This window comes from Amblyomma maculatum, chromosome 10, assembly GCF_055883805.1.
Source record: "Amblyomma maculatum isolate TAMU_Amacu chromosome 10, ASM5588380v1, whole genome shotgun sequence".
In the NCBI taxonomy this organism is placed as follows: Eukaryota; Metazoa; Arthropoda; class Arachnida; order Ixodida; family Ixodidae; genus Amblyomma; species Amblyomma maculatum.
In genome coordinates, this window is record NC_139353.1 from 28,119,275 (window position 1) to 28,191,363 (window position 72,089).

Genomic DNA, 72,089 nt, shown 5'->3' on the forward strand with positions numbered 1-72,089 from the left:
TTTCGGGTTCGGCATCATTCCTCTCTAGACCCATGGCTTTCTCCAACGCTAATGTCCACGATTTAGTTCAAAATTTTAATGTTCTTTTTCATCCCCGCTAGTACCCATTGATGCCGATCAGAGGTGTATTTATAACTTTGTGCAAAATCTCATAGCAATTTTCATATCCTCTCAGACAAAACGTTCACGTATCTTTGCGGCATCTCGACCTCACTGCAAATTTGAAACATCGTACTATTGGCAAATAAATCAATTGCCGCGCAGGCAGGTTATAAACTAAAGTAAGTCACTGCAACATAGTCCCTACTTTCAAAACTAGAAAATTTCTATGTGCTTTCCGCTTGTTTTGTTTGGCTGCACAGTTCGGAACAGAACCTCATGCTCGGCACTTTCGTTCGTAGCGCTAGATCGAATTCCCTTTGTCTGTTTATCTAAAATACGGAGTAGAATTTGTGCTCATTGCTGGTTGTGGAACTGCCGTTGAAAGACTGAAGATATAACATTTTGTTTCATGCGTCTGGTTAAGACCATTATTAGACAAGATAGCCTTTTTCATGTCCATTCAGTGGTATTCAGAACACTGCGCTAAGAATATGATCAGCAGCATGCAGTTTTAACCATTAGTGTTCAAGTAAAATACAACAAATTTGGGATCAAATGTGATTTTGTTAAGATGATCTGAGTATGTAACTGTTACCACCTAAGGCTGTTACACTGTGTACCTTGGTTCAGTTTGGGCTTTAAAGTTAAAAAGATGATATGTTTTCTGTGAAAATATTAGTGCAATGCAGGCAGCGGTTATTCTTTATGCAACGATATCAGGATTAAGTTATAAAAAACAAAAGCATACATGAACTAGACTGTAGTTATATTACTCCCACAAAGAACGACCAAAACACCTGTTACGAAAGCCTTCAAGAAGATAGATATTATACCTTACGATAATTCACTGAATGTCTGCAAATATTGAGAACGTGGTATTAGAAAAAGTGTGACAAAGATTTAATAGCAAACACGACTGCCAATTCACTGACATTTTCCGCCATGCTACTTGTGAGTGGTATTTGAGCTGAGCCACCTCTGAGGCGGCTCAGCTACAGAGCCAGTAGCAAGCCCGTGCATTTTCTTTTCCTTCTTCCTACAGCCACAGCAACAACAACAGGTACAAAATAGTGCCGTATCCTCTGACCACGAGGCTGCACACCGTACGAGAAACGATTCAGGAACGAACATTAATGTATCTATATTTCCGTTACTTAGGCGATAACACCATTTTTTAGCACGCTGAAGAAAAGTAACACTCTCCAGGTTACGCCGCATTTATCGCATTGGTTATCTCTGACGTTTTTTTTTTTTCTTTTTCACTTTGCTTAGCAATATTCTCCAATCCTGTAAGGCGACGTGGTGGCTGTTGCATCTCTTTGCATTCGTGTGACCGAAGAAAGACGCGCCAGGACTAAGCTTATAGCAGAGGCGCAGAGATTCTGCAATATACGTGCTTGCAATGTATGTGATATTCATTCGTTTCCTGTCTAGTGGCTTTCAGTCGGTCGGGTTACACAGCCTTCGATAAGCTGCCACGGCTTCCAGCAGTCATGACATTGGCTTAGATATCACCTTGGAACAGCCCTGCCATCCACGCTGCATTTGTAGATAGGTATGGCCCATATCCTTATCTTCGCGACCTTCGTATACGTGCGTCCACTAGTAAAGCCAGTACGTTACCTTAAATTACATCGTCACAAGCACGTACTTTTCAGCTGCTGACCATTCGCCTTAATTACAAACGTGTGGTCGGTATGGAATGGCGCCAATGCGCTGAATGCAAAGAGGGAACACTTTGAATGCCGTACATGCATCCTCCGCCAAGCAATCTCACTGAAGAGACATTAGTGATGTAATTGATCAAGTCTGCATCCTGAAGCGGGGCGTGCTCTTGTTGTCAGATTACTACTACAAGCATGCTTGCCTGCAGGCTATCTTAAGCGCCTACACGTCGTCTATCGATTAATCCCATGTGTCAGGCAGCGAATGTGTTGCAAGACTTGACTAGCCTGGCAATTAAATCATGTTCTCGAATTTTCGCTTTTATTTTTGTGCACGATAAATGCCAGGGCACTTCTTTTCCTCAACCTCAACGATATTTCATGTCTTATGTGATCTTCAAAGAACGAAGACAGTTCAGAAGTCTTCAGGGCACGCTCGGGGCTCATTAAGCCAGCGAGCTCGTCTTGGCACATCGGACACCTTTTCCTCAATCACGCCTTCTTTCGCGCAGATCGTGCTTGGCTATTTTGATGCTTTGTGTCCTGCGATATAGCAGGCGCTCCTCGAAGCATTAGCGGGCCAAACGTCCTTGGCGCCATTGTACGGAGGGGAAATGCATTTAACATATAAAGTTGCAGACAGAGTGTTTTCGCTAGTTTCTTTGCACGCAGTGAGGGTCACGAATGCCCACATTTCGCTTTTTGGTTTACTCGCATCTGCAAAATTGAGGAAAATGGACTGTGCACACAATTCGTGCACATTCATCTATCTATGACATCCACCTTGGAAGAATGCAATCCTATAGTACCCGCATCGCTTGCGCCATTTCAGCCATAATATACGTAGAAACAATTGACAACTTAATTAATTAGCGTAGCGCGTTATAGTCGTCGAGTTAGTCGCCACAAGCACAGTGGGGTCAGCACCACCATTTCCACCGGCGCTATAATGAATAAACCCATATAAGCTTCGGCTTTTTGCCTGAAAGCTTTAGATGTCTCGCTACATAGTCCTTATATACAGCAGCCTTGAAGCAGCTCAATGTTGCGGTTGGGTAATTTTCACACCGCTGGAGCGAAGACGCTGTCTCCTCTTCAACTAGGCGTGGTGAAACCACGAACAAAAGCGAGAGAAGTGAAGTTTTACTGAATAATTCAATTAAGTGAATGTGCTCACGTGGCTCCATCTCGCGCTGTTTTCTTGTGTGGTTGAATGAATGATGCCAAAAATACTTTGCTTGGATAATGAGTTGGTTAAAGATCCCCAGGTGATCGAAATTACTCCGTAGCCCTCCACTGCGGCTCCTATTTCTCTGTTTCCACTTTCACTCCCACCTTCCTCCCTTCACTTACGGCCCGGTTCAGTTTTCCACAGAAACTAATGTGACAGATACTGTGCCTTTCCTTTCCTGTGAACCAATTATTATTATCATTATTATTATTTATTATTATTGAAGAGACTGAAATTATCCTAGTTGGTGCAGACAGGTCATTCTGTAGCAAACTTTCGGCCAGCTATCGAAAATAAATAATGACTTCTGCAGATATTTCCCGACTGAGCTGACTTTTAACCGACCTCAGAACTCTGGGCACACTTGCATGTACTTGAATATTTACTGAGAATATTGCAGAATGATATTAATACCGAACGAGGAGCTGAATTGCAGATAGGCTGATTTTATTCGTCGTTTTAAAATTATGCTTTAACTTTAAAACGGAACATTATTCTGACCCAGCACCTGCTTTACAGTTTTACGTTCGAAGCAATAAACATAGTCCTGTATTCTGTGGCATCCCTGAAACCGGTCGTTTCTTTTTAGAAAACGGAAGTGACAGTAATTCATGCTGATATTTTTCGCACTAAATTAAGGACACCGGGTGCTTTTAGCCTGAAGCTTTAGAGCCCTTCATTTATTATGATTTTCATAGGCCTGTCAACAAAATTAGCTGCATTGTCATCATCGAGCTAATTGTTACATACTTCGCTCATAATTAGCACTAACCTTTTATACGTTCGAACCATACATACTTCGTAATGATGAAATCAGGAACATAGAGCAAATTACTAGAGCAATTAATAGAGCAAATTAATTTAATATCCACGAGTAGTTTCCCAATTTAAATATTCAAAAGACATTGAAGATGACTTCACTGATTTTTCGCCCAGAGTAGCAATGCTTCATGGCTCTTTCTCGGAATGTTTACATTAAATTCCGCAGCAACACGATGCATTTCATGAGTAGATAATCGGATTTAAGATCTTTCACTCCGTTGAATCCAAATTCATGACGTTTACATCGAAAAGGATTTCGCGATAGCGCATTCGAACTGAAAAATGCTGGCATCTAGGATCAGATCGCCGCAGAAAAAACTGTCCGTTCATGCAGTGCATGTGAGATACCAGCCATTGTGGAGATAAGGAAGAGAATATGCCAAATCCACACAGCCGTCACGGCGTTTTATCGGAAAAAACAATACAAGATGCCACGTGGTGGGGTTCCGTAAGGTGCTGCAAGTTACCACTCTCTCACTTCCCAGTTACAGTCAGTAACCTCCGCAATTTACACATTTCGTTTATTGCGCAGGCCCGCTCACAGGTAGTGTCATGATATTTTACCAGTCATTCGGTGGGCATAATTTCGCAATGAAAGATTACTGGCTAATGGATACGCCCACGTCAAGAGGACCTATATTACAGGGTTCGGGCTTCCTTTTATAAATTTCAGCACACGACCTTAAAAGAAAGAAGAGCGTTGCGTGAGTGCCACTCCGCGTTTTCGGCTTCATGAACAGAACGACATCTCAAAGCAAAGTGACATGTTTTTCGCTCTGTTTTGTTCCTACTTTTACCTTGGCATGTGCGTGGAAGGTCCTGTAATACCACATCTGTAAGCGCAGCTTGTTATCCTCTTCGGCCTTCGCCGAGCAGCATTATACGCAGGGGCGTTATGCAAAAACCGTTCGGCATGAGAAACAGTTGCTAGCTTGAATCTTCTAGGCATTCAGGCTGCGGGCATTTTCAAAGGATCTCCACCATATAGTAAGCCGGTCGTTCATTCCCTGCTGGCATTCGTCCCACGTGTGAACCTGCTCGCTGTACTATGTATTGTCCTCACTTTTCCCTGAACCTCCCAGCTACTAAATTCTGGTGCGAAGGAGTGAGTCAGGTCTCTGTTATTCCGGCTATTCTTTGTCTGCAAAGGATTTGTTTTGGAGCAGCTAGTGTTACAAGAGCTTACAAGCTCTTTACAAGAGCTGCAGTCAAGGCTTTTGCATCGATACAGTCTCTTCTGAGACACAGTCTCTCGCATCTATTATGCCACCGTCTACATCGGAGTTTGGCGAACTTAAATCACATGTAATAATTCTAGCAGACTTATACGCCCAGCCACTGAACGATGCCGAGCGTTCGCGCTGCATTTGACAGTTTATGTTTATTCGGGCCCAAATGTGCCTTGAAAAGTCTGAGACAACTTTTTGAGAAAAAAAAAAACGCATTATAACAGTGTTGTGAAATCGTCCACAGTACAGTACAGGGGAAGCTTACGCCATTAATGCTAAGCTATAGCGCATACCTGCATACGGGGAGTGGGACTACGTTTTAGGAAACGAGTTAGCGGTGCTCTATATGCGGATGAAATAAAGTGAACCCAACGTAGGACTACTTAATCGCCGAATATGTATACCAATGCGACATCATAGCCGCTCCCAGAAGATACTGCCGTAGACACCGATAGCATACACAGTAATAGTGTCACCAACTCCCATAGACGTATTTGCACCCGTTGGTCAGCAGTTCTTATTTCTACCAGTGGCTGGAGAAGTTACGACTAGCAAGCTGTGCTAAATCTCACATAAATATGAACGCCGTTTTTCTCGAAATTGTGTGACAATTTGGGGACCAACAATCTCTCCCGGAAACCAGAGCCTAACGAATGAGAGTGAGAGAGCGACACAAAGCGGGGAAAACGTTTAAATGGGCCCCTTGTGTTATGGGAGAATACTACCATATATCGCGCGTTAAAGTAAAACCTATCACTTCCTATTTGGTCTATTTGTCGTTGTTTAGTGTTTAGCATGTAGTCTCAGTTTAAATATAGGCAGTTACACCAGCTTGCTACAAAGTTTTGATCCTTGTCAGCCAAAAGAAAGTGACGGTCCCTGCGATTCAGGGCTGGCGTAGTTATGTGTTTATTTTGGTATTGTAAGAAAATATTGCATGTTTAAGAATTTGGGTGTCAATCTGAATAGACCAGCTCTTCATTTTTCTGATGTTTTAATGCAGGCCCATCTTAGCAAAAGGACGGCCACGTGAGGTTTTCCTAATCATATTCTTCTTTAGGACAGCACAAATTGTAGTGCTTGTCAAATTCTCTTATTTTGAAAGTTCTAATGGCGACGAGACTAAACAATAAACTGGTGTGGCTGCCTACCTACACAGTTGCCATCAACCTATACAATTTCGAAATATGTATGCCTGTGGACATGATTCATTTAATACACAATTATGAAGAACGCACTCCATAGTGCATAAGCGCTAACTATTTTCTTGAATATAGAGCAGCGACTACTAAGAAACAGGATTTTGACCAATTTTTAATAAAGACAAGGATATAAACCTATACAGACAATACGTTTCGCTTACTACCTTGCCTCAGAAAAGGTATACATACGCAACTCTAATTTGTTTAATGAATTTTTATTGCGCTGTTAATAGACGAAAGGTCGCACTATTTGGCCCACGCCATAATTCCCCTCTCCCCCGTCCAACGAACGTCTTTCAATGATTTCCTTTGGTGTACTCAGGATTTAATTCACCCAAGGATATAAAAGCTCACATTTGATGCTAATCTGGAATTCGTGTGTTTTATGTGACTATGAGAACCTCTGTGGATCCCACTAGTGCGCATTTTCTATTTGTTTTGGCTTGTGCATCCACGGCCTCTGTTTCCTTCTAGAGATATCAGCTTTCCGTTTTTACATTGTGAAACCCAGTAAATGTTTTTAAAAATGGTGAAATTTCCGCCAAACACCATTTGTAAACATTTTGTGGGCGCAGTGAAAAGGTGCTAGACGCATTCTTTTTTCCACTGCTGTGGCCTTGTACCTTACTTCGCATACCACCTTGTGCATCTGAGCCTCTTATTTCGAATTTTCTTTCTTTTAACCCAGCGTAGAATTCCTTGCCGTAGATGGTATAGCATTTTGCAAGCTGTTTGCTGAGAACGTGCAATTCGGTTACAAACCGAGTTTGCAAGCATTCAAGCGCACTCGTGCATTTGTTGCATGGAATGATTAGAAATCAGTCCAGATTCACGATTTCCATCGCTGGGGTGCACGATAGACGAGTAAGGAATAAATAAAACACAGTAGCTTTTATTTTCCTCGGCTGTTACGCACCGTTGTCACCAGGAGCTCGCAGTCATATGAGTTTAAATTCAGGAAACCTAATATTGGTGTTTTGTTCAGCACTAATAAAGACAGCCATATATTTATTGGGTCATATATTTTTGATGACAGGTTGTTTGTTTTTCCTTGTAGGGAAGTACTTGCAGGTTTAAATCTTTGTACTGTAAAAACTGCAAGAAAGGTGTTGCTTACCTTTTATCGGCATTTCAAGCACCGGCATACATGTTCATCTACCTGCTCCTATGCATTATTAATTTAATTTCAAATGTAAATAAGTGAATTAGCAACCTAAATTATTTGAGCCGCTTGCTTACCGCTCAAATGTTATGCACCTCTTTCTTCCCATAAACATGATTCGCAAAACATGGCACTTCATTCTGCTGTGTGCCACAAACGTCTGCTGTAAACGCCTTCCTGTGCATGGTCAAGGACAGGTGCTTTCAGAGCAAGCTTCTCAAGAACAGAAGTGGCTTGTCGTTCCGATAGCAACTAGCCAAGCGCAGCCAGAAGCATTGCGTGTGGGACAGGCAAAACTGGAAAAATAATACGCTTAGCTCCAGTATTCCCTCCCGGCGTACATCGGTGTCTAACAAAACTTCCCGCACTGTTTTAGCGGACGAACGGTAACACGGGCAATTAGAGCCACGCACCCGTCGGGCGCATTTCGTAAGCCGGTTTACTTTTCTACCATGTGCGCTACAAGGAAACTCGTAGCCAGTCGCCGAGCAGCTTATGAGCTGACAACACGGGCATCTGCCAAGCATCTCCTCTATTTATTGTGCAAGGGAGGCGCTTTGTCGGTTTGCAGATAAACAGAGTCGGGCGACTCGAGACGTCTTGCAAATGATGTGCCCAACGCCGCGGGGTCCAGTATATATGTTGCAGCCCAATGCGGCTGGCTTACATCGGTGGCAATGCATGAAAAACGTAGGCCTTGGCGAAGAGGAATATTTTACTTCACGAAGAGCAGCGGCCCGTGCCTAGTCGCGAGCGTTCCTGTTTCTTTCTGGCAGGTGTTTTTACCGTTCGTTAGCACGTAAACTTGAAGCACTGAAAATATCTAGTAAGAGGAAAACTATTCTTGTCCTTGTGTCTAATTCGCTGTTGGCTCTACGCGATGACAACCACGTGCGGAAGGCACGCTCTTGATGTTCTTTGCGCGACGTGACGCCTCGCTTTCCTTGTAAAGAAACATTAGTCTCTCTTTTTGTTAGCTTAAAGGTAACCGCGACATATAACTGTAACTGTGTGCGCAATAAATGTGTGGCCAGAGGTGGAACGCGAACAGAAGCTACGTAAATGAAACTAATATTTCTCTTTCTAATATGTCAGTGAATAATTGAAGGGATGACTCTCGGCCGCTGTTTGGGTATAAGGGAGTTAGGAGGGATGAGAGTGTAGCTCCTTATTAACGGTTCTTCAAGCTGTTTCTCGTTGCTTGCCATGCTGCCGATCTGCTTGCTTTAAGTCGACCTCTCTCACACTACTCGAAGCAGGCCGCTCTCACTGCCATAGGTGGCAATGGAATGTTGTATTGTGGTGCTCGATAGAGTCTGATCTGCTAGGGTGGGCATGTCGTCGTGTGGAATACGCGTAATTTTGTTTCTTCCTCGTGAAAACGATGGACGTTGCCATATAAGATGTTTTAGTTCTGCTGTTCACTGTTCCTGACAGTGGGTGCATATGTTCTGTTTGAGTGTTGCGTGTCTACCGAGAAACCACTTGTCAAGTATGTATGGCGTGTAGGCTGCATTTGTTGTTACTTTGTTGAGAAATATCTCTTGTGGTCGAGTGAGACCTTTTGTGTTGTCAAAAACCGGCGTGGATGTTGCTTCATATAACCTAAGCCTGCTGTCGTGTTTTATTTTGGTGCGTACATAGTTCATCATCTCTCTGCCAGAGGAGCCTTGTTTACGGCTCCACGTATGGCAAGCGACTCGGCGTGTAAAATTCTTCCTCCAAGTAGGTGGCACGTGTGCTGCCCGTTGCGTTGGGGCGCTGGCACACACACCCTTGCCACATTCACCCTTTCATTTCGAATTGCAGCGTCAGTGTAGATGTCCATTGTATTGAGTGGTCTTGTGAGGGCCGTGCTCTGTTCTAAGAGGTACCTAGCCACCACGTTCCGCCTAATCGTTGTGGCCTTAGAGCGATTAGCGGCGCCTCCAAAAAGGGTGAAGTGTCTCTCCCCAGGGGCCTTGGAGCAGTGTTGATTCGGTTGTCCCATGACACTATCTGCTTCCCTTGCGTCGTGTTTTTTATTCGGGATCGCATTCGTATTTCTGCTTCTCTGATAATGTCTCGTATGGTTGGTATGCTGATCAGCCTAAACAGCTCTTCATTCCTCGTGTGCTTAGGAAGCCCAGTATTGGTTCGAAGAGCGGCCCTGTGTAGCTTTTCGATGTCTTTCAGGTCGCGATCAGAAAGCTCATATACGGTTACCCGTACAGAGTCCTGCCGAAGGCAACCGCTCTAGACAGTGTTTGGCACGATTTTTTCCGGGCTCCGCCGTACTTGTTCAAAATTCGGCGAATCATATACAACATCAGAGTCCAGTTACGCTGCAGTGTACGAATTCATTTACGAGGACTGTTGCAACTAGAAATCTGTGCCCCCAAGATTTTTGTCTGACCGTTTGCAGACGTGATGTTGTGTTATCCAAGATGCAGTGTAATCTGTTTTTTGGCGTTCGTGGCAATCTTGATATCTATGCTTATGAGTTGTGTCTTTTCAGGCTGCAGCTATAGTCTCAATTCTTCTAAGCTATGATTAATGCTGAAGATATTGCTGCTTGCAGCTCGGTCTGCATGACCTCTTCATTTGGGTAATCCACTGCTTTTGTCCATATGGTGACATCATCTGTGTGAAGCGGGCCGAAGTGTCTCTCTCAAGCGCTTCTGCTACGCGGGTCATGGCCAAGTTAAATAGCAAACGGCCGAGGATAAAGCCCTGGGGCACCCCCCTATCCAACTAATAGGTTCTGGGACTCCATCCCAAAGCTTTGCCATATGAAGCCTAATTGGTCTGCTATGAAGGAAGTTGCATATAAAACAAGAAACCGCTGCCTTCTACAGCAGAGATATAAGGCATCGAGATGACTGGAAACTTATCATTTTGTTTGTAGGTAAAACAAATATGCAACGACTATGGTATGCTGTGCGTTTAATAAATAGAGACTTTCCGGCAATTATTCGATGATAACAAGTGTAGACCCAGGTATAGTTTCCAAGGATACAGCCTATTCACGAAGAATATTGTTTCGGAAATTCCGTTTGTAGTCATGCGGTGAGCGTTCCTAGCATATTTATATATCGATGAAAAGGTTACCTGAACTATTTTGACAAGCACTATATTCTAAGACGCGGAAAGGTACGGAATGCAGCTCACATGTTCACATTTCATGTTTGATTTTAGGCATTAAACATGTTACGCTTGCTGGACTCGGGGGGGTATTCGATGTCAAATCGGAAATTTTTCGAATTCGTTGCAGGTAACAATTATGAGTTGACCTCTACACACTCAAGTGTATCCTTAGCCACATTTGTTTAATGAACGGTGAGGAAGTAATGAGTGACATATGATCGGGCATCTGCAGAACTTGTGAGTGACGGAGCGATCTCGTTGGCCCTAAATCCGGACGTTGTATTTCTTTTCTTTTTTAACGTGCCACGAACTATTTTGATTTGAGACCCAATTGAGCACAGTCTGACGTTAATCGCATAATAGCAGAGCGATTTAATCATTACGGAACCGATTTTGCACTATTTATGTTTTCTAGTTGCCATGGTCATAGTTTTTTTTATATTTAGCACTGACTAGGTGTTGATAATATTGTTTTTAGAATGTCTATAAACACCTACTTTTGATATTAGTACTTACATATGCCTATTTGGGATGTTGGTGCCCGTAAAGAAAGTCGCAATTCGCCTAGAGTGACTACAAAATGGCGCGCTCTTTGGATTTATAATTCCTTTGACTTAGACTGCATCGCGGTTTTGAGTCGTATCCAGATGTGACAAGATTTAATGCCCTCGGCAGTTTGCTCTAGTTAGTGCTGTATTAAATCGGGCAGTGTCCGCCAGCTGTGGTGACCACTGTATCGACACACGAGCTGTACAAAATGATGACCCCAACACAGCCAGCCGCTAATTACAAAGCAACAATTCTCCTCCCGCTGTCGCCCAACATTCTGATACAGAAGTTTGCAACCTTTGGCTGGTAAAGAGGTCACCAGCCGATTTGCGCCCTATTTTGAAAAGTATATGAAATGTGTTACAGAGACGCAGCTCTCCTCTAAGCCGACCCTACTTTTCTCTTGAGCACTATAAAGAGCTGCTGTATGAATGCACGTTTTCAACATGAATCAAGATGTTGACCTCATATACGACTGTTACTTTTAAATTAACCATTATTGTACTAATTTCTAAACAAACGACCTCCTTTCAGTGTGTCGTTTTCTTGTGGTTTCGTTACATGACAGGGTTCTCACCTGGTGCTACACAAGGAACACCTCGTCTTCCAGAAAGTGCTTCAAGATTTTACAACAATTCTATTTGCATTTGTTTGCTTGCTGCCAAGCTCGGAACACGTTTTTGTATAAAAGGGCTGTAACACCATTGCCGCCAAATATTTATACAAGAAACTATATAGCGTCCCCTTTTCTCAGCATAAGCATATAATGATTGGTTTGGTTTGGTTTGGGGGGGTTTAACGTCCCAAAGCAACTCAGGCTATGAGAGACGCCGTAGTGGAGGACTCCGGAAATTTCGACCACCTGGGGTTCTTTAACGTGCACTGACATCGCACAGCACACGGGCGCCTTGCTTTTCGCCTCCATCGAAAAGCTGCCGCCGAGGCCGGGATTCGATCCCGCGTCCTTGGGAACAGTAGTCGAGCGCCGTAACCACTGCGCCACCCCGGCGGGGTATATAATGATTGTTCATCTTATAAGCTGCGCGGTAGCATTAAAGAAGCTGTCCCTAAGAATCACGCATATATATACTTTTTTTCAGATCAGAAATCCGAAAATTTTCCTCCTGAGGCAGGTATTGCACGCACATGTTCAGATGGAGAACTCATTACATCTGATTTAAAACAGCGCCTGCTTACTCCATTAGATGGTGTATATGGACAGGTGCAGACGATTAAACTGAGCACGTTACTGACATCTTTTCCCCCACGCAGCCCAAATGAAATTGCCAACTATTGTATGGCACGTTGGCAGTGGGTGCTCGCTCGCGTTCTCGTGAAGAGTGTTAATTCTTATAGGGAAAGCGTGATTACACCTAGGACCTATAATAGCGTGCTTCGTTTACTTAAATTCTTAACTGCACATCTAACCTCCTCTTTTTGGAACCCAGACTCTGGTAGTTTTCTAGCGCCCAACGATCCGGTCTGTCACCATCATGATGTATTCAGCGAGAACGTGCTACTGCAACAGGCAAAGGTGGACACCGAAAACTCCAGGTAACATGCCACTCACAGGTGTCGCGGAAGCGGATGCCATCAGCCTTGTTTCATGATCGGAAATACAAGCAGTGCTTTAGTACCTCTCGAACCTTAATTCTGGGTTTGTTAGCTTGGTAAAGAACATAGCAGCGAGCTATCCTGCAGTGATGAAAATAAATAACAGCTGTCGTGGTGAGATTTTAAAGGAAGTAAAACGAACGAACATTATGAAATTTCTTCGGAAGAATGCAGCGCCAGCGGCCTTTAAGCGGTCTTGTTTCTGCATGCTCCGTTAGTGAATATTTTTTTATAGAAAGTACGTATGAAACCCTCTACCGGAGCCTAATATCAGGCCAACTGCCTATTACAACTTCTCAATGGTTGGCGCCTAAATCGTTTTCTTCTAGAGCAATTGACATCAAACACAACAGCTTTTAGGTCGGGTACAGCAGAACCATCTGCAGGGAAGCAGGGCGTAGGCACGCAGAAACAGGAGACGTGCACAGGTGGTATTTTATCATTTATTTTATTTTTGAGCTTTACATCCATTTTTTTTTTTTTACGTAGCTTTGGCGTCAAAAATTGTGGTAGCCTATTGTGAGCCGATTTACTGTACGTTAGGTATTGGTTACTCAACCGCAGTGTATTTGAGCTCTAATATTTTTTCATCGTTGTTACGCAGAAAGAATATAACAGTGCTGCTTCATACTTATGCACTTATTGGTGCAAATATAGTTAATGAAGCTCGTAACGATGAGTCATATTCAATGGGAAACAATCGGACTAAACTTGTATGCAGCCTTGTTTTGTCACAAGTACCGATGCCTTCCTCTGCTTCAACTTGCAAAACAAATAGGATGTTTGTCTAAAGAAGATAGAGGCTGACCTTGACACTGCACAAGGCAAGATTTAGTAATAAGCAAGGCCTAGGCAAAAATTAGCTGCTTTCTCATTTACCATAGACAATGGGATAACACTGTTTCACTGAATTGTGGCAGTATTCTATGTGCGCAAGAATTAAGACACTGATTACTGAATGGAATTTGCTCATTTGATCCAGTATTACACAAACTTGAGCCTCTTTACCAGCTAACTTTGATCAGCTCCGGGAAGCTAGGACTTTTGCCTATCACACCCCGGAGTAGCTAATAAGTTTTTCGTCACTGTCTCTCATTCCATTGCACTCTGTTGAAGGTGGACGCTGAAGTGCCAACAATGTTCAATGTTGCCACATTGATGCGAAAGTGAGTATGTGTGAGCATGGGTGATGTCTAACATACAGTAACACGAACAAGCATAAATCCCAGTGAGCGAACCCAAGTCGTAGCATCAGAGATACCACACGTCTCAGGGAACTTCATGGACCAATGTAGAGGTTCAAAAAATCACTTTGTTGGCAGCTTTTGTTAGCAGCTTTGCTCGCCTAGGGCATTCAGTAGTAAGAACGTTACAAACTATCTCAAAAAGCATTTTCTGTGAGAAAACATAAATTGAAATTATAATCTATCTCAAAATGACATTTTCTGCAGGAAAATGCCATTCGAGATAGTTTATAGTTTCAATTTATGCTTCTCTAGGAAAGTGCCATTGTGAACCATAACCTGGAATCATAAACTGGAATTATAAACAAATCATTTTCGCGATCCATTCGTATGCCGTCATCCCGGTGGTCAACATTGTGCTCAACATCAGATGCAGATATATGCTTCTTTCTAGTTATGTGATCTTAAGTCATAGACAGCAAAGGTAAATGACAGAAACGCGGTAAAATTGCTTCAGGAAATAATCATTACAACATATGCATTATATATAATATACATAAAGTTCTACCTTTCTTTCCATCGGGTTTACATGACGTCATATGAGCGGGCCCTCAGCGGACTTCATTCTATCCTCAAAATAAACCGCATATAGCCTAACAGCTCTGGTCTAGGGTTGCCTACACTTCCTTTTTTTTTTTTTTTTTTTTTTTAGGCACCAAAAACACTCAGACCCGTTCTTAAGTTATCTTTTCTTGGTACAGAAAACTTGCTTGTTGCCCATCTCCCTGAATAAAAAAAGTATGCAGTCTGCCGTTGCGCTTTGAACAGTGGCGTACAGTTTCGGGTATCATTTCCCCGGTCTCAAGACTTCACGTCCTGAGTCCCGCAATTCGAGGGTGGTTCATCCGTTGAGGCTGGTAACAATCCGGGCCAGTGGCGACAGCAAGGACGTTGACCTTCCCGTCTTGGTCGACTTTGGCAAAGGCGGCAGGGTCTTGCAAGCATCAGACCCGGTCTTGTAATTGGCGCACACTGTATCCAGAAGGTCACCTGCGCAAGGACAGCAAGGATGACGCTTTAAAATGCATGTGATCTTGTGCCGTTTTATTAGCTCTGGTTTTTTTTTTTATGTCTCATTCTCAGTTAAGATTCGTAGAGGTTTTCTATCTCAGCAAAGGTGGCGGCTACTCGTATTCCCCTTCTATGACAAAAATAAGGGTATTTACTGCCCACTGCCTACGCAGTAGGACAAGACAGAACGAAAGAAAACTGGCAAATGCCGAGATTCTCAGACCACTGGTAAAATGCTAAAGCACATTAAAATAGCTCACACACTGCGAGATCAAAGCAATCATGTCGCGTTCTGCTTCTACGTCGTTATGGAACCTGTCCGCGCTCGGCTTCGTGTGAATTATGTTGGAGTGGTTATCGTAACGAAAGCTTCACTGCTAAGTCACCCATTTTCAGGCGTAGATAACGTTACTGTGCATAGCTGCTAACATACACTTGGAAGTGTTGACATGGACGTTGTAGCTGATCTTCAGAAAGATTTGTTGCGATACAGCTTCTCACGTCTCAGTTCAAATGCCAGGATACCCCGCAGGCCGATGACGGTAAAGAAGCCAGCACATACCACTGCTGAAATAAAGATTGCGAACTCCGATATCGATACCCACGTAAGCGACCATACCTGCGCAATATTTTGCTTGGCCCGGGGGGCGATCACTCCCGAGATCAGCGGCGAAAGCATTGACGCGGAGGTGCAGCGAAAGAAAAGGATCATGCACATAAAGTTCACATATGTGACCGCGTCACGAGACGAAGTTTCGTGTGCCGCGAAGGAGTTCAGGGACGAAGCTGCGTCACCGGTCCGTGACCGCTGTATTCGCCTCGGAGGTAAACTGGCACTCGACACTGTGGCAACTTTATTGTGGCTCTTATTTCCAGACATCGAAGTGCACACGGTGCAAGAAGGGGATTCCCCAAGTTTGCTAGGCCAGCCGGAAACTAGAAAATGTTGGCAAGTGAATAGTTGTGCAACGGAATCATTTAGGTATATTGTAACAAAAAGACCTCGTGGTTACTTATTGGCCAATAAGAATTATAATTACGCGCCTGAGGACATCATGCTGCGTATGTTATGCAGGCCGGTGCTCTAGAGCCCTTTCCCTTTTTAGGTATGTTATCGAAGCGGCCATTCACCATGCACCCCTTGGGGGGGATCACAGATCTCATGACATAAGGGACAAAGGAGGAAGCTAGGGGAGCAGTAAAGGCAGCACTATCAATTCTTCAGCTGGAGGTGCTGGAGTGTGTCTGGAGATATATGGTTAGTGTTATATGTAACATGACTATAATAATTGTGCGATGGAAAAAAAAGAGCACAAAATAGTGTATGCAGAAGCGCCAATGATGTTTAAAACAATTCACGCGGCTCTCTTTTCCGGATCTCAGAAAGATTTAAGTGCACTGGTAATCAGTATCCTCAGCTACGATAGCCACACCGCTTATGTTGTTTCCGTTGTATTTGTCTCCTTTGTGGTTCGTTTCACGCTATTTCTGCGTGTCACCAACTGATGTTTCTAGAGAGTTTTTCGCCACTGAAACTGCTGCAAATTATTCACAGCGAGTGACATTTTGTTTGGTTCTGTTTAGGCGTCATGATAAATTCTACAGTGGTAACTTGGGAATTCAAATTGGTGTCTCGATTCTTAATGCGTCTGTAAAGTGTAAATATTTTGTCGGTTTCTGTCTTGTGTACAGCGTGCAGCCAGTTTTCTAAACTGTTGGGAAAACTTCACTCTCTGCCGTTGGCACCATTTCTGAGCAGGGTGAGAAGTGGTAGCGGTCACACCAATGACGGAAGAATACGCTATTTCGAAGTAATAAGGCGGTTATTACGAAACACTTATTTCGTTAAGTGCTGTCCTGTTTTAGCTCCATTCACAAGGCACCTGTCAGAAAACATTACAGTAAAATGTGAGCCTGTATAGTGGGTTTAGAACCACGGTATCTTCTTAGCCAGCAAGTCTCCTCTACAGCTGAAAGGTACTAATTCAACTGCAGGAACACTGCCGCCGAAATGAAGCTCTAAGCTCTAGAAACGTGAATAGCATAAAAACAAATGTCTTGAAAAAAATATAGGGCTAGGCTTCTAAGTTGCATGGCCTCTACGTTAACTTAATTATTTCACCTCTTAGCACCAAGTCTGCGCCACAACCCACGTCATAGCTGGCGGCATAAATGGTTTGAAAACGATAGCGATGAATGGTACACTGGAGCAACATGACAAATATAGGCAGCAACCGTTATGAAATACTTTTCCGCGGGAAGCGCAGTTATCAAATGAATAAAGAGCTGCAAAACTATTATCTGTCCTTCTTTTCTCGTTTGTGCCATGTCGCAAATAAATATGATCGAAAAGTAGGACTACATGAAAAAAAGGATCGCGCTTAAAAAGAACTAATTTTTTATGTGTCAACACAATGGCTTGTTCGTAGACATTCTTACTTTGTGAAAAATTACCTATTTGAGTCTGTGATTTGTGCTTTTGGTAAATTTAGAAAAAAAAACACAGAACATAATTTAAATAACGCCTGCTGCACACTCTTTCTGTAAACGTGGCAGAGAGACTCTACGGAAAACTGGTACTTTTTTTTTACACCTTTACCAGTGATTGCCTACTAGACATAAAAGAAGGAACTGAAAGCCCTTCCCTCGGTTTTATGTTGTATATATGCATGAAGCACGGAAGTTTCGACGGACGTGCCTAGAAAGGTTCACCTTGAGACGCGCTAATATAAAGGACGCATTAATTTAGGAAAAAGAATTCGGATTTAAGAGCAGATAATCATGAAAACTGTGGTTTTTCTTTTGGTCTATTCCCAGAAATTTACGGTTGTTAAGATTTTCCTACAAGCTAAAAATGGTAACAAGCGACAAAATATGACCAAGGAAGTAAAAGATTAAAGGTGCAATCGAAGAGAAAAGATTGCAATCAAAATGTTGTGTTTTGTACTTTGGTCCCGCACGGACCTCTGAAGCGACCTCTCCTATGGCTACCGTGTATCACAAAGTGCAACTTTCTTGGAGTAAAAAACAAATAGAAAATATGATTCTGCGCAGGTGCAAAGCAAATTAAGATAGAATGTTTGTAAATTACCCCGCTGCCTAGAAACAATATCAGTAATGAGTTTCTTACAAACAGTCTTAAATTTCGAAATGCAAGAAATAATACTCTACTGCATGTTATTTCAACCGGTGTTGTAGTGCCGTGCGTAGGAATCTATTTTTACGCAGGCTGCTGGCGCAAACAAAAGAGAGAGAGAGAGAGAGGGAGGGGGGATGTATTTCATTCCGTGCAGTAATTCTACCGCGCTCGGTTTGTGTTCATAAACAACTGACGACTCTCTCTAGTTGCAGGGAAAGTAGCCCAAGCAAAAAACATATCACGAAACAAGACTTCTTTCCCAGCCTCATAGCTTTGTGTTGGCGTGTTGCAGGGACTCCAAGTATGGCGGAAAGTCTGGCGACTAAGCAGTTAACTCATATTAGAAGGTTTGCGTGAGCGTAAAGGTCAATGACCTATATAGGAGAAATACACGAGGGAAAAGTGCTCCTTGTTGCAGAGAAAATGCAAATACAGAAACACGTCGTGACACGAAAACAGCTAAAGGGCGCGATTAGTGTGCGCGAACATAAATAACGCGCAAACAGCTTTTCAAGCATGCTCATTCTGTTCATGATACAGCGAGAGCCGTATTAATGCAGGTATGATTTCATTTATTAGTGCAATGTAAATGCTGTAAAATAATGCCGGAAATTTCGTGGGGGTTTATATTGCACGCGTCTGTGAAAACAGAGGCACAAAGCTGTTCGGTTTTTAAAGAGCTGTGAATTAAATAAAGAGGTACAAACTGTATTGGCACTCTCTCCTGGCACTTTCACAAAAAGTGTCTATTTCAATAATTTTTGGCGTGGTACGTGCACTAGCCACACACTCATGTCAACGCGACGCAGTTTGTTTCTAAATATGCGTCTTTTCGCAGCACAGAACATGATGGCGTCTAGAGTCCATTCTGTAAGGCTTTTCTAAAATAACTTTTTTTTTTTAATCCAGTACATAGCTTCAGGCGGGTGCGGGGTTCACTTCACACACCTCCTCAAGATGCTAGCCGCTGCAGGAGTATAATTAAGCAGTGCGTTTGCAAACGTGAGAATGCTAATTTTAATTATAAACAACACTGACCGCGAGCGCAGCAAAATTATAATGAACAAGGTTCAGTTTACCTGCTCACCAAGAGAGCATCCAACCAGCAGGAAAGCCTCCAATGCACCTACACCTAGCTAAGACTCGCCTTCTATCAGAAACGGGCTTTTTCAGTCTAGAGGTTGCACTTGAATGTTTATTTAGTTTTTGTGGTGACAACTTGTAAAAAGGTAAAAAGCAAACACGAAAGCCGTGCACGTAACGGGCTCAAAGCGGGTGAAACCCGTCGGTCCCGATTAAAGCGCTCGAGAATTTGGCAGCAAAGCAAAAATTTCTCCTCCCAGACCTGCGCTCACTCGGCTCTCATCAGGCAGATAATCTCACGTGTATGCAAACCAGTCGGCACTGTCTGGCTGCGCCTTTCGATCGACTTAAATGGGTCGACACACGCGGCTAAGCACAGTACTTCTGTACTCTGTGCCAGCGTATGTCCTCGGGGCGAGAAGGCAAAGAGCAGCACTTTGAATGCGCACTGCACGACATCGTCAGCCAAAACTCGAGATCCGTTGCAAGATTTCAGACCGTGGGACAGCACCGTAGGCAGCGTTGCTTGTGCAACGCAGAGCTAACGACCTAGCACTGCGACTGGGTCAAGGGTAACTAATCTAACCGGCCGGGGCCATTGGCATCGCAAAGCGACAGGGAGGGAGAGGTGTGTACGATACGCAGGACTGCATAATGTTTGCGGCCGCTGGCAATAAACTAAGAAAAGTCCAATTGCACGTATATAGGTCGGTGAATAGCCGGCCTCAGCTTCCCCCCCCCCCCCCCTCCCTTCAACTTTGTCAGGCCCAGGACTGCCGCACGTGCTTTAAGAATGATACCGTCCATGGCATTGGCAGGAGTCCCGCCCGAGACACTTCCTGGATGTCTCGGGCATGGCAGTGAAAACCGGGCGGCGCAACGGCTTGGTGACCGAGCCCTGAGACATCGGCGCTATTAATGTGGGTCACATGCAGAGGAGGGAGGCGGCCACGTGCAGTCTAGGTCTCGTTTTCAAGGTGAAAGTGGATCGACAGAGGCGATTGCGCTTGCACGCCAGCTGTCCAACGCGGCTAGGAGAACTCGTAGCGGGACGACCATGTAGTTTGTGTGAATAGCGCCCAAATCAGAACACCTCAAGAGTACAGTGCCAAACTGAGCGAAACTGGCTGGCCAGCTGTATGGACGGCTTCTTACTGGGCGCTGCCCTGGCATCCGGTAGTCTTCAGCACTGAACGGTTAATACACAGCGAGATCTCTCCATGATTGCAGGCGCTTCGCTTTGCAGCGACCTTTTGTCCGGCATGCAATTGCTTCCGCTTGGCGGCAGCCTTCGACCCCGTCCTTCAAAATCAACATGGATACGCCCAGGCTGGTCCTCGCTAGGGTGCTCACGCGCCTGAACGCACGTAAGTCGAAAGCACGTGCTTCCTTGGGCGATGTGATCCGTCAGCCCGAAGCTCCGTTTCGCCCTGAAAACCGTGCTAGAGGTACATTACATATGCATCGCTGGGACTGAGGCAAGCTATACTGTGTGAAATCAAACGCGCAGACACCTCGAGCGTTGAGGTGTAAAAGGTCTGGCCATTGGCCATGAGTAGAAAAAAATTAGAAGCAAGACTAAGTTCGAGATGAGATTCGCAACCCACACGCACACAAAAGAAGGCGAATGGGCTTTCGCACTAGTGCTCAATATTTTTGTCTCCTTCTGTAAAAGCACTGAGATGGCATCACCACATCGGTGAACGTAGATATGACTAATTCACTAGGACATCGGTGCTTTAAGCGTATGGCAAAACTGATTGATTGACTTAAACTGATTGATTTATAGGAAGGGAAAGGCGCGGTAACTGTCTCACTTGTTTTCTGTGGACACCTCAACCGCGCCTTAATGGAAATGAGAAAGGTGGGAGTAAAAGTGGAAAGAGGAGCCGTAGTGGAGGGCTGCGGAGTAATTTTGACCACCTGGGGATCTTTAACGTGCGCTGACATCGCACAGCACACGGACGCCTCTTCGTTTCGCCTCCATCGAAACGCAGCTGCCGAGGTCGGGTTCGAACCCGGGTACTTCGGCACAGTGGTCGGGCGTCTTACCACTGCACCGCCCCGGTGGGGCCAGCGTATAGCAAATTCATGGCTATATAGTAACAAACAAATGCAAAAAGCAAGAGCCATCAAACTGAGCTCACCTGCGTATCCGGTAATTAGTTTGTCCACATAGCCCGTTGTCGAACTTTCACACGATTTTTTGACAGAATCAATCATGCATGTCCTATAGGTGTTGAAAGAGCTAGAAAGCAAGAAGTCAGAAATTAATATAAGACAAATGTGATAGGCGACATGGTTACTGTGACGTTTTGTTGTAAAAAACAGCTAACGCACCAATGAAGCTTTCTCTCCCATTACAGCTGTTCCCTACACCAAAGAATGCATGTTAAGTGAACAGTAGCAACATGATCGCTCTGTTGTACACAAGAAAGCGCGCTTAAAACAAAGTGAAAATTCTATTATATTTGACTGGCCGCCAGACACTATTGTATATGCCTGGCTGCCAACACAATATACACAGTATACCCTTAGGATCTGAACGCACTCCTCAAGTTCCCCTTAACATTTTTGAAGAATCAGACAGTTGTGTTGTGGCTGGGCTCTCATATGTATTTCAAAGCTTTGGGGTTCAGCGTTATAACTCATTAAAATAAACATAAGAATGGTTCGGTAACTGCTTGATTAGGTTGAGGTCACTTTTGAGGTACCACACAATAAGTCCACATTGTGATTCAGTGTAGCGCTTTATATGACGTATGAGTTGGACACAAAGGCCCAAGGGACTCATTGTTGCATTTTATAAAGGTTGAAAAAAAAAACTTAACAACAGAACACAAATCCTTGCCATGTTCTTCATATAACCGAAGCGAATTGTCAATACAAGTGACATAACTATGCACCAGAATATGTCTTAGCAACAGAATGTAAATCATCCCATTATATTGAGCTGTGATCAGAATTTTATTTTCGCGATTTACTGCTCTTTCCTAACCCACTACCCCTAACCCCAATTTTCCCCAATAAAGTTTATCAACCAATCTCAGCATAACTCACATCTACAACATTTGCACCTTATGCTGGTGACTTTTCAATCACTTCCTTCTCCCAGCAAGCAAATAACCGGTTGTATGAGCGAATTGTGCAGAGAGAATAAAAATTAGAAGGTGCCCTTTAGCTCCGCCTATAAGGGCATGACGTCATAGAGTAGACTGCCAGCCCACATATAAAGCTCCGCTTCAACCAAGCCGTATGAACCTGCCTGCGTGGCCTCGACATGAATTCAAGGGTTTTGGCAGGCTCACTATATCACCTTCTCTACGAAAGTAGAGGCCCGAGTTGGCAGCTCCTGCCAAACGTAATGTCAGGCAACCTCCAGTTAGTGCTCGGCGATGTCAGCTGCCAGCTACCGCCTGCCAGCGCAATGCCCGTGAGAGTTTCCTCACAACGCAAACGCCGGCGGACGGCCGCCGACACTGCATGGATTATCAATGAACGGTGCTTTAAGGCTATTGTGTTAATATTCTTTCACGGCAAGTTTCCTTGGATGAGCCCTTCATTTTAAGGTGTAAAAACATGTAATCTAATCTCTTTTATCTCGTTATCAACTGGCATGCAAAGACTTTTTTTCCAACACAGTTCGTGCTGTTTCCGCTAGCAGAAACCCATAATCCTTAACTGGTGACCAAAGACTTCTTTTCTAACACAGTTTATGCTGTTTGCACTAGCAGAAACCCATGATCCTTATCAGCTGGTGGCCAAAGACTTTCGTGCTGTTTCCGCTAGCAGAAACCCATAATCCTTATCAACTGGTGACCAAAAACTTTTTTCCAACACAGTTCGTGCTGATTGCACTAACAGAAACCCATAATGTCTAAAAGAAGGAGTAATTTGCCTTTCTTAGATGTCCAAGACTGCAACACAAGAGGTTTGAATAGACTCTCTGCCTCCACGTCGTTGATAACTATGGTTTTCCTACATGATTCAGACGCATTCAATGTGACGTTACCAGCAAGACAGCGCCAGGCGGCTCTTTTGGGGTGCATCGACGCTCTGGTCCAGCACCAGGGTCAAGTTTCGCATGCATTGGTGCAGGCGGGCGCCATCGTTGTTCAGACATGGTGCATGTTTGAGGTACTCTGCGAATGAAAGTAATCATACATTACATAGGTGCTTTTAATAGACAATAGTAAACAAGCAGCATCTGTTGTTAGTGGCACCAAAGTCCCTAAAGCGAGTCCCTCAAGCCCTACATCTCACTGTTCCCGCTGGTCACCATCGCAAAGGCAAATGGGACGTTTCTAAGCACAACAAGTAATCGGCGCTGTAGGTACTTACATTTAAAGTGATGCGTAAAGACTAGAAGTAATGTGAAGTTAGAGCACTAGAAGCTTTGACGTCACACATTTCCATCTTCTTTGTCCTATATTTGCCGACAGGCGCCGTTCTTACCTCCTTCTGCAGCCTAGAGACTACATGGTCATCAGAAGACACCCACTGGCTGCTGCCTTTACACTGAAATTGCTACATGTTCTATGACCAAGGGCAGTACTACATTTGATGCATCACTTCGTGACGGGCAAGTTTACTTGTTCAAATCGCTTTCGGTATGTAATTTGGTACATAGGCATACAGCTGCTAACACTTGACAGGGGCATTGAGGTCACGTGTGACCACAAGAGAATTATTGTCCCTTATTGGGCTTTTGTTCGACTACTTGATATTCCAATTCAACTGGTTCTGGCAGAGTACACACGACCGACGGTTGAACCACACTGACCTAGCGGATTTCGAATTCGGCACCTTTAATTTTTGAGGCTCTTAAACAAATCTATGCAAAGGCACATTACAACAAACACTTTAGCCGGCTGTTTTTCAAGGCGGCTTACAACTTTCCAACTGACACTTCTTTTCCCTGGCGACAATATTTAAAACGCTAGGTAATTCCACTCTATAGCGTCTACATTACGGTTAGCCCTCCTTTGCCCGCTGCCAGAACTAGCCAAGTGAATGGTGGACAAGAAAAGCAGTCAGTGCAGAAAATAACGCACAGAACATATTAGACTCTGCTGCTTTCACTAACACTGAATTTGCTTCGCAACTTCGAAATTTCGATTTGAAATGACGGAACTCTTGAAATTTAGCAGAAGCTTCGCGTTGGAATTGCTACAGTTACTAGCGAAAAAGCTCACACAAAATCTCACTCTGACACAGAATAGGAAAACAAACAAAAGCCTCTTGATTTCTGTCATTCTCTCTTTACCCTGTTGTCATGTCGTCTGCGTCTGTTAGAGCGAATGTTCGCGGAACATCGTCCGCTGACAAATTTCACCTATGTTCTATTTTTAGGCAAAAAAGCGCGAAGAGTGGTACATACCCTGTCCGCTCGGACTGCTGGTGTTGCACTTGGCGTTGACCTCGTTGCGGATGCCGTCGAGCAGGAGCATAACCATCCCTCGCGGGAAACGAGCCAGGCATTTGGTAGAGTAAGCACGAGCACACTTCTCCGACGCCTTCTCCTTCCTGCAATAGCACAAAGCAAGAATCAAGGTAGTTCTGGTTCAGCCCACATTGAGCATGCAGCACGATGACCAGAACGTCGAGTTGCTATGAGTGAATATCAGTGGAAGCTGTTTTAAGTCTCCTCGGGAAGTTATGAACCTATTGCAGTAGGCACGCAATGGCCTGAAAAATGCGAACACCCAATGCTCTGAATGTTAAAGCCTCAATTTCTTATCCTTTCTCCGAAACACGCATCACCGTTCTCTTCCTCGTCTTCCAAGCGCTCTTCTTAAGCTTCCCTGAACTCATATCTCACTCAGTCGGTATCACCCGGCCTGAGGTCATTCATTCACATATAATGATGTTTGGGGTAGTGCGCCTACTTTTGCTTACACTCGTCCACCTGTCGCGTTATTGCATACCACTGTGACACAAAAGCAAGAAGTACTTTGGGTTCACGAGCGACACGCTACGCAAAGGTCTTTGGTAAGCTGCGCGGTATCCAGCGCGTACGAATGCACTGAAACTTCAAGCCTGCACATAGCTTTTACGACCGTGATTGATACATGAAGGTGGCCTTAGATGTGGGCGCAAAGCTAACTTTAGAGTGAATGCTTTTTTTTTATGTGCTGCAGTCTCTTTTTTTTTTTTTTCCGCCCCCTACCTACTTGCAACGCCCCTCACCAATTTGAAGCAGCTTGAATACCTCTGCTGCAAGTTAAACTTGTCAGTTCAGATCGCACTGGCATGTTGCAGAGCTCCCTTGAAAGCATATCGTTCCTCACCGCAGCGTTCGTGTTCAATTCACATAGCAGACTCGGCTTTCTTCAAAAATACAACGTACACTGCGGTCACTTCAGTAAAGAGCAGTCCGAGTTGAAGTCGGTTGAGCGCGTGTTCATTCATTCAAGATCTTGTAATCTGCAATTGCTTGAACGTAATGTAGCCGCAACAAGTTGCTATGCTTCTCACCTTGATTAGATGTAAAGGAGACACAGACACAGAGAGAGGGTGAAGTTATTAAAGAAAAGCGAAGGGACTGCTCCCGACGCGTGTGTAGCCTGCTGGACGTACTGATAAAAAATAAGAAGTGGGAATTAAAAGACCTGAAACGGCATAGCAGAAGCACGACTATATTACCTCCTGCAGGGGAACTCTAAGCGCGGCTAATTAAGGCCTCAAAAAATAGTCGCACCTTCTAAATAAAATGAACTTTGACAAACGTTTCGCCTGCCCCGGCTATAATCTTCTGGTTATGCTGTTCGCCATTCAATCCTGATGTTCGCTTTGCATTCATTGCTGATTGTACACTAAAAGTTAAGAACATATAATATAAAGTAAGCCACTTCACAACGAGAAGAAGATTAGGAGCCTAAGCTAAACTTGTACGAAGCAAACGACGAAAACAGCGCTTACAAACGAGAAATCAGAGAGGAACCAAACACATGCACTGACTAACAACTAAATGGTTTACGGCGAAAAGATGAAGGTAAGCACGTGTGTTTGGTACTTTCCTACTGTCTCGTCTGTAAGCGCTGTTTTCGTTGTTCCCTTCTAACGTGAACCAACCAGACCGACTCTGTCCTCTTCTTATTGAACGAAGGTGAGTGCGTGTGCAGGATGCCTTCACGTACTCAAGGAAGTGCCCTACTTGTCGTTGAGCGTAAAACCGAGCAAAGTGGAACCCATTGAGAGCGCTTCGTCCGTCTACGGGAAACTTCGATTTTTTTTTTTTTTTGACCGGCTGTTCACCTTTAATTTTAATAAAGGCAGCGAATTGCATAATCGGCATAGCTTATTTCATCGCAAGAAAAGAATTGCGCTGAAAAAAAAAATGCAGCAGACGGGTGTTAGGCTCAACGTATGGAACCTGTAGCGAATGACAACTTCCGTGGCAAGCCTTTCCTGAACATATTTGCTTTTTGCATTTCCATCACGATTCCGTATCCTTTTTTTTATTTTTTTTCTCAATTCCCACTGTACTCGAGCCACTCGAGGCCTCATTACCACAAGAGCCGTGTTCCAAATATTTTCTTCCCATAATGCATACTTTCGATCAATTGAGGCATGACACAGAGCCCTAAGAGATATTGTTGTCTGCAGAAGCCGCCGTACGGTCATTCGACTCATGATCTCTCCTCCCTTCAGACATAAAGACAGCAGTAGCTAATCATATGGAGTCACTGGTTCGTCCTTCACAAAACGCACGCACAAATCAGATTACAGAAAACAACCAACAGTTGCCTACCATCCTCCTCGTATTGCACCAAGAGTGGGCAAGCAGGTTCAGTCATGCGAGATAGACCGGGAGCGGAAGCGGTCAACCGGGGATACTAAGGGTCCGCCAGCCTTCCCTTATCTTCACCGTCGCTTCGATTTTTCAAGGTGATTTGTCTCACTCGTAAACCCGTACTCCTTTCGGAGATAAATTCCAAGAATTCGGGGTCGCCTGTGAAAAGATTGGGATCCTCCGCCCCAACAATATGACGCACGTCGTGGACAGCATGGGACACTCACGGGCAGGAGGTGAGCAGCTGCTCCTTGTTGGTGGGTATGACCGGCCCACCGGCGAAGATGATGAGGTCCGTTCCGCACTTCTCAAAACTCTCGGTAGTGCAACCAGGAGGAGGCTTTGTGGTCGGCCCGGCCATGACGCAGCAAGACAGTCCTGGAAAAAAGTGTAGGATGAAGGAACACTCCTTTCAGTGCACTTATAGATGCAATGCTCTAATAAATGAATCACCTGCAACCCTATTTAGAAACCACGTTTAACTTTTTTTGTTCAGTTACATGGCCATCAAAGAAGGGGCTGGATCCTAAAACAGCGCATGGTGCTACTTTTCGCATATGGGAAGTTGACGTGCAATATACTTCGAACATTCTACGCACGTCCAAGGTATTGATTTTTTTTATAATTCCCAAATGAACACCAAAAAGTAAACATGAGTAATCAGCAATGATTATTTCGTCTTCTGCTTTCGGTCGCCAAGTCCTTCACCGGCACTGACTGCAGCTACTGAGTACGAATGGGAGATATTTACACTAGAGACACAGGATATGTTATTTTGCACTGTGCGGTTGACAGGAGTCAGGGGCGCAATCACGGACATCGGTCCACCTTTTGGTTTCAATAGTATGATGCTGAAATAAAGCTGTTAGCCTTGCTAGCATCGCGCAACCTCCAGCAGCTTTCGAAACCACACAGTTCTAATAAGAACCTTGACAGTTTGGCCGAGATGTATGTGTGCAGACCGCACAAGCTTGGCCGCAATTCTGCAGACAAGACGTTTTGCTGACGAACCATGTAAGGGAGCACTTACGCAATCTCTGACGCTCTGTACCTGAGTAGAGTGAAAGAAGTATATCTCATCCTGAGCATCATTACAGATCGTAGTTTTTTTTAGTGTAGCTATTCTACCACGATATGGTTAAAAAAAAAAAGTCAGAAATGGCGGAAAGAAGTTTGGGCAAGAATGCACATGCGCAATGACAGACTAGTAGCCATTTGAATCACTTTCAATGAATGCTTTATGTGAAGGCAATGACTTTGATCCTGGCCACGGCGGCTGCATTAATCCTGATGCGCCATCCTCCAAAGTTATCCCCTATTTCGTCACCGCGGTGTGCCGCAGAGCACACGCTGTACGTTTGAGACTTAAAAATTGACTCATAAATCAATACGTTCACAAACGAGAAATTAACCTTACGGCTTATCCTACTATTGAGATCCATAAAAGGAATACTTAAAGTCAGCGCCCTACTTGATTGTTAATCAGTGTCGCAAGCGGAGTTATCGAATAATAGCAGTAAGGGTTTGAAGCAGTGGCTCTTGAACAGCTTAAGCCCACTTTGAGTATAAGGCTCGAGTTTTGAACTTCTTCCATATGGCTCAAGACTAGTTCGTATGTCTGTGACAGTTGCGCCAGATTTGACTTAGGTATGACTTTTGATTATTTTTTCTTATTTACAATATAAAACAGGCTCTTTGGGTGGCCCTGAAAGAAGGAGCAACAACATAAATATCACAAAATGAGAAACGAAAAAAAAAACTATTGTACAGAGATCACAATAATCACGACATCCAGGGATACAATAACATAACAATGTGAAAAAAAAAAAAAAGAATTACAGTGAACACGTCGATGAATACAGCAGTGGAAGGGGAAAATATTCGTGTTTTTTTTTTTTTTTGTGTGTGTGCTTTTTTCAAACAGAGAAATATAATTTAAAGTACCAACGCCTGAGCAGATTCTGAGTCCGAAGTAGCCGAGATTCAATTAGGTCAATCGAGTCGTTGCTATTTGATAGGCGACATGACAACCAGTTCCAGTCTTTGCAGTTTGGAAGTAATTTTTTTTTTGCTTTTTACACAGTGTAAGTAGTGACGAATTGGTTAATAACTGAGCTACCATACCGTAGCACGACCCAGGTGTCGGCGGCCCTGAGTCACACTGCATATTACATTTGAAGAGGAGTCTGCAATTCTTCATAGATATACCATTTTAATCAGCATAAGAAATCTCATACCCTGAAATTCGGAGATGGGCATTTTTCAATGGCAAGTCCTTCATAAGCGTACTACAGTATTGCGTATCCTAAGACTCCACCTTAAAACCTCGATCTGCAGATCCATTCTTTGGACGCTTTCAATTTTCTACTGTTAATTGTCACAACCGCAGACCATAGGATTCCTTTGGTAATCTTGACTACTCGTCTTGAGCGCAGGACTGGTGAGTGTAGTACAGAAAAGGAAAGAGTGCGAATAAATGCGTTGCAACTTCAATGGCTCGAGGACTGACCAGCGAAGAATTAAGTGACACTTCTGTACGCCCTTATATACCTATCGTTCATGTGACTGACTTTTTCTTATTATCGATTTATTATCGAATTTTTCTTGTCTGATGTAACCCAGGCATTTTTCCTGCTATAATGCACACCCGCGCACAAATTGTAGTGTATCTCGTCGACGATAATGGATGTCAATGTGGAGAGCATCGTGAGAAAAATGTCGTCATTCTAGGAGTGCTCGGCAATGCTGATCTCCGTTCAACAGTCCTGTCCAGAGACTCTCGGCACTGAGATCTTGTCCCATTTTTAAATAGCTTCTGTTGTTCAAGCTAGAACTAAAACACGCATAGTAGTTTTTGTTTGATTTTGAGGCTTCAGGAACCCCCGCAATAGGCTGCATTTTCCATCTGAATAGCATTTTGAGGTTCCCTCAACGTGCCCCCGCCGAATTTAGCTTCAAATTTGTGCGCGTGCGTGCGTGTCCGCGCAGCTCGCTCGGCGTAACGCTTTCGCGGTTTCACGCTTCATGACACTCGCCCAAAGTTCAGATGACTTAGCGTAAAATGGTGGCTTAGAAATAACGAATTAAGGATGACGTAGACAGCCTGAAAAGAAGTGGCTTTGCGACACCGCTGGTTCGGATCCCTGCCGGGGTAAAATCCGCAGTTTTTATTTTTCTGCTGAATGCACATCAGATGAAACATTTCGGATAACGCTTGCTTTCCATTCCCTCTTACGATCGGCTTCGAACAAAATAAGATTTCTGGAGGACGTTGAGGTTAGTTTGTCATGAGCGAGAGAAGCACAGCCACGCTTGCCAAAAATACGTTTCTATTGCGATCACTGCCTTCTCATTTCAGTTGACGAAGCATCCGCGAAAGGAAAGCCGGAAAAAAGAGCAGAAAACAGCTACTTTCATACCTCCGCATCCCATGAAGGCACTTTCCGTGGCACGTGACGCGATGGGAGCGGACGGTAATGTTTGTATTTCTGCTGTGTGGATGCTTCCTTGATCGTGTGTTGCTCTTTTCCGTGTGCAAGTGCGGAAGCTTTCTTTCTTTGTGTGTGTGTGCGTGTGTGTGTGTGTGTGTGTGTGTGTGTGTGTGTGTGTGTGTGTGTGTGTGTGTGTGTGTGTGTGTGTGTGTGTGTGTGTGTGTGTGTGTGTGTGTGTGTGCGCGTGCGTGTGCGTGTGCGTGTGTGTGTGTGTGTGTGTGTGTGTGTGTGTGTGTGTGTGTGTGTGTGTGTGTGTGTGTGTGTGTGTGTGTGTGTGTGTGTGTGTGTGTGTGTGTGTGTGTTCTCACGTTCCTGAGCGTGCACGGGCATATGTGCGCGCAGTTCACGTCAGACAGAGACCACGAAATAGGTGCATTGTCCTTACAGCATGTCATGCCGTTTATACAATGGTGTACTTTGTCTTCATTCAGTAAGAAGGGACTGCGATATGACAAAGTATTCACAATCGGGAAGTGCATCATGCTGTCATTTACTGCATGCGAATAAGGAACTACTGTGAAAAATTGTTGCTGCCTGCACCCCCCCCCCCCCGCCCTCTTTTATTTCCTTGGTCCATTCCTTGCTTACAGGAGACAAAAGGCAAAACTAAAGAAATAAACGATGAAGGAGAAACAGGAGGTATTTGGTTTCAGAGACCATACTGAGCTAATAAACGCTTTGTTTTGGAAAACAAAGACAGTGCAAGCAAAGTATAACAATTGTCGGGCAAAGTATGACCTTAAAAACGCGCGCCATGGCCGGACCTGGCTTCTTGATGCAGTAAGAATCTGCATCTGCCAAGAGTATGAGAAGTGAACTATGCTTTCAAGGGTTTAAGTTCCCTGCAGCCTCTCCGTGGCCCACTGAGCATGCCGTAGCTTAATATCGCTAAGCACACAATAGATAGCGCCAGCGTGTTGCAGGACACATTCAGCGAACACATTCGCACTTTCTGCAAGAATCTCTTTTAAATTGGGCACCTTGAAAATTACGATAGTGCAGAAACAGTATTTCAAGACAAAATTAACAGCAAAATTCATGAAAAGAAATCCTGCATCATTAGTGCTCCAGGGGTTATTTTTTCAACGCAGCATGCGCAGTGGTAGAAATCACCAGGGCTCCTGGAATTTTTTATACTCCAGTAAGCAGACCTCTTGAAACGGCTGATTGTTCTGAAGAATTTAGCACATACATACACCTGTGACGGCATGTTGAGATAAATCTCGAGATTCTGTTGGCTCGATCGATTCACTTTCAATTTTTTCGCGAAATGCGACCATGGTGGGCAGGAAACGGCGACCTAGTGTGTACGGCGCATCGCCTAAATAATTAATTTCTTGGGGAATGCCGACGTTTATCGCGACTCGCCGAGCAAGGCCTCTGGCCTACGTGCACCCCTCATCGACTTCCGCGGCCCCGAACGGTACGACAAAATTACGTCATGCCAACGGTGCCAATGTTAGGCCTTTCATTTCCTCAGTGAAAGGAAGGTCATCGCTTTCTGTGAAGGGGTCTTGGCGGATGCCTTCACCGCCCAGAACAGAGAAGCGCGATACAAGCGGCAAATAGGCACGTCGAGCCTTCGACTAGGCGTCCCTTGTGTAACTGTCGGGCCTGCAGTCAAGGACGGATGGGGTCGTAAATGACATAATTATTCTGCATCGTGCACATGTGCGGAGTGAGTTTCTTTATGCGCACGCGACAGAGTACATAAGCGTTTCCTTTGAACTTGTGTTTCTTTTCTACTTTCAGGAGGTTTGAGCGACAATCTCCAACATGAGTCGCCCGAGGGGCACCCACGAAATGCCTTTAGCCGCCACTGCGGCAGCCCTTTTCGTCGACACAGTCATGGTCGGACATAAATATTGGTTTCATGGAGTTGCCGGTGTCTTCGTCGGACTTCTCAAGTACTTGGCTTATCTTCCCAATGACATTTTTGGTCGTTTAGTGTTTAGCTTGTATGCTTGACTCTCCTCGCCTCATGCATCGCGTTTCTCATTTTCTCACACGACTTCGTAATTCTCTCCAACCATCCGTTCGTTGAGTGCTATGGCTGAGCCATGGTTAATTGGAGGAAGTCACGAGAGTTCCATGCATGCGATGTGTATGGTCTAATAGTGAGATCCAAGTAGCAGAGTAGATGCATTAGATTCAAGCGGCTCTTGTTTGTTAATGACAGTCCAACAGCGTTTAGGTCGACTTTTGGCCTTCGCTGCGAGAATAGTTGCTACCCAGTGCTATGCGAGCAGTTAGGAAACTGAAGAGAAAGTAATCCCAGACGTTAATCATCAGCATCATGTCATCCGTCATTGCAGAGCTAAAGAAGAGTGAGTCTTTCTGGCATATATCAAGAAACCCAACAGCCTCAGAAAGAGAAGGCAAGTATAGGTGTGTGTGTGTGTGTGTGTGTGTGTGTGTGTGTGTGTGTGTGTGTGTGTGTGTGTGTGTGTGTGTGTGTGTGTGTGTGTGTGTGTGTGTGTGTGTGTGTGTGTGTGTGTGTGTGTGTGTGTGTGTGTGTGTGTGTGTGTGTGTGTGTGTGTGTGTGTGTGTGTGTGTGTGTGTGTGTGTGTGTGTGTGTGTGTGTGTGTGTGTGTGTGTGTGTGTGTGTGCGTGCGTGCGTGCGTGCGTGCGTGCGTGCGTGCGTGCGTGCGTGCGTGCGTGCGTGCGTGCGTGCGTGCGTGCGTGCGTGTGTGTGTGTGTGTGTGTGTGTGTGTGTGTGTGTGTGTGTGTGTGTGTGTGTGTGTGTGTGTGTGTGTGTGTGTGTGTGTGTGTGTGTGTCTTTGTGTTTTTTTTAATTTGTGGTGTTGAACAATACAAACACAGCAATGACTTTTCACCTGAAAACAAGAAACGAAAATAATGTATTAGAAATCGGAACGAAATGTAATCCTGTGTAGCCGGTGGGATCCCAACCCATGTCCTCTTCATATCGCACCGTACTTCATCAGCTCAGTTATGGTGGGGTCTGAGTTTTTGAAATTTAGACAAATACAATTGTCTGGGTGAGGAGGGCTAAATATGACTCATGGTCACCTGATTCACATGGTCTGTGAAGTCGTCTATCTTCAAGTCTAGATGTGTTAGAACCGGCCTAACTTTGAGAATGCTGACAAACGCCACCCTCGGCCACAGTGATGGATGCGAAGCGTCATGTATTACCGCAAGTGAAACAGGGAAAGGGAACGAACGGGGAAACAGACAGCAGCAATAAACCTCTCTTATGCTAAGTATTGCTATCTAGACTCTAACCGAACGTCTCCTTAACTAATTGCGCCCACAAACGTAAAGAATGAAAAGGAAAGATTGTTACGATATAAATTACAACTTACAAACTTACAAAAAAAAAAAAAAAAAACTTAAGACACGTTTTTTTGTTTTTAATCTGAGATGTTCCCCACTGGGAAAATGGCAAGCAATTTTGCCTTAGTTGATCAAAACCCTCCCTCGTTTCTCAGGTGGGATTTTGCGAACCCATGTGCGCCGCAGTGGTCGAGAGAGGTGCTGGTGAAGACTGCCAACGTTACGCTGCCGATAGGGATCATAAAAGAAATAGAAACCATGGCTTAACCCGGATTTTCACTGTTCTCTTGGACATAGTGAAACCTGCAGAATATTTTGCGTCTTCCTAGATATGCAGGGGGCTAATGTCCCAAAGCGAATCAGGCTAGGAAGGACGTCGTAGTGGCGAGTTCCGAATGATTTCGACCACCTCGGATTCTTTAACGTGCACTTAACTGCACTGCACACGGCAACCTACCTTCCGTCTTCATCGTAACGCGGGCACCGCGACCGGGATCGAACTGTGGTCTCGCAGCAAAGATAGTTGAGTGTTAACCATTGAGCCCCCGCGGCAACTGCTCCGGCTGGCCGTCGTTCGCGCTGATTGCTGTGAGTTACGTTAGGGCGAACTCTAGTCACGTCCTCATTGAAACGAATTATGGGTAGCTGCGTAAGTTTTAAGTGCGACATTATTACAAGTTGGTGACTGTGCTCTTGCACAAGCAAACTATCCTGAAGAGTGCATTTTGTTTTATTTAGAGGGCAAGTCACAGAGAGTGAAAGATGCACTCCCTCGGTCTACTTTCTGCACCCTCTTTACCCCATCAAATTTCTTCTGAATAATTTATCCTGCGCAATGAAGACGGCAACAAAATTTTTAACGAGAGTGGTAGAAACGTCCATTCTTGATGCAAATAATTTTAGTAATTCTCAGCGTCTAAAGCTATCTTCATCGGATATTTTTTTTCCATATGTGCAACGCAGTCAGAAAGCACTGAAAAAGAATCTAGCACTGCAAGTTTGTTGATATCACAAATCTTGGCGCAATAAAAGTGGCATAACGTGGTCAAAGCGCCTGCAGGGAGCATCACATAGCAATTGACGTTTCACCTTCTGATGATTTGGTGAGACAGACACAGGTCAGTTACGAAATTTTCCTTTCAGTATTATTAAGGAAAGTTCAGTGCACATTTATAGCACCAAAATTAAACGAAAAGGCTGCCAGTTCAAGAGTCAGGAGCAGCAGAGAGTGCCAGGAAACAAATAAAGCCCCCTGATATATATAGAAGAAACGAGCCTGTGGCGCCATCTTAGAGCCAATCTTAAAAGCATTTACGACAACTGAGCGTTACCTTGATGTGCTTTTTTTTTTTTTTTTCGATGTGCATCTTACGCATAGAGTCAACTGCATTGGCTGGCAATTCACGTGCAGCTGGTGCAAATGAATTGCTAATTGTGAACCAAACTGGCACGATAAATCATTCTCATTCTGTCATGACAATGTTCATCCTGCTCATGTTTACGCTTTCTGCCGAACATTCATAGAAAGGAAAAGAAAAAGTTGATATCGCGTATTCTGACGCATTCGCTCATACATTGCGTCTCTCCGCTTGGACCAGCGTTAGGCGCAAATAGAGAGCTGACTAGCGTTACGCATTTCTTAATGCCCCGTTGTATTAACAATAAGCGATACGATCTCCGGGTCGATTTGAAGTCCCTTTGGCGGCTAGAGGGTTCGTCGGATGCCCTCATACCCAAAAGTGCTTTTTTTTTTCTCTTTCAGTTCCCTAAGTCAGATCCTATAAATACGACAGATAAAAAATTAGTGCGTGACGCTGAGCTCACATCAGCCTGGTCTGTGTGCTCATGGTTCTCGTTTACACACCCCATGTCGCTATTAAGAAAGACATTCTGATTGAATAATGCATGAAATTCAGTTATCTTTCTGTTTTAACCCCGTTGGTTTGGCTGAGGGGTTAGGTCGCTCAACTGCTCAATTGAAGGCTGCGAATTCGATAAAGGCCGCGGAGGCTGCTTTTCGATGGATGCGAAAAGCAAGGCGTCGGTGCACTGTGCGAATGTCAGTCCCAGAAAAAAAAAAAAACCCATGATGTCGAAATTTTCTGAAGCCCTCTACTACGGCGTCTGTCATAACATCAGTCCCTTTTGAATATTTTAAACATTATAAAACTAAGCCAAACCAAATTTTTTCTTCTGAATAACAGCTTTAGATGATGATGGCCGGCAGCCAGCCTGCGTCGAACATTAAAAAGATGGTTCAGCGCCGAGAAGAGCATAGTGCTGAACTTGACTAGTTCATGCCATTTTCGTACTTTACCGATTATCAATCCAGATGAACCATAGTGAATATTGAACATGTTTTTAAAACGTCCAAAAAAGAGCACGTATATTTCCAAAGTTAGAGAATAAACATTTACTGTGATTGGGTGTTCTCAGCTGCACGCTGGTAATATTTCTTATTATGACAAACAGTAGCTATAAACACTACCGTTTACAAAGAGTCTTACTCAAAAATATTAAACAATGTTGAAAAATCACACATTTTCGTTGTTTTTGCATTTTCCTCAGTGTTGCATCGTTTTGCATCCCCTTAATTAGGTCAGGTTTTATATATCTTGACCTATTTGCGGCCACAATGCAGCTAACGTTTTTTATGATTATTACAAATAACTAGTAATTTTCGTGCAATTTATTAGCATATTAGAACAATTCTGATTGAATAATGGGTTCCGGTGCAGCTTTCTGACTATGGGATCCTCATCTGCATTTTATGTATTGTGGAAATATGTTGAAACTAATAAACTTTCCCTTTCACTTTAAAAATAAAAAGTATGAATATTCAGTGTGTCGCTGGTAATGTAAATTGTGTTGTTGTGTGTGTTAACGTCATGGTTTTTTCGCGCTGTTAAACAATAAATTGTTGAAGGTCAGCGCTTGAGATGCATGGTTTTAAGGTCGCTTGGAAACAGAGCTGTAGTTTTTTACAGTTCTTCCTTACGAAGTCCATAATCCCCCTTGTCCAGCCAAGTACCGTTCGTCAGCGTGAGCCAAACAAACTGCCAGTGTAAAAGTCTCGCTGATATTTCGTGGTAATAGCATTATGAAGGACCACGTGACGCGCCTGCTAGGTTAAAAGAATTCCAAGAAAACCTAATGACCAAAAGCGGTTAGAGCTCTGTGTGCATAGCACGTAGAAAAAAAAAAAAAGTCGGCAAGCAGGCAACGGGGACATGGACCACACCCGGCTCTTTAAGGTAATAACCTCCTTCGGCCGCGAGCTACGGTTAGGCCATGCGGAGACCGAAGCGTTCTTAAAGCGCAGGCCGGTGTAACAAGAACGCTGTGAAGCGGCACGTGAAAGAAGCCTACCATCTGACCACTCGTAATTACATGGGAATCGGTCCCAGGGAGTTCTTCCGCATTCGACTTCCTGCTGCACGGCGACCCAAGAACGCGTAGTTGACATTTGGTGAGTGCGATTGAGGGCGACGTGAGAAGGCTTAAAGCGAAGAATTAAATTGTTGCAAACCAACTCGGTGTGATTGTTATCGCTCCTTCCAATGGCGCGATCCGCGCAAAAAGCAGCGATGCCTCCTAACGTGATAAAATCGTACTTTGTAGCTTAGCTAAAAAAGAAAAAAATCTTTTAATGGACATGACATAATAGAGATCTAGAAAACGCCCACCTGAATAACCATCAAAGCATTGTCGACAATGTTAGCTATATTGCACATCAACAGTAATCGGCATTTCTTTCGTTTCTTACATGTTGTCCTCGCTTCGCGCAAATTCTAGGACATTATTAGGGGATGTGTAAAATAAAAATATTCCATTATGAAAATCTGCCGACCTTTTCTCTATTGAAATAACGGGGAACTTTAAAAAGGTAAAATATGTGTCATCGCTTTGCTTAATGAAAATTAACACTACTTTCATATCTCTCTGGCGCTCTTGAACGACAAGCCCTGGTCGAAGTGCACGGCCGCCGACGTTTGGTCAGACTTGCAAATATGCCTAAATAGGAGGTGCGTGTACGTTTTTTTTTTTCTCTCGCAATAACTGTCTAGACGCGAACTTCTGATGAAATCCCTTCCACTGTGTGTGTAGAACTTGTGTCATGTTTGCCTCCAGCTTCTTCGGACGAAGATGTTCTACGACCTCTTTCATATTGACTCTTCGCCAAGGTCTGAATTTAGGACGTTTTCTCAACTCTATCTTATCAGCTTCTAATCTTGTACGCCATCCTGGTTTAATCGCACCATGCTTCTGCTGATGATAACAGTGATAGATATTTATCTCACAAAAGCAGCTTCTGTCAATGGCCGCCAATGCACGAAGTATTATTTTCTTTACACAAGATGGGGTCAAAGACCGTTTTGTCAAGCACTCCACGGCAGATAATCCGAGCACGAGACTAAAAGCCGATGAGGACCCGGCGTACTAGTGGTAGAACGTCAACCCTCCTGAATGCTAGGCGCATGATCAAGCCATAACGGCAAAAAAAAAAAAAAAAATAATAATAAAATAATAAACAAGAAAGGTGGGAAAAAAATGCAGCAGCCAGCCGCTGCTATATATATATATATTTTTTTTCTTTGGCACGAGTGTCAGAAGTGAAAATTACAGATGAGCACCTTGCTCCTAAAGACTGCGAAGTGATAACATCTTATCGATGCGAAATTTTTCGAGTTCAAAGATAATTAACTTGATAATTAATTTTATCCAGCAGTACCTTTCACACAAAAACTACCTTACTTGCTTCCTAAAAGACGGCGGGACTGCAGCATGATTTTTTAAAGACATGTTTCCGTTCGGTTTCGCTTTGGAAACCATTCATGTATGCGACAGGCCTTCCATCTCTTTGCTAATTTCTTTCGAGACAGTGATCTGGACTGGAAATGACCAGCATTAGTTGATGACTCTTGTGAGAGACTACTTGCGGGGGGACGTACATCTGCCTTGTCAAACACCATGTCAAACACATCTGCCTGTCAAACAATTGCAACGTTAATCCCACTAGTGGCTTACAAGCACTTCAGCTTAACGTGAAACAGGCAGGCATGTAAAATAAGCTATAAACATTAAGCGTAGCCCCTGTACATTTTTCTTGGCTGCTCTAATTCTCGCTGGTTTCAATACAACCCAAATTCTTAGCATTTCTTGCCCTGTTTTACGCTGACAAAGACACTGGTAGGCTTTAAATGAGAACAAAATGTTCCAATTTCACAACTGTCATTTAGGATGACAACGAATATCCAGAAGCGTTTGCACCAGGTGCATATTATTACAGTGACGTAAATCAGCATTTCGCGCGTTCCATTTTTACGAGTAACGCCGAGCTTCGTCTACGTGGAAAGTATTACCATTAGTACCAATAGCTTAAAAAGGTAGCTGTGTGGATGGCTAATTCGCTAACAATTAACTTCAAGGTCCTTCCTAATATAGGATACGATCATTGTTCACTTCCGCTCTGAATCAATTTATAGGTTTTCAGCAGGAAAACACTTTTCAGGTAAGTAGCTTCAGTTCATAATTTATGTCTAGCGCACTGATCAAAATCTTCTGGGAGCGTACACAAAAAAAAAATGGTGCTCAAAACATGGCACATTGTTCCGTACATGCATGGCTTATTCTGAAGCTCCGGTCTATTACCGCGACCTAATCAAAAAGAGCTCAAATAAAAAATGTTCTGCCGTTATTTTGCGATTTTACTCTGTATTTTTGATCAAGGCGCCTTTCCCAGAACCTATAGCACAAGAGTTAAGAAACAAATTGCCTACAGAAAGAGTGAAAATTAAAGAACCATAAAAATTAAAACATGCGCTGAAATTTGTATGCATTTTCTTTTATTTCGGCTACAGGTCAAGTGTTCTGAGTAATTCCGTACACAAACGGAACGACTTGTCTGAAGTAGCATTTCGGGATAAAGCATTCATTCCGTAGGCATGTCAAGCAAACAGATACCTAGATCCGCATCCGACTGCACGGTACATTCCAGCTTTTTGCAGAATTCCGGTCACAAAGTTTCCTTGTTTAAAAGACAATTCATGCAAAATATCATAACAACCTTTCCCAGCCAAGTTAGGCTGTCAAAAAAGAAACCGCTTGACGAAAATAACACATCGATAAATGGCGCTTGCATTGCGCTTATTCATTTAAGTACATTTACACAAGCATATTCATCATATGATTTGTAAAGTATCTTCAGTTAATTTACATATGAATTTAGGAAGAGCATATAACATATAGAATACCTCCTTGTAGCTACACATGCTCGTTTCTGCTTCTGTGCTAGAAAAACGCTTGCCTTACTTAGGTATCTGACCGATGGCACTAAAGCGTTGTCAATTCCACAGGTTACTAAGTGAAAACAGCTTGAAAACATGGAGAAAAACTGCGGCCAAGACTGCCCGCTGTTTGCATAGGATTTCTATATTAACTTGATTTCATTTCGAAAGGCACTGGTCTAATTTTGCTGGTCATACATTAAGAAACTTCTATTTTTGTGAACATATCCCTATTATAGAAAACAACGACCTATACGTCAGTAATTAAATAGTTTGCTTGTTTTTTTTTTGCGTGCCCCGTAACGATCACTGAATGTTCAACATTAGCCAAGATTTGACGGAACAGACAAGCCTGTAGGGCCACAGCGCTCACTTCTGCCAAATTCTATTTAGTAGGCATATGCAAATCTAAATATTAGGGGAACGAATAAAAATACAAAAAGAAAGGAAGTAAGACGACAGAGCTTAGGAGCGGTCACAAATATTGTGCACCTGTGACCACGGCTGGGTATATAATATCTTTTTTTCTTAATATTCCTGTCTCCTCTTATATTTTTTCCACCCTTTTATTAATTTATGTGCGTAAACTGAATAAAAATATGTTGCAAATCAGTGCAGTGTCTATGCTGCCTTAATGGGATTTATATTTACTCGTAGGTAACTTCCCCGCAATAATCACAGTCTCCTAAGGTAACATATCAGAAACAGTTATGCCACTTGACATATTCGTTAATGAGGGAGTCCACTTTTCGATGAAGTTTGATTTACGCGATGTCTGCTTTTCTGTAAATGTTATCTTCAGTTAAACCTCTCCACACCAGAGCAATGAAAATGCAGAACAACATCCTTTTCGATGCCAACGGATTGTAAGCGCCGGTATGAATAGAATGCCTAAAGAAACAAAAATGCATTGAGGATAATTTAAACTTTGCAATACTCTGGTAATGGAGCATATGGAGTCGCAAAGACGAACTAAGTAATATATTTTCCAACAGAACTTCGTATTCCCTTCGAGCTAGGGAGCTTTAATCAGGTCGCTCCAGAGAGCATTGCTTATTTGTTCTTGGATATCTAGTGGCAGCACACTGTATATACATCATACCCAGAAAGCCTTGGCAACTTCTGAGAAATAGTTTTTAAACGTAGGTTTTCACCTGTTTATAAGTTCACAAAAACAATCCATCTATCGCAGATCTTCCCTGTGCGGGGCTCCTCTAATTTATTGCAATTAATTTCACAAAACACACGCCATCGGCTTTCTGTGGCAACCTGACTCATTTTTTGTGAGCGAAGGTCGAACATCAGGAGCAACGCTTGCTACGCTTCGTAGACCATTTGTATCAATGTGGCCATTTGTATCAAAATATCCCACAGTTGGGCCACATTTACTTTCAAAATACGCAGACCACTGGTTTTCTAGGCCATATTTAACTACTGAGCGCTAGTACATGAAAGACTTTAAGAGCAAATACTTTCCACGCATCGAGAGCTTGGACCACCCCATTAACATGTGCATGACATTGCCTTATAATATCCTGCAGTTGCCTCCCAAGTTAATGGCGTCTCGGAATCTAGGACCTGCTATGCAAGAAACACCAGACATATCCTGTAACAATCGTCCCTTAGCTCTTTAACAAAATATGTTTGTTTCGTTACAGGAAATACTTAATCGGGTATCAATGACCAACGGATACTAAGGCTTTTTTTCTGTTCGTGACCATTTCTTGTTGATCTTGTCTGTCCCATCTCGTCCAGCTGTGCATGCGGGACCGTTTTTACTTCGTGGTGAATAGCATATGCCGAAGTTTGGCGAAAAATTATATACGGCCAGAAGATGCCGGTTCAACGTGCAAGTTATTTATGGGCTAATATTACCAGAATGCTCCAAGTCGCCTCCTTGTTCATTTTTTGTTTCTTTATACGTTATCATCATATTGGGTCATCAGTTTTTCGATGCCACGTTAACCTTAAAATACAAATCCAGATGAACACACCTTTTCCATACTCTATATTATACTGACTTCAAACGTAAGGTCGGCCGACGTACTTAAATCAGAACGGCAAAATATACACGGCCCTGTTAAATCTTTAGCACCGCTCCTCTTACCGCACCAACGAGAAGGAAGAAGAAGACCGACAAAAAAAGCGTGAGCTCGCGAACGAGGACGTGGTCAGGTCGCCATCTTGAGCTAAAGAAAACGCATTAGAATGCATTTTTTTCTAGACATCGTCTCCGACCTCAGTCTTTGGGTGCTCGTGGCCCATAGTAAACATTTTTGTGCCGAAACCAGGAAGTATCTCGCCTGGACGTTACGAAGAGCTTCAAGTGCTGCTTGTCCATGGGAAGGCTGAGATCTAAACGGACGCGGCTCGACCGGCTCATAACACCCGGCTTATCAATGAAGCAAGTGCTCTTCTGTCGTCCGATTCGACGACGCTTAGCCAGCTGACGTGCCGTATACGAGCAACTGAAGGCCAATAATGACGAGCTGAAGGAGATCAGCGACGAGATTGAAGAGCACATTGGCGATGACGCATGTTGCGAAGCAGAATACGCTACGGTCATCGAGTACGAAGACAACACCACACACACGCTGACCGACCTTCCAAGTCGTCGCAGTAGTTTGACGTGCACGATGACCTCGCCTTCTAACGCTGCTGCCCGAGTCATAGCTCCCTCTTTCCTAAGACAAGCAGCCAAGCTGCCCAAGCTCGCCATAACATCTTTCTCTGGGGACTTGCGCCACTGGACTGAGTTTTTGGAGCAGTTCGACCATATTATTCCTCGTAACGGTGGTCTGTCTCACTGTGGCAGACAAATTTCACTATTTGCGGCTTTTATTGAGAGGTGATGCGGCTCCAGCCATCGCGTGCTTTCCGACAACCGGGGCGTGCTACTGGCCGTTAGGAAGTGTGAGCGCTCGTTAGGCCTAAAATACATGCAATATTAATATCCCACCCCGGCCAGAGAAGCTTAGATACTTGATTTTATCACGAGCACATGCGTTTTCAACGACATCCAGAACATATAAAGTAACGAAGTATTACGAGGAACCTTCGTTTCCTCCCTCACTCCACTCGAGGAAAAAGCTGTCCCTCAGGGGTAGGCCTAACGAAAACTGCTAATCACAACCGCAGCCTTATAGGCGAAAACTAAATAAATGTACCTGGCGTGCCGCACGCTCTCTGACCCATTGCAAATAACTCACCGACGACAAGTAGAATTCTCACTGCGATCATCTTCGCTGGGGTTCTTCTGGTAGCTCCTCAAAGACAGATAACGATGAAGGAAAATAAGCTGTACCTGCTCGCGACGATACCCTATACGCTATAGTATCCAATACCGTCACTGCCGCGAGCCGATCGAGAACACTCGAGAAACAACACTGAATAAGGTCCCCGAAAAAAAGGATAGCTGACCGACGAACGCAGCTTTTTATAACCTACACGGAACAAGAGGACAGAATCGGAGGAGCAAGAGGGAGGATGAGGAGGAAAGGGCGTTGGAGAGCTCGATTGCAGAGACGAGGAGAAGTTTGCCCACAGCTAATGTGCGGCCAACACCACCGCGGAGAAGAAGAGGAGACAATTGGGGCCACCAGCAACGAACCAAACCCCGTCGTACTACGTTTGACGGTCCCCCACCACCTCACCTTCCACCGCTCGAATAATAACGACAAAAAGAAGTTTCCACATCGTCGACTCTTCTTTCCACGCCCAAAGGCTACTACTACTCTGCGTATGTCCCTCTCCGACAGCAATCTCAGCCTATTTTCTGTTTCCTTTTTCTGTTTCAAGCCACAGACACAGGCGAGACATGGCTGGGCAGGGCTCAGGCAGTCGCAGAAGCAAGATTCGGTTAGCGCGACTTCTCGAAGCTGCCGACACAGCCGTCGCTTCCTTGTTCGAAGAAATAAGCCTACTGCAAAGCCACCGGACGGGTCGGTGAAAGTGGAGCAGCGGCGGCGACGGCTGTGAGGGGGGTCGGTGCGGTGGATGGGCGGGTAGCCGCAGAGCCGGCGCGAGCTTACTTACCTGCCTGTGTTGGCAGAACGAGCTTTGAACGCGAGCAAGGGTGCGTACTGTGGCACCGCGTCGACGACGACGATGACCTGGCTGGGGTCAACGTGCAGCCCAGACAAAAGTGCGCTGCCCCCCCCCCCCCCCCCCCCCCCCCCCACACACACTTTTGTGCCGGGCGCCTCGACTTGTCGAGGAAGCGTGGGATTAACAGAAATGACTGCACTGCCAAGGCAAAAAGTCACTAACTCGCCTAGCAACGTATAGTTTATTGTGCTTTTGTATGGCCGCCTCCTTCCAGCTACATGTTATACCTTCCTAAGACTGGGCGATGGAAAATTTATCCAATATATGTGGCACCCGACAAAATAAGTTTATGTACAAGTAGGGACAAAAGTCTTCGGATCTCACGTCTGGCGATTTTGAACTAGAACCACGATGTAAATGAATTATCACCTTACTTCTCTAGCACACATGAAATAACTAAGGACCAACTTTCGCATCAGTGAATATGGTCCGAGACTACTGGACGATACGAAACTTTGCTTGTGCTTTGGTTGCAGTTTGCGCGGTCCACGTACTTTTGTCCCCGATATTACGTTACGAGCTACCCCGAATATATTTATAACCTGTGCTGTTGTTGACGACATATACGATTAAAGTTCATTGTTTTCTTTATTATTAGCAGCTCATAAAAAGGGCAAAATAAGCGTGGGGAAATTTTAACGATATTCTAAAGTATACTTCAGCTGATTTACGGTCATCTCATTTCACGACGATTTAAAGCTCTTTTTAGCCGTTCTTGCGCTCATAAAAGCTCGACTAGTACTCAGAAACGCCAATTTGAGTCACGAAGGTTGTATCTGTCCTGTGTGCTTAAGGCATTGGTAATTATTATGCAACTGGACATTACAAAGTCACGTAGTGAAATTTTTGAGACGCAGGAACAGATAATAAGGTCATCCACTACATTTCCTTATAGTACGGTAAGTCGTCAAATCATTTACTATATTAAAGTCTTCCTTCCGGGCTGAAATTATTGTCTCCTTAACATTCTTACAAATATGACAACAAAATAAACATCCGGGCTTTCTGTACAATATAAGAATTGCCTTGGGGCGGCGCGTACTTGTGGCTGAAGGATGAGGTGGTTGTGGCATAGGGCCTATCTGTAAGATTTATTTATCTACAGGTGATTGGTTGGTTTGTTTGTGGGGTTTAACGTCCCAAAGCAACTCAGGCTATGAGAGACGCCGTAGTGGAGGACTCCGGAAATTTCGACCACCTGGGGTTCTTTGACGTGCACTGACATCGCACAGCACACGGGCGCCTTGCTTTTCGCCTCCATCGAAAAGCGGCCGCCGAGGCCGGGATTCGATCCCGCGTCCTTGGGAACAGTAGTCGAGCGCCGTAACCACTGCGCCACCCCGGCGGGGTTTATCTACAGGTGAGTCCGGCTGCTCGGCAATACATTTCTGACTCATGAAGCGGGGGAGGGCAAGAAGCTAACCTTCTCTCATTCAAATCCACTCATGCATTCCGGTAACTGAAATATAAGTCGTGAGCGAATGTTACTCCTTTGGTCTCTTGGCCAATCAGGGAGCAATTAAGCCTTGTGGGGTTGGGCGAAGGCTCACCTGATGGGCCAGGTAGCAATGCACAGAAAAATGTAGTTTTTGTGGTCATGGGACTTTGCCAACTCCTGTCATTAAGGCGCATTCGAAAAATGTGCTAGCTGTTAATCTCACGTGACCAGAGGTGAACTTGAGAGCGTACACGATTATTCTAGAGGCTCTATAGAACTTCCGCTCTCTCTCCTCTCAGCAGATAGCGAGAAATAAAGAGTTCGACATCTGCACATTTGTTGCCGTGCACCGATACGTATCATGCATAAAGCAGCCCGCTGCATTCGAGTGCGTGCGGCGGAGTCAAATGCATCACTGATGGCAGCGTCATTGTTCTCAAATGGCCGGCAGTAGGCAATGCGCATGGCGTTAAATTTTTATTTTTTGGGGCTTTGGAAAGCAGCCTTTATTGCCGTGGCTGCAAAAGAAGGATGCATGCATTGTGGAAAATATTGTTACGTGGTGACAAGCAAAGAGACGGCACAACATGGCGACAGGATGAACGATGATTTAATGTCTGGCCTAGCGCGAGGACTCCTCTAGTGTCACTGCCGATCTTCTTCGCAACACTTCCCGGGGCCACCGAGCGATCGTCCCGGTCGTTTCGTTGAATTCTATGGTGACGTGATGGTGTAGATGTTCAAGAAAATATAGAAGAGACTGATGCGCTTGCCACCACGATGACGATGAACACGATGATGCTTGGGTGATCCGCCTCCCCTGGAGCTCTTCAACCATCCGCCACCAGAGTCCATGGGATCGATGGCTCGAGGTCACGACGAGCGGCTGGGCGGGGGTTGCGTGTCATGTCCGGTTCCTTTGGGTCCTTCGTCTCGGGTCTGGTTGGTCTGTCTGTTCCTGTCTTCAGATCCGGGCTGGGGACTAGACGGTGGTAGTTGGTCGGGTCTGGGCAGGAAGGGCTGGGGCGAAGCTGCTCAGTGATGTTACAGGGCTCTCGGTCGATGGTCCCGGCTTACAGATGGCGTCAATGCTCCGAGGCGAGGATGGGGATGATGCACCCCTCCAGCAAAGAGACGGCACAACATGGCTACAGGATGAACGATGATTTAATGTCTGGTCTAGCGCGAGGGCTCCTCTCGTGCCCCTGCCGATCTTCTTCTTCGCAACAATATTTGTCAGTAAATCAATTTTCAAAGTCCCCACTTAGCGTTATTTTCCCTCCTTCTAAGCTCCCTTTAGCTCATAAAATTCCAGCTAATACGCAGAAACACCAGCATGAGCGACGAAGGTTCTCAGCTTATTGGACATCGCTGTTTCCAGTGAAAGTTTCGGAAGGTAAGCTAAATACACATTACAATTACCTGTAATGACAGTTAATTAGTAATCATGAATGTTTATTAATGATACAACAAACCGTCAAACCATTGACTGTGTGTGTGTGTGTGTGTGTGTGTGTGTGTGTGTGTGTGTGTGTGTGTGTGTGTGTGTGTGTGTGTGTGTGTGTGTGTGTGTGTGTGTGTGTGTGTGTGTGTGTGTGTGTGTGTGTGTGTGTGTGTGTGTGTGTGTGTGTGTGTGTGTGTGTGTGTGTGTGTGTGTGTGTGTGTGTGTGTGTGTGTGTGTGTGTGTGTGTGTGTGTGTGTGTGTGTGTGTGTGTGTGTGTGTGTGTGTGTGTGTGTGTGTGTGTGTGTGTGTGTGTGTGTGTGTGTGTGTGTGTGTGTGTGTGTGTGTGTGTGTGTGTGTGTGTGTGTGTGTGTGTGTGTGTGTGTGTGTGTGTGTGTGTGTGTGTGTGTGTGTGTGTGTGTGTGTGTGTGTGTGTGTGTGTGTGTGTGTGTGTGTGTGTGTGTGTGTGTGTGTGTGTGTGTGTGTGTGTGTGTGTGTGTGTGTGTGTGTGTGTGTGTGTGTGTGTGTGTGTGTGTGTGTGTGTGTGTGTGTGTGTGTGTGTGTGTGTGTGTGTGTGTGTGTGTGTGTGTGTGTGTGTGTGTGTGTGTGTGTGTGTGTGTGTGTGTGTGTGTGTGTGTGTGTGTGTGTGTGTGTGTGTGTGTGTGTGTGTGTGTGTGTGTGTGTGTGTGTGTGTGTGTGTGTGTGTGTGTGTGTGTGTGTGTGTTAATGTCCAGTGTGTAGTAAACATTGTGCAACATCATGTGACAGGACCGATTTGGCAGGACCTTTCAACTTGGGATTCTCAACTGAGGTATGAAGGTGAGGGAAATCAAACCCTCCAGGACCCTTGCATTCCGAGTAAGGCTTGCTACCGTAGGCCACGCAGGCACGTTCGTGCGCAGTAGTTAGGCGATTGGCGAAGCGTAGGCAAGCGATGATTCGTAAAGCACACCGCGAACGGCTGACGTCAACGTTGACGCGTCATACTCTTAAATGCCGATCTTAAGTGACCCCCGCCCCCATTTTTTCACCATTATCTAAACCTCAAAAGTCTATCCTGACAGCCAGATTAATCAGTTATCAATTTATGAGTTTGTCTAACGATTCCTATTCTGTCAATTTTTCGAACAAAGTCGAAAGTTCTGGTTTTAGCTCCGTGTGCTAAGGTCGATGAATTATACCGAATGCTCACTTCAAGAGCATCATAAATTCTGAAGTTTGTGCTTGTCAGGGTATATGCGAGTTGAGCGTTGCATGGTGCTTATACGTCGTACATTGAGGGCGTCTTGCCCTTCGTCGACGTGTCAGCACTATTAACCCTGAAGCCGACCGGATTCACAATGTTCTGAAAAGAACTGGCGCTTTCGCCTTTACGTCTCAGGCCGCTCAACACTCCTCATCGGTTGCTGACGTTCATACCACCTGTCAACGCTTAGATGAAATTCCGTCCCGCCGCCTCCCGGATACCTGGGACCATCAATTTCCCACAGGCGCCGACCTCGGCGCGCTGATTCAACCGATCATCCGCCACGAACAGCAGGGCTCTTACCCAGGTACTGTTCCCTCTTCTTATCACCTTGCAAGTTATTCTAATTTGCGTGCCGTGATCAAGGAGGAACTCACTTCTGTAGTGCGCTATTTTTATCAAGAGCCGCCAGGCAACCGTTACATGCCTACGTAGGCATATTGCTGCGAAGGCCGCTCCACATTTGCAGCCTCTCAGCTCCAGTCCTCCGCAGACAAACATAGCTGCCGTATCACATTACCCACCAACTCCCGTCTCCGGTCCACCCTCTTTTCCCTCCATAGCGCTCCCGTTCACTCAGGACGGTCTACTTCTACTGTGCCATTCGCGGCCACGTCGCTCGGGTCTGTCACCGGCGCACGTGGGAAGAGCGACATCACAACTAGGATGTTCGACCGGAGGACAGGTGTAGTCAGTCTCCGTGTCGTCGGACCAACGCTGCTACAAACCTTGATCGCTACCTTCCCCACCACCGCCCACAGGCCGGTCCTCAAGGTGATATCCACAGTCTCTTTACCGTTGCTCGCCGCCACACTTTCGACAAGCATTGTACGCCTCTGACCGTCGTACGGGAAACTGACCTATACAGTTTTTGGAGGTAAAGCTGCACCGACCGTTCATCATAAATTTCCTGCCACACGCCCGTCTCACATGCTGCCAGTAGAAGTTTCCGTCATACGATCAGATTTATGTGAATATGGGGGACCCAGCCAATCATGACGGCAGAAGGAATGCGATATCCAAAACCCTTGACAAACATCTGAACAGAAAAGATTTTGAGATGTATGTCGACGCAGCGAGATATAAAGGCAGACAGAGTCGCAAGCGAACAGTTCCTAGCCGGTCGGCCAGAAGGAATAGACCCAGATAGGCAACACAGGATTGTTTGGGTCCCCGACACTGGGGTGGAGAATAACACTAGAATCGATGCCGTCGTCCGATTGGTTGATTGTACAACTTTTAATTCCATCGGAAACGGGGAGTCGTGCGCCCGCGGATTAGAGGCTGGCAGGTAGCCCTTGGCTTGTTGCGGCCTCTTCCGCCAGATGGACGGTGCGGGGCTGGACCGCAGGGGTAGTGGTGGTGGTGAAAACGTTTAATAAAATATACAGTTACATGAAGGTTGCTCTGGGGTGAGGCTTAGTGCCCTTCCCCTCACAAACACTAGGTGGAGTCCCTAGTACGGGACCCCAGTGGCTTCCGCCGCCGCCATTGCTCTTTTGACCAAGCCCTTTTGGGCTTTCAGGTCGGAGCAGGCGAGTAGGGTCGCCTCCCAGTCCTCCCGGGTGGTGTTTTGGTTAGGTGCAAAGGCAGGGTTGGATGGGCACGCCCACACCATGTGGAAAAGGTCCGAGGACGTTCTCGCAGTGTGGGCACTCCCCGGAGAAGGCACTGTCAAAATGTTTAAGTGACGCCGGGCGCATCATAGTATTCGTAACGAGGCGAAGAAACACGCGTTCCTCCGCTCTTGTTAACCATTTACACGGGTGGGGGTAAATATTGTGCCTGTTTTGGTACAGCTGCGTAATTTCTCTGAAAGTGTAGGCTGGTGTAAATTCTTCTGAGGAGGAAGGAGACGAGGTTGCCCGGTTAGAAAGCGCGCGGGCGGCGGCATCACCATCACCCTGCGGCATCACCATCACCCTGCTAACGTATTAGGGCACCGCTGCGAGCAGAAGGCGTGAATCGGCTAAGTATTGGGCGGCTAGTCCTCTTTTTCTGTTTTCCCCTGCGCATTTGCGCTTTTCACCGTGTTGATAACGCTCGCAGAGAGATTGTAACTGTAAAGTGATGTCTACGCAGTCTCCCGGCCAGGGGCGCTCCCCCTGGTCGGCTTTCATTACTCCTCACGATCTACCTCTAGAAACGTTCCAACGATCTGGCGTTCCAAACATTCCTGTGGCGCTGGTGCCCAAGGATGGCGGATTTATTAAAATGAATAACCCTGGGACTGTTCGAGCTGCTCTCCAGGCAGCCTCTACCCTGTATGACTCGATCACAGAAGTGAGGCAGTTTGGGCGTGGCGGGATACTGTGCCGATCTCCAGACCTCAATTGCGTGAAGGCTCTGCTTAAATGCAATTCATTTGGATCGCTTCAGGTGAGCAGCTTGATCCCAACTCATCTTGCATGCACAAAGGGATTAGTCCGAGGAGTAGACTCTTCTTTAACTCCAGCTGAGACCCTCGACCTTCTTTCGGCGGCTGGTGTGGTAGCGGTGTATCGTTGCAGCCGGGAGGTTAATAATACGCGGGTACCAACAGAGTCGGTGATTGCCACATTTGCGGGAACTTCATGCCCGTCAGAGATAAAAGCATGGCCATTGATCTTCCGTGTGGATACTCTTGAATCTAAGCCACTGCAGTACACTAATTGCTGGCGATATGGTCACAGTGCTCGTGGTTGTAAGTCCTCCGTGCGGTGTTCCAAATGTGGCGATGGTCATCATTCGTCATCATGTTCACAACAACACGACAAATGCTGCCTTTGCGGTGGAGCCCACGCTGCAAACTCCTTGGAGTGTCCATCTCGAAAACAGGAGCTGCAAATTCTAGAGGTAACAGATAGAAAATGCTGTTCGCGTCGTGACGCTGTAACAGAAGTTAAGGAACGATTAGACGGTTATGCAGGTGTGTCAGCCCGATCAGGTGTGCCTTTGGATGCATCAATCTCAAAGGCGATAATGACTGCAGTGGAAGCATCAATGACTAAAATGGTCGACCGAATAGTAGCTACTGTCACAGAGTGTTTTTCTAACGTTCTGGCAGTTCAGCTAACGCAAGCCCTGCAATCAGGAACAGCCCCTTTCATAGCAAATATGCCCTCTGAAAGCTCTCAACTGCTTGAAAGCACTACTGTTGCTTCGCCTAACAGGGCTGCTCCCCCAGATGACGATGAAAACAATGACGCAGAGATGGTAGAATCAGATGTAAGAATTCTAAAACGGTATGGGTCTCCCATGTCCAATCATTCTTCTCCGCGGTCCCAACCAAAATCAAAGAAACATCAGCATACATTAAAGCCAAAGGATAATATTTTGGGGCAGGCAGTTGCGGCTGCCAAGATTTCACAATCATAGGGGCACTAAGAGTTATCCAGTGGAACTGTCGTTCAATTCTAACAGCTTCAACAGATTTAGTTTACATTTCTTCTCAATATAATCCACACATAATTATTTTGCAAGAAACTTGGCTAACAGCCGAAAAGCATTTCTATTTACAAAATTATCATTCATTCCGACAAGATCGCCAATCAAAAGGAGGAGGTTTAATTATATTTGTCTGTACAAAATTCTGTCACAGGGCTAAGATTTCTTTCCAGTTATCTTCTATAGATTGTGAGTTATTGGCCCTAGACTTTGAAATTCCAGGGCACTGTCCGTTTTCCTTAGTGAATGCTTATTTCCCTAGCGGTGTACAAGATACAAAACCTCTAGATCTGCTATTAGTTAATTGTCGAAACTCAGTTCTTCTGGCTGGTGATTTTAATTCACATGGGGCTACAAGACAGATAGTTGTGGCAAGCGTCTTTGGGATTGGATAACAAATAATAACTTTTCCTGTAGAAATTCGGGTTCGGCCACTTTTATAAGAAAACACAGCCAATCTGTGTTAGATTTAACATTTACCTCTCCCAGTCTCTTCGTTAATAATTGGTCGACCCTTGATTGTGGCACCTCTAGTGACCACATACCGATTGCGTTTGAGGTTAATCACCCTGTAACTCCAGCGACTTCTCAGTTGAAGTCATTTATCAACTATAACAACTTTCAGTCAACGTTACGCTCTAATCTTGAGTCATTGACTAACACGGATGAAGAACAAAAATCAAAACGCTTATGCTCGGTGATTGAGGATTGCCGTAAGAAGTCTGAGATCTTGGTACGGAGCTCAAAGGGGAATACTTCAGCTGTTTGGTGGAATGCTGATTGTTCCCGAGATTACAGACGTAGAAAGGCGGCATGGAAAAAGCTTCTCCACAACCAGTGCCCGAAAAACTGGCAGGATTACAAGTTCATTGCAGCTACTTTTAAACGTACAGTTGCAAAAGCGAAGGACGAGTATGATGCTAAGCATTTTGATTTCCTCTCTAAATCTGGCAATCGAACTGCCCTTTTTGGTTTTTTACGCTCGCGGAAAAAGATTCCGCAAGCACAAAATCTACATTCCTTTATTTTGACTCCACATGAGGCAATAGACACAATTGAAACAATTGCCAAAGGACTGGAGAAGCGTTTCTCGTCTGCACTTCCTTCGGGCTCGATATCTGTAATGCCAATGGAACCAGTTAATTATGATCCTCAAATTTCCGTTTCTGAGCTTTGTCCTATAGTTATGAGATTACCAGCCGCTGCTCCCGGTCCTGATAAAGTAACTTCAAAAATGTTAAAAATTCTTTTTGCGAGTCACCTCAGACGTTATTAGAGCTAGTAAATTATTCCATCAAACATGCTTGGATACACCCAGAATGGAAACTTGCTAAAATAATTCCTTTACTTAGGAATAAAGGCGGTGCCTTGTCCATTGATAATATTAGACCAATTGCATTAACATCAAACATTGTAAAATTAATTGAAAGAGTCATACTTATACGTGTTTCAGAATTCATGAATAAAGAAAATATTCTCAGCCCTTGCCAAATTGGTTTCCGTCAAAACTGTTCCATCTGGAATGCGCATGCTGATCTCGAGAGTCGAGTTCTTTTAGCGCGGCGCCAAAAAATGCACGCTGCCTTGATAACGCTAGATATAGCCAAGGCCTATGATAGCGTTGAGCATAGCATTCTATTGCAAAAATTAAAATCTCTTCAGTTTCCACATTATTTAGTAGCCTGGATATCTGAATTCCTCCAAAACCGAGAGTTTTACTGTGCATTAAATGGCGTCCATTCTGGCAGATATAAGCAAGCCAGGGGAGTGCCGCAAGGAGCAGTCCTTTCACCAGTCCTTTTCAACATACTACTCAGCTCAATACCAGTTAATCATGACGTTCGCACTTATGTATATGCGGATGATATTGCGTTTTTTGCAACTACATCGGATATTCAATCCCTTTACCTCCACTTGCAAACGTACCTAAACTCTATTGAGAATTGGTTGTGTGGCTTGCGTCTCACATTAAATGTCAACAAAAGCGCAGTCCTCGTATTTAATATAAAATATTCTGTAAGTCTGTCTGTAATGTATCAGCAGCAAATAATACCACAGGTTAAATCATTAAAGTATTTAGGGGTCACTTATGGTGATAATCTTTCATGGCAGCCCCACATTAACCATATTGCTACGAAAGGGGCTCGGGCCGTGGGCACGTTGCGCCGAATTAGTCGTCCCAGGTCTGGAATGCGGAGAGATGTCCTTTTAATGATTTATGTTATGTATGTGCGTCCAATTTTAGAGTTCGGTTCAGTCTTGTTTTCTGGATCAGCAACTTATAAAATTCGACCGCTTGTTCTGTTGGAGCGAGAAGCACTTCGGTTGTGTTTGGGACTTCCAAAATTTGTTGCCAACAATGTGCTCTATCTTGAAGCCCGGATTCCACCCTTGATATATAGATTACAAATTCTAACCGTTCAGACGTACTTAAGGATATATGAATCAGAGTTTCACCGATCTATGTCTATTTTTTGCTGTCAACCAACCTCCTTTTTTGGTGTCCATTGGTCTAAACTTCACACCCCGCAGGTTGTTATGGTCAAAAATTTGCTGGACCCTTTAAATTTTTCCCTTCCTAGTATTCTACCCATACAAACCATCGGTTCATCTATTAAAATTGTCTTTGACGACATATTCCCGAATAATGCTAAAAACTTATCATCCGTTATTCTAAACGGATTATTAGAAGATCATTTAAGAAGTCTTTCTGCTAGTTGAGTTGTAGCTACTGACGCATCTCAAAGTAATGAAAAGGCGGGTGTGGGTATATATTGTCCACATTTAGACTGGTCTTTTTCTGTCCGGCTTCCGGACTTCACCCCAATTTTTGAGGCGGAGTTTCTGGCGGTGGTACTCGCTTTACGGAAATTAGACTCCTCTTTTTCTAAAGTGGCAGTAATTTCCGACTCTCTATCCTTGTGTTCATCTCTCTCTTCGTTGGTGGATTCTGCAATAGTAAAAACCTTTGTCTCTCTGATCCCTAGACATTTGAAAATTGTACATATGGTATGGGTACCTGCAGGCTACAGCAATGTGACTTTAAATGAATATGCTGACAATTTGGCAAAAGAGTCCCTTAATGACCCCGTATTATCTATCCTTCCGGCGACCGCGTACATCACCGCAGCGAGGTTTCGAAGAAACGTCCTATTAAATATGAAAAATGGACATCTTTTAAGATCTGATGACTACCTGCATCTAAATTATTCTTGGAATAGAAAATTATGTCATTCACGGCAACTTGAGATTTCACTAACAAGGCTGCGATGCCGTATCCCACCTTTAAATTTCTATCTTTACAGGTCTGGTTTGGAACTGTCTCCCGTCTGCGCATTTTGCGGTGAACAAGAAACATTAGATCACTTTTTATTGTTTTGCCGCCGCTTTACTACGCTGAGAAAACAGTTGATGGAAAGGCCATTGCAACAGCTTGGCCTTAGTTTTAAGCAGCCCGACATTGTTATCATTTGGCGCCACCATCCTTGGGCACAGTCACAGGTCTGTGTTTACCGCCATGCAAAATGTTTTACTGGACTCAAATCGTTTGCCTTGCTAAATATTTAAACATCACTTGTTTTACAATTATAGTGTCAATCTCCCGTGAGTGTTATCACTTTTCATTTTATATTTCCACTTATTTCCCGTTTTGTTTCCTTTACTCTACCCCTCAAATCACTTTTTTTTTTTAATGCAAGTATATTAAAAAAAAAAAATTCTTTGCTACCCAATTCTTGGCCGATCCCCCTCTGTTGGTATGTGCCATAAGTTATTTGGACAACAACAACAACAACAACAACAACATCTGCTGCCTCGTTTCCTTCTAGCCCAGAATGGGCCGGAGTCCAGACTATGAAGCGGCGGGATGGACTTTCCACGTACGAACTGTTTTGCAGTAGTCGGTAGGTCAGGTCCGAGCTGTTTTGTAGTAGCCGGTAGGCCAGGTACGGGACCCAGCCCTGTTGAAAGTTCCTACACGCCCCTCGCGAGTCCGTTATGATTGTTTTGGAATCAGAATGTGTTGTTGCTAACGCGATGGCGACTTCATCTGCCTGTGTTACGCTTCGGGCTTTAAATGTGAGCCCGTTTACCGTTTTGGACTCGTGGATCACTGCCGCCGTGTACCACCCGCCTTGGTGCGGGCCGGACGCGTCCACATAGTACACTCCGGGTTTCCCTTCGTAGTGATGAGCTATGGCCTCTGCCCTGGCCATGCGCCTACACTCGTGGTCGTTCTTGGACATATTAGTGGGGAGTGGTTTTACGTGCAGGGCGTATCGCCACTCCTGGGGAAGCCTTACTCTTTCCTCGGTTACAGTCGTGTGTTGTATGTGTAGACGGGTTAATAGGCGACGCCCCGACGGTGTCTGTGATAGTCGCGTGTATTGACTCGTGAGGTGGGCTTCTCTCAGCTCCTCGAACGAGTTCGTCATACCCAGACCTTGGAGTCTCAGGTTCGACGTGGTTATAGGGAGGTCTAAGGCCTTCTTCGCTATTTTGCGCGTGATCACCTCGAGGATGTTCTCGTCGTGTTTCTTGAGGTGGAGATAGGGGGTCGAGTACAGGATTCTGTTTGTTACAAAGGCATTGGCCAGCCGTAGAGCATCTTTGCTTCTCAGTCCCCCTTTTTTGTTTGAGACTCTGCGGACCATTCGGCCCACCTTGTCTCCCACCTTTTTTAGCTTGTCGAGCGTGGTCGTCGCTAGCTTACGCTGGTGAATGAAAAGGCCCAGTACTCTAATTTCCTCTCTCTCTGGTATTGGTTCTAATCCAAGTCGCAATTCTATCTTGTCTGTGCATTTTTTGGAGGGACGAATATGGACGAATTCGGATTTTTTTGGTGAGCACTGAAGGCCGCATTTTTTCGCGTACTCATTTACAGCGGTGGCAGCCTCCTGCAAGCTGGCCTCCATTTCTCCGAGAGAGCCCTGCGTGGCCCATATGGAGATGTCGTCCGCGTACAGCGCGTACTGCACACCCGAGACTTTCTCCAGGTGGACCGGGAGATTTTTCATTGCCATGTTGAAAAGAAGCGGGGATAGCACCGCTCCCTGTGGTGTACCTCTCGTGCCTAATAGAAAGGGACCGTGGTCTGCGTTCTGGATCCTCACGTAGGCCTGTCTGTCTGAGAGAAAGCGTTTTATGTACTCTAACGCGTTCTTTCCACACCCCGTCTCCAAAAGGTGTGTCAGGATGGTCTCGTGCGTCACATTATCGAAGGCTCCCTTCAGATCTAGGACCAGCACTATCTTATCCCCGTTCGGATGTTCTATTGGATTCAATATTTATCTGCTAAGCTGTAGCAGGACGTCCTGAGCCGATTTATTTGGCCTGAAGCCATACATCGAGTCGGCGAAGACTCGCTTATTTTCAAAATACTCGGAAAGTCTGTCTCTGACCATTGTTTCCATCAATTTGCCTGCGCATCACGTGATAGAAATGGGCCTGAGGTTGTCCGTATCTATGGCTTTGCCTGCCTTTGGGATGAAAGTTATGAGTGCCGTCTTCCATTCGGTGGGAAGAGGAACTTCGCGCGTCCAGATCGAATTGAAATGTTCTAGCAGGGATTGGTACGCGTGGTCTGGTAGGTTTGCTAGGAGTTTTACCTTGATCCCATCCCTTCCTGGCGCGGTCCCGCGTTTCATTCTCGCTAGGGCTGCCTTGAGCTCGTATAGTTTGAAAGGTTCATCTAGGTCAACATTTTCGTCTCCACTGTACCTGTAAGCTTCTCCCCTTGGGTCTTGGGTCGTGCTCAAGTACTGGTCTCGGAGCTTCAGCGCTAACTGGGCCGTATTTCCTTGAAACGCGTGTATTGCTCTCTGCAGGTGTTTCTGCGTCTCGGTGCGCGTCTGGTTTGGATCTATGAGAGCTCGGAAGAGACGCCATGTGTTTTTGCCAGACATCTGCCTAGCTGCCGCGTTGCACCTCTCTACCCAGTTAGCGTCCGCGAGTTGCGCCGCGTATTCTGCCGCCTCTTTTGTTATCGCCGCGATCCGGGTTTTTAGCTTGCGGTTATGTTTCTGTCTGCGCCATCTTTTAACCACGCTGCGTCTGGCTTCCCAGAGGTGGAGGAGGTGGGTGTCCACATCCGTCAGCGCCTCAGAGAGCTTTACCCGCGTTTCCGTCGAACGGAGACTGGTCAGCAGCTGTTTGGTCCAGGCTTGGTATCCCTGCTCCTGGATAGAACTAACATTATATTCTTTTCTAAATTTTGCCCAGTCCGGCATCCTAGTCTGCCCCGTCGGTCTGGTAAGGGGTTTAGTGCGGATCGTTATGTTAATCAGACAGTGGTCACTACCGAATGTTTCCTCCGTATTCGTCCACTCCACTCGCCTCGCGTTTTTTGAAAAAGTTAAGTCCGGAAAAGTGTCCCTCTGGGCCGAGTTCCCAATTCGCGTGGGGTACGCAGGGTCGGTGTGTAGGGTTAGGCCTAATGTGGACGCTGCCTCCGCTAGCTTCCGTCCTCGTACGTCCTCTCGGTTGTAGCCCCATGAGAGGCTCTGCGCATTGAAATCTCCTAACACTAGTAACGGATCTCGTCCCGCTTCCCTGACAGCCCTACTCAGGAGTGTGGAGAAGGTTACATTTTTTGCTTTAGGTGGGCAGTACACGTTCAGGATTTAGAGCGGCGGATCATCCTTTTTTTATGGGCAGGAGAGTCACCATCACGTATGAAAAGCTGGCTTGTAATTCCAGATCTATCAGATTTGCTGTGAAATTTTTGTGCACGAAGATGCATGTTAGGGGGTCGAGTTGAAACGTTTTGTAGTTTGTGAGGCTCGCGTTCCCGCCTGGCTCCTGTACGGCCACCACTGCCGGAGTATGCTCGTACGTGGAAAGGTGCATCCCAAGGTCCGCTCTCTTAGTCTTTGATTTAAAGCCTCGACTATTCCACTGTGTTAAAATTATAGGAATCTCCTTAGTTCGTCCCGCCATGTTGTGCCTGAAGATTGTTATTCTGGAGGGGGAGCTGCTGCAGCTTCTCACCCTCACTGATCGCATCTTGTGAGTTACGGGATTCGTGGGTCTCCTTGTGTTAGCATACTTGCGAATCGTCATCGCTTTCGCTATCTGTCGTGATACTATGGAGGGAATGGATTCCTGTATCTTCCTCATCATAGCTCCTAGTCTGTTTTCCATGCTAGGCTATGCGTCGCTTTCCATCGCCTCCTCTTGCTGAGGCGGCTGAGATTTAGCTAGTGCAGTTTCTAGTTTGCTGATTAGTAGCTCTATTTGAGCTTTTAGGGCTGCTATCTGTTTTCTTAATTCAATTTCTACCAAATTTGGTGTAGGTGGAGAGGTAGTGTTGGGAGGAGGAGGGGCAACCCCACTCACCGGCTGCTTCCCGTTCTTGACCATGCTGGCCCAGTTCCTCTCTTGATTGTTTTGTTTAGAATTTGGCTCCATGTTAATCGAAGGGGGCGGGAGATTCTCGCTCCTTCTTGTATTTTTCTTGTTTTTCTTCTTTTTCTTGTTCTTGTTACTGGTTTGTTGCTGCTCGTTCCTTCGAAATTTCGCAGTGCAGTCTTTAGAGTTCGTGGCGTGTTCGCCGCCACATACCGCACATTTTGGATTGCACTCGTGAGAGGCCCGCACCCCCTCCACAAACGGAGCTTGCGTTCCGCAGAGTCTGCAGTTTTCTTGTCTCGGTGTCGGGCAGGCGTCTGCCCTATGTCCCACCGTGCCACACAGGTTACACGCTGGTATGGTGTGGCGGTAAGTGGCTACCGGTATAACTTCCGCGTTATACAGCACAGCTCTGGGCTTGTACTTCCCTTCGAAGGTGACCCTAGCTTTGTTCGAAGTGCCGAACTTTCGGATCTCCAGGATTTTGCTCTCTCCGTGAAAGCTTCTCACCTTCCCTCGCAGGGATTCGGTGGTCTCCAGATTGGCCACAGTGATGACTCCGTGTACCACGTTGTCCTCACTTTTCTTTACGTGTCCACGCAGATAGAGGTCTTGCCCTTGCGTTCGGATTGCAAAGTCGCCGACCAGTCTGTCTGCCGCATGGATGCTTGACGTGCCCACAATGATCAGGTTTTGGTCCGGGGACACTGTGAAGAAAAAAGTTTCTGCTTCGGCCTCCCCGACTCGCTGTCGTAGAGCTAGGCCCAACTCGCTGTGTTGCAAGTTCTTCAAGTTTGTGGCCGTTAGTGGTTTGATGATTAGCACAACGCCGTCTGGTCTGAATCTGCCAGCAACTTGGGCTTCCATGCAGCTCTGACTTGCGTTGGGCCTCCGGTTGCGCGCTCACCGGGTTCTGAGTCTGGTTGCGCGTGGCGGCCTCCGTGTGCTGACGTGGCCTTCCTTTGCGCGCTGGCTTGGAGTTTCTGGGCTCGCTTTTCAAAAGCCCGGATCACATTTTCACTGCAGGCTTGCTCTCGGCTGGTCTGTGGCAAGGTTGTCCATGTCATGCCTTCCGGGTCGTAGCCGCATTGCTGGTTGGCGTTTGCCATGTTCACCAGGAGCGGCCTTCCCGTCGTGGGACGCCGGTGTTCAGCCGATAGGCTGAGCCACGGCTCCACAACGGATAGGAGCAAAAGTGCTCCAAAAAGTCGAAAACTCCGTCCACCGCGTTGAGAGTGGTCTCCCTGCGTTCCGGATGACTTGATGGCTCTTCAAGGTCCAATAGTTTTGGGATTCGACGCGTTGTTCCACCGCTACGGTCGAAAATCGCCGGAGCCGATGTTCCATGCGTCCGCTCGCTACGCGCGCTAGAGAGATCAGTCGGACCGCAGGGTCCGCGCTTCGCAGCATGGTATCCCAGGCTTCTCTACTTGTAATATTTTGCCCAATCCCTGGAAATTGTGGGCACTCCCAAATTATGTGGTCGAGGGTCCCTCTCGCCCCACAGTGTTTGCAGAGATCATTGTCCCTAAGGTCTGGTAGCGCGTGAAACGCCCAGACCGGGTTCATGAACGTATTAGTTTGTAGCCGCCTCCACGCGACAGCTTCTCTATTATTTAGTGTAACATCTGGCGGAGGTACCAGTCTACGTCCCAATTTATAACGGTCGATGATTTCCCCGTAATTTTGCAGACGCTCGTCGTATGCCCAGTGTTCGGGGGGCTCGACGGCTACCCGGAAGTAGAGATCTCGGGCTAGCTCGTGAGCCGCCTCGTTACCAGGGACGGCAGCGTGAGCGGGTGTCCAAATTAACTGAATTTTCCTATTTATCGTTCTTTAGGTGAGGATTTTGGCCGCCTCCGGCGATATCCTCCCCTTCCCAAAATTTTGAATGGCAGTTTTGCTGTCGCTAATTATGAACTTGGCTTCTGTTCCTACGCAAGCTAGCGCTACCGCAACTTCCTCCGCAGTCTCTATGTTGCGGCCTCTGATGGCTGCAGCGGATACCGGTGCGCCTCGGCCATCGACTACCGAAGCTACCGCCGCACCTGTTCTGCCACTTGCCGCATAACATAGACTACTTCATTTGCTTCCATGTTCTTGAACCGTCGCTCTAGAGCTTCGGCTCGTTTGGCCCTTCTTTCGACATTAAATTCCGGATGCATATTCCTAGGGAAGGGGGGACTACCAAGGCATTCCTGATTTCACTATTAATCGTGACTTTTTTTTTTTTTTTTTTTTGAACTCCTCTGTCTGGTTTGAGTCCTACTTTTGCAAGGATTACCCTGCCCGTCTCGGTCGTGCAGGGAGACTCTCTCTAATTGGGAGACTCGCACTGCCTCCGCCAATTCTGCCCACGTGTTATGCACCCCGAGTTCGAGCAGTCGTTCGCTCGAGGTACCCATGGGCAGTCCTAGCGCCTTCTTAACGCATCTTCGAATCAGGCAGTCTAACTTCTCTTTTTCGCCGGCCTTGATGTCCAGGTAGGGCGTGGCGTAACTGATTCTGCTTATTACGTATGCCTGGATTAGTTTTAGTAAATTTCTCTCCTTGAGGCCTCTTCCTTTAGTGGCGACCCTCCTCAAGAGCCCGAGGGTTTGCATCGCGCAACTTTCTAATTTTTTCAGGACCTCTCCGTTATGGCCGTGGGATTGAATGGTGGCCTGGATTTCAGTCTCCTGAAATTTGTTTCGTTGAAGCCTTGCTTGGACCACTAAATGTGCGAATGGCTGAAATTGTTCCGGTAGGACCAATCGCATCATTTGTGAACAAAATCGTAGATGATATTTATCCACGCAATGCCAAATTTCTACCTTTTCCCTTGATAAACGGCATACTGCACGACTACTTGAGGACCTTTCGCTCACATGTTATAATTGCGACTGATGCCTCGCTAAATGAAGAAAAGGCGGCTGTGGGCATTTCCTCTCAGTCCCTTGGCTGGTATTTTTCTCTCCGTCTTTCAGATTGGCTCGCTGCATCAGCATGAGCTGATACTGAGCGTTCGAATCGGCTAGAGGGTCCTCTCACTGCTCAAGCAGGACTGAGACTATCGATTTTAGGCATGATGGGGTTCACCCTACATCCCCATGTTGTGTGGTATTGTGTAGCAGTGTTGAGTTGAGTTGTATGCTACAGGTGGGATTAGCCTTGGTTCCGCCGCCCGGCTAGTAAAACCTCGGACGACGGCCATCCCCAAAATCCTGATCTGATCTACTTTTGGCACCCTCCATCTGAGTTCGTTTCAGGTCCGGCCCGGCGCCCAGCTCTCGCAGGGGTGTGCGTTTGGAAGAGGCTCTGCTAACCCTGCTGTGCTCCTTCGAGGGCTTAAAGTTTCGAACAAACTAATGGCCTGCAAAGGTCGGGTTGACGTTGACGGGTTGGTGGTGGAGAACGTTAAATCTAATACTGGTCGCGATTGGCCCCTCAGGGAAGTTGGACTACCCGAGTTCGCACAGATCAGGTTATTCACACAGGCTATAGTCCCATAAACGAGAGCCACATTGATCAGTTCGAAGTCCCCAAGTGGTGTGGTGTGAATTGAAGACTCCTATCAACAACATATGCGATCTACTTTGCAGGAAAGGTCCAGTATCTATCGCTCGCGGAATCCCGCTGACGCTTCTTAGGCTTACGCATTTCTCCAGTGAAGATTCTGCAGTGATCTCGGGTAATTTTTTTTAACTGTTCGTGAGTTACTGTAGAAAATGACTTCAAATTAACGTCAGATGAAGGAATATGCACTCTGAACAATATTTTTTTATTTGCTACACCCCGTAACTATACATCGCGAAGAGACAAGAGCTGCATATTCGATTCTCTGCACCGCCGGAACCGGTTCACGGTGCGCTGCACCGAAGCGCTCGATTCACAGCGTTCCTGCACCACCGTCCGCGATTGATCCTGGTGCAGTCGTGGTACCGCTCTGGTGAAAGGAACTGCGGCACCCTTGAGGGAGGAGGTGGAGAAAAGTTGTGCACGTGTTGACGGCACTAGCAAACGGCGCGTGCTGCCGGTGAGATGCTTGTAAACATCGATGGTCCACTTATAGAGAAATTTTTTTGTCCCGTCGTCCACGGATCCGGCCTCATTCTCCGTGAAAATGGTGAGTTCTTCTAAGGTCTCTTGTGACAACCTGAAAAGCCTCCTGAATTCAAAGCTGAAATATCTAGCAACAGCGCTTCAGTTGGACGGCAACTCGGTTAATTGCAGTCTGTGCGAACCAGTCGGTCTCGATCTGAACCAGAATGTAATAACTGTGTTGCCGCGAAGGAAAGCACGGCGTCGAGTACCTCGTCCTCACTGTCTGAGGACTCCAGAAATTCCTTAAAAGTGACTTCGACGATGTTTTCGTCCATGACCTCGCGAGGCACGAAAATAGACGCACCGCGAGAACTTACAGCTCGCGGCGCACGGGAACTTGGCGAGCAGACGACAAGGCTCCATTGAAAAATGTCGCACCAGTGATGTGTGGCGCTGCTGACGCGCTGCACCTGAACCACAAAACTGGAACTGCACCTCGCCGACATCTGACTGGCACAGGCGGAACTTGTTCGGAATCGGTGCCGAAAACCAGTTCTGAATCAAACGAACCTAAGATTGTTAGTTTGGGACAGGTTCTAGCGCGTAGGCCCTGACGCCGTGGCCGGCAACTTATTGGACAAAGTGGCCTTGTGCTTGAATTACCCGTGTTTTGTTCTTGATTTCAAGTTGTTTCCGCGGTTTCATTTTACAACACATTTTCTCCTTTTCGATATCCCATACATCAACTCCCACCCGCTATGGCCTCACATAATGGCGTCGTCTTTGGAGGAACTTTTTTCGAGTGCTGCTGCCGATCGCCGAAATAGCCTTCGTAAGCGACAGGCGCAAACTTTGAGGACAGAAGAGGAGCAAGGAGGAGCCTTCAAAAACGACAAGCGAGAGCTTTGAACCTCAAAGGGCAACGCCAATAAGAACACCTCCGGAAGCAACAAGAGAGAGCGTCTACTTTGGATGTCGGCGATCAGTGAGAACGAGGACGCCTTCGCGAGGTGCGGCCGAGAACTCCCGATAAACAGCCAAGCGACAGTGCACACAAGCACTGCGCAGGTGCCCGACGCTCCCCTCACCATTCGTGACGTCTTTAATTTGTGTTGACGCTAAAAAGTCAAAGTGGTTGCCAATGTCCATGCGTGAACTAGTTGGGGTCACAATTGTTAATAACCCACTTCAAGCCGCCACCAGAACTGCAAATTATGTGCGTTAACTCCACTTACCACATGCGTTACTCGCCGTCCTGCCCGCGACAGCACAGAGCACACCACACGCATCACATCGTCTATTACTGCTGAATAATTTGTACTCGAATTTCGTTTCTCACCTGTTTCGATTTCAACAGCCGAGCGATGACGTCATAGTCAAGTCTATGTCACGCCAGGGATGAAAATACAGCGATATAATCATTGTTGTGTCATTTGAATTCACTACAATAATAAAGCCAGCCTGCCTCAAGGACAGGAATCATTACAAGTGAATGAGCGATTATATCGTTGTTTTTTCATGCCGCGCACCAAGACATAACTGTGACGTCACAGCCATCTTTTGGATAACGAAACCTAAACTGGCGAGAAAATTCAGTTATAAATTATTTAGCGGTCGTAAGCGAGAACTGCGTGCGGATTGATGTACAGTAATGACTTATGCTGCCAAAATTTGGTGTCTATGGTCATTTAAATCTACGTTTCCTAAAATCCTGTACTTTCTTTTTGTGGCAGCAGAACATGGGTCCACACGCATGCATTCCCGCAGTGAAATAATCTGGGCGTTGCACTGATCAGACTGTCATTTCCTTATTCGAAGAAATTCCGTCGGCGACTGCTAACTCGCGCGCAATGTGCTCGCAGATCGTCCGTAGTTACTACGCAGGCAGCACGGAAGCATTACAGCAATGTTATATATTTCGTTTCATTCGAACGTTAGTTCGATGCTCTTTTTTTCTCTAACTCCTAGAAGTGTTACTTATATAGGGTGTTGCAGAATTAGAGGCGCGATGTAGAATGCTTCTCCCAGCTAAACCGCGGAATCCTTGCAGTTCAAATTTCGCACAGAAATCACATTTTGTCGCTAGTATTTTTTAATACTAAATTTGTTTGGGGTACTTGCCTGATTCGATCAGAAGAAGTCAGATGTTCCCATCGCCTACGGCGGCGGCGACGCCAGACAAACCGCTGCCCCAGCGATGGGACTGGTGGCGCTACCTCACGCTGCTTACAACAACTCAAACTTTCTGCCAGAAACGTTCGCCCCCTCTTTTCCTGCTACAGAGTTGTTGTAAGCAGCATGAGGTAACGCCACCAGTCCCATCGCTGGGGCAGCGGTTCGTCTGGCGTCGCCGCCGCCGCAGGCGATGGGAACATCTGACTTCTTCTGATCGAATCAGGCAAGTACCCCAAACAAATTTAGTATTAAAAAATACTAGCGACAAAATGTGATTTCTGTGCGAAATTTGAACTGCAAGGATTCCGCGATTTAGCTGGGAGAAGCATTCTACATCGCGCCTCTAATTCTGCAACGCGCTGTAGAGGTTAGTATAAAGTTTTATTTACATTTCAGTAACGTGTCGATAACACGTGTGCAACATAAATGTAATTCTTGAAAATGACAGAGCAGCCTTGCACTACCGTACTGGCCCACCACTCGTGATTGTACCGTTATCTAGTACACTACTTGCACAGTTTGCAAAGCCCACAATACTGTACAACTCCCACTCACCTCTGAACAGAAGCTTTTATATCCGTCACCGAGTGGTCTCTCACGAGTGGTAGTGGCGAATGAATAAGCAAAGCTTCCTAGCATAATAACATCTCTCAAACATTTATTTGCAACAAAAAAAAAGTTAATTTAAAAACAAATTTGCTATGTTGTTTTACAATTATGAAAGAATAACCTTTACAAGATAGTTTCTTTGCAGCATTAAAATAATGTTTATAATACAACATAAACATCATGTTATAATCACACTCTAAATTCAACATTAGAATGTTTCTTTTGAATACTGTTACTTTATATCACAAACATTAAGCAACATTCAGACAAATTATATAACAACATTATTCTAATGTACAGTGCTACCTGGGCAGTGCATGGGCGCAGCTCGCCAATCTCTGGCGCTCGGATCGCAAAGGATATGCACTTAATCCGCCATAGGCGCAACGTTCACGCTTTCCGGTAGAGTCCAGCGTTAAGAATGCGCAATGCCACCGAAGCGCACTGCGGTTACACAACCGTGTATTAAAACCAGTCAGGAAACTGTATATCGCACAGCTCATAACACACGAGCTAAATAAAACTGCTCGGCCGCATTGTCAGGCTTCTGCAAAAAGTAGCGCCTTAAAGTTGCGTCCATGAATCGCACAATGAACTGCTCGCCGAGGCCTCGTAACGCTCGTGCACCGTTGTACGGATCGAAGACGTTTGCGACCTTGCCCCAGACCGCAAACATTCTGCATGAGGCCTAGTACACGAACACCGTCAAAACTACCAGCTAAGAAATAGGTACATAGGTAGCATTCCAGAAAAGAAGCACTCGAGGGACATACCAAACCAGAGCTGTGCGAAGCCACAAACACAGCTCTCACTAACGGCTCAGTCCTTAAGCTACTAATGAAGTTCAATATAGAACACCGTGAATCGAATAGCAGGTTACGATAAGTTGTCTATCAAAAGGGGCATTGCTCCGCAAGCTGCTGTACTGCTCCGGGAAAACCCCACTCGAACCTCCCGCGCTCTCTGGCTTTTCCCTTGCAACGAAGAAACGACGCGAACTCGCAAAGTGTAGCAGCTCTGTAAAAATGCTGGCGCTACATATTTTATTCTGCAGATTCAGGTTGCTGAACGAAGGGTTCGACGGCACAAATGGGCACGAACGAGATTGTGCGACACTGGACATGCGAAAATGACGCGCTGCATTATTAACGATTAGAATCAGCAGCAGTGAAACAGACGCTTGCTAAGACCTTCAAAACCTTGCACCATTCACTCAACTCAAATACTGCACAAAAATGCGACTTCGAAGTCTACACGGCCAGGCGACAGGGGGGGGGGGGGGGGGGGGCGAACTGGATCCTGGACTAGAATGACCGACCACCGAATTCCCAATCTCTCCTGCAAACTGCTTTTACTACTACCACGAACATTGCAGCTATTGTAGGTTTGGTAGCCTGAAACAGTATCAGAATGCATCGAATTAGAGCTCGAGCAAATTTCACGCTGCGTCCGATGTCTTACGCTGAACTCCAAAGCAGAAGCAAAAAAAAAAAAATGAAACCTCCCGGCGTGGTGACAGCAGAAATGCGCGCTTTCCGTGGTGGTGACAAAGATTTATTTCTTTTAAGATGTTTGGACCGAGGCCCTATAGGAGCGGCATCACACCACGCAATCAGGAGCGCGGTCAACCGATGGGTATCATTTCTGGGGACCTCACGTAAATCCCTGCGGGGAATTCGCGGTAACACAAATAAAATTTACGATGTCTGACTGGCAACAGCAAGCCATTTCATAGATATTTTGCGGTGTGAAACAGAATGCATCGCTGAAACGTTTTAACGCGAAATGCATTAGCAGCCATCACCGATCCAGTTTATCACAACTCCATTACATACCAATTTACACACCCTCCCTTTTATGTATACAAGGTGCTGGATCAGGGACGCGGGATGAAAGGCAAGCGCAGGTCAGTCTGCTGCCTCCCCTAGCAAGACTACCACCAGCCTGGGGGGCAAAGCGTGGCGAGATAAGGAGGTTGTGCTACACTTCTGTAGCGCCATGATGGTACTGCATCGTTTTGTATGCTCTACCTAGTGCCGCCGCCGCTTTCGCTCTAGTCTTAGATGTATCAACTCTATGCCACCAGCCAACAAGATGCTCAATGGGGATAGAAAGACAAGAAAACGCCCAACAAAGAGATTTCTTTTAATACGCTTCAAATATACACTAAATCATACACTTCTCATCACGTTCGACTGGCCGAGCTCAGAAGTATCCGAAGGAACACGAAAAAAAAAACTGATGGTGTCAGCGAGACACTCGAAAAGCTCTCGCCACCCCCATCAACCGCACCGTTAGCACAAACAAAAATCTAACACAGCTGGCAAATCACAACTGTGAGACTGAAATCTCTTCCCTCGGCTAAGGCAGCAAGTGCCCACGCACACAGAAAAGGTGTCGCTTGGCAACACACGGCACCTCCCTTGCCCTAAGTTTTCTTCGTGGGACGGCTAAACCCTCTAAAAAAAATTGCCAAGGAGCACTAGCTCTGGCTGGTAGCTCCACAACGCACCACACACGGCCCATCCGAGTTTCGAATCCAGAAGATTTCAGAAGATTCAATGTGAAATAAAAAATCTGACATTAAAAACCAGCACAATTTGAAGGGGGAGAACGAAGCTTACATGGACAGCCTACGCCTTCTTATGTACATGTGGAGGTCATGCCATATACAGCATTATATAATATATATAAATGTAAAGCGGTAGTAATACAGGCACTCACAAAAAAAAAAAAAAAAAGCCACTCACTAAGAGAAGACAGCCTTTCAAAACTCAAACAGGCCCAGCGCTAAAGCACATTTGCGAAAAAAAAAAAAAAAGACACCCAGGCCTGACAGAAGCTAGGCAGCATTCCAGCAATGTCGAGCAAGTGCTTTGTTAGCGCCTGTTATAGTCTGGTTTTGCTGCTTCAGCTGCAGAGATAGTCTTGTATGCGGTTTTATCTTCCCACAGCTTTCTCTTGTCGAAGTGCACATCCACGCAGAGTCTCCCACTATGCACCACCGATTCCCCACCCCGCAAGTGTTTGGAATGCTACAGATAATTTTAAAAAAGGAGGGTGAAAATTAGAGCAATTCTAGCAGTTCTCCCACTCTCCGTTGAACAATAAAAAAACTGCCGCCACTCAACACAGAAGCCCAGCTTCAGATTACAGCTCAATCTCCAACTAAAAAGCCTAAGGCTTGTCCAGCTCGACGCACATACATCAAACCCTTCCCCAAACAGCGCCACTGCACCCTTAACCCTACTACTCTACCCCATTTTAAACACTGACGAGAGGTACACACCGGATGTGCACTGGATCTCTTATGAACATACCAAATGTGAAGCTCAGTTTCCACTGTCTAGTTCTTGATGAAGCTGCATTTTTCAGCAATACGCTGCACACACGGGCAGTATTTGCAATCAAGGCCTTGTACACAAGTATCTGTGGCAGAGCATGCACCTGAACCACTTTAATTGCTGAAAGGACAAACATTCTAAGGCGTGCCTTAGCAATAAACCGTACCTGCTTACTTTGACAGAACAGCAACTCAAAATTGCATGTCATGAGAGGCTTCGCTTGCGTTTCAAACAAGGGCAGCAATCACAAGATCAACAAAGACTGCCGGGGAACAAATTAAACAACTAATAATTTCGTCGCTTTAGTTTATGAGGTAAAGGAAAAAAAAATAATGTTAAAACAGTCTCCGCCTTTTTTTACAAGCCCACCACACAAGTCCAGAAAAGTGTGGGCGGTGAAGGGTGGATAGGGACAGGCGGAGGACGCAGGGTTCCAAAGAGCACACACTCTTCTTCAGCTCCAGTCCACGGCATGGCAATGCCTCCAGCAACGTATCAACATACATACAAGAGAGAGAAGACCCTCATTTAAAAAAAAAATAATAAAGGTGGTTATTCGAGAAAGGCAGACAGGAGAGGTAGCCACCAATATGGAAGGGGGGGGGGGGGGGGGGGGGGGGGGTGCGAGGCAGCCGGGTTGCAGCAATAGGTCGGGAGGGGCACAGCAAAAACTGCACAGGTCGCGGCACAATCTCGGACACCACAGACTCCTAACACACGGCCGATTTTGCAAGTAAGCGCAAGTTTTTTCAAGCCAGAAAAAAAAAAGAAAGGGTGAGAAATGTTGGATCCTAAAAAAGAAAAAGATGCAGTTTACGGTGTCAATGTTGCTATCTTAGAAGGAAACAGGCATGTGTGACAAGAGAAAGCTGCTGAGGAGGATGGTTGGGTTGCGGTGGTGGCAACGTGACTGGATGACACGAGAGACCTCCAGGGAAGTTCCCCGTTTTTTCACTCCTCCCAGGCTCCTCAACGCCCTCTCCATGTCGCCCTGCTTTTTCGCAGGGGCCACAGCTGTCTCTGCACATCTGTGTGTATGTGTCACACCACTGAGCAAGGAACCAAGGTGAGAGGGAGAGGCAAAGCTGGGTCTCTCTCTCTCTCTGGAAGAGTGGCCAGCAGAGGGGGGCGGGGATAGTAAAGTGGGCGGGGGGAAACAGGTCTTCAGGATTAGCAACATCCAGATCCGCGTGGCTGAACAGGCGTCCCCGGGTTGATCTTGCCACTGTCGCCACGCAGGTTCGCCTCTGTGGTTGGGGGCCCCATGCGGTTCTTGATCTCTGCCGCCATCGTCATGAATGCCTGCTCCACATTCGTGGCATTCTTGGCGCTCGTCTCGAGGAAAGGAATGCCCAGCTGGTCCGCAAACTCCTGCAAAGGCCAGCACGAGCGGTAAGGAAAAAAATGGCGCAAGCTTAAATCTACTGTAAACATGGTTGTAACGAACGTAAGCACCTGCCGCGGTGGCTCAGTCATTATGATGCTCTGCTACTCAGCCCGAGTACTCTGGTTTAAACCTGCTTTACTCCAATGTTTTTATGTTTTAGTGTGCAAACACTGCATGCAGGCTAGCTACATAACCACAACAACTAAGTCTGCGGTAACGCAGCACGCCTGCTAAAACACTGGCATGTATATCTGTCTCGACGATCGCAGCGCCCGACTCATGTGAAGTCACATGTCAGTATGTATGTACGCCAGCACTGAACAAATAGTTCACTCCCTGGCATAACTTGCTGTTGACGTTATAACTGGCGACGAGGATGGGATAGACTCAGCAATTGAACAATATGTGCAGAGATGCAAAATCTGCCAAACAGTTCAGCCAGCCTCCCAGCCGGTTCCTCTTCCACCATGGCAATATCCTGAGCACTGTTGGTCACGCGTGCATGTGGATTTTTGCACAGAAAGAAAAGACCGTGTTCCTCGTACTCGCAGACTTGTTCTCAAAATGGATTGAAGTGCAGCCAATGTAGTCAACCTCTGCAGGAAAAACTATTGAGAAACTTAGGGGTGCTTTTACCGCTTACGGCTTCCCTGAAGTATTGGTGAGCGACAACGGGCCCCAGTTTACCTCAACTGAGTTCGCTGACTTCCTGAGCGTCAACGGCGTAAGGCACGTTCCTACCCCCCCTTATCACGTAGCGTCCGTCCAACGGGCTGCAGAACGAACGGTACAAACCGTGAAAAAGGCCTTGCTGAAGCAGGTGCTTGAAAGTAAGGTGTCCGATAAGAAGCTGACGGTGAAAGAAGAGATAGCTTCCTCATGGCCTATCGTAACCAGTGTGACGGCCAAGTCACCCCGCAGAACTTTTTTTCAAGCGCCAGCCGTGCATAAAACTCTCTACTGAAACCAAATTTCGCAAAGACCATGCAGCAAAAACAGGAGCAATTGAAGGCACAGCGCGATTTGGTTCGTGGGCAAGAGCGCACGTTTGTGGTGGGCGACCGTGTTTTTGTGAAAATTGTGCGAGGTGAGTGTGTCGCCTGGGAAGTTATGTCCCAGGTTGTGAGTGCTGTGGCATACTGGTGAAAGAGCACGATGAACTTCGCTTCACGCATGCCGATCCCCTGCGTCCTCTGCACGCCAAACCCAGCGCGACTCCATAGCACTCGAATGAGGGTGTCAAGCCAACCCAACAGGAAGAGGTGTCGCCATCCCGACATGACTTGAACCTATCGTCACTGTCTCCATCGGAGCCAATCAGCGGCGCAGCCCTAGCGCCTGACATCGTAACCCAGCCGGAGCCTGCACCGTAGGATTTGGAGGCTCCCGTGTCCAACGCCATCCAGACAGGAAGAGCAGCCAGCGCTAAGTAGAAGTGCTCACGTGCGCAGGCAGCCAGACTGGTTTCGACACGAGAACCTTGGGTGATGGCATG

The 72,089-nt window shown here is 45.8% G+C and overlaps 2 protein-coding genes across 2 annotated transcripts in view; both read right to left on the bottom strand.

Moving 5' to 3' along the window:
- Nucleotides 1-14,660: 14,660 nt before the first annotated feature.
- LOC146175979 (uncharacterized) lies at nt 14,661-34,234 on the bottom strand. The gene is made up of 6 exons (XM_084581232.1): nt 34,222-34,234; nt 27,201-27,351; nt 24,559-24,704; nt 23,191-23,320; nt 21,326-21,426; nt 14,661-14,935 (listed from the first exon to the last, which is right to left on the bottom strand). The coding sequence occupies exons 1-6, from the start codon at nt 34,232-34,234 to the stop codon at nt 14,787-14,789; spliced, it is 690 nt and encodes a 229-aa protein (XP_084437358.1). The 3' UTR covers nt 14,661-14,786.
- Nucleotides 34,235-67,989: 33,755 nt separating this feature from the next.
- The window catches only part of Rab1 (RAS oncogene family member Rab1), a 21,924-nt gene continuing 17,824 nt past the window's right edge, over nt 67,990-72,089 (bottom strand). The window contains exon 7 of the mRNA XM_084582336.1: nt 67,990-70,578. Within this exon, the coding sequence (XP_084438462.1) occupies nt 70,378-70,578 (201 nt within the window). The 3' untranslated portion in view covers nt 67,990-70,377. The remainder of the gene's footprint in view (nt 70,579-72,089) is intronic.

Excerpts from the sequence above, each read along its gene's own strand:
- LOC146175979 (XM_084581232.1), bottom strand. Across the intron at positions 24,705-27,200 it reads CAGCTGCTCACCTCCTGCCC|GAAGGAGAAGGCGTCGGAGA; the intron begins GTGAGTGTCCCA and ends GTGCTATTGCAG. Across the intron at positions 21,427-23,190 it reads CGCCTGGCGCTGTCTTGCTG|CTCTTTCAACACCTATAGGA; the intron begins GTAACGTCACAT and ends CTTGCTTTCTAG.